The sequence below is a fragment of the Pseudorca crassidens genome, chromosome 10, assembly GCF_039906515.1.
Source record: "Pseudorca crassidens isolate mPseCra1 chromosome 10, mPseCra1.hap1, whole genome shotgun sequence".
NCBI classification, from domain to species: Eukaryota; Metazoa; Chordata; class Mammalia; order Artiodactyla; family Delphinidae; genus Pseudorca; species Pseudorca crassidens.
This window is the reverse complement of record NC_090305.1, coordinates 102,471,644-102,525,068: the sequence shown is the minus strand read 5'-3', so window position 1 is coordinate 102,525,068 and position 53,425 is coordinate 102,471,644. Positions and strand designations below refer to the sequence as shown.

At 47.8% G+C, this 53,425-nt stretch overlaps 2 protein-coding genes and 2 long non-coding RNA genes across 7 annotated transcripts; 3 read left to right on the top strand and 1 right to left on the bottom strand.

Moving 5' to 3' along the window:
- Positions 1-1,060: 1,060 nt before the first annotated feature.
- Positions 1,061-6,802, top strand: MKRN2OS (MKRN2 opposite strand). 2 transcript variants are annotated; one of them, XM_067755513.1, is made up of 4 exons: positions 1,061-1,377; positions 4,534-4,583; positions 5,584-5,746; positions 6,547-6,802. In XM_067755513.1, exons 1-4 carry the CDS (start codon positions 1,079-1,081, stop codon positions 6,785-6,787), a joined length of 753 nt encoding a protein of 250 aa, XP_067611614.1. In that variant the 5' UTR covers positions 1,061-1,078; the 3' UTR covers positions 6,788-6,802. The 2 variants fall into 2 exon arrangements, with proteins under 2 accessions (XP_067611614.1, XP_067611615.1); XM_067755514.1 differs by lacking the exon at positions 4,534-4,583 and having other exon boundaries at positions 1,189-1,377.
- A 4,017-nt stretch (positions 6,803-10,819) lies between these two features.
- Positions 10,820-53,042, bottom strand: TSEN2 (tRNA splicing endonuclease subunit 2). Of its 3 annotated transcripts, none has more exons than XM_067755507.1 (12): positions 52,920-53,042; positions 46,841-47,055; positions 45,052-45,133; positions 40,910-40,946; positions 33,807-34,329; positions 32,537-32,614; positions 26,348-26,398; positions 24,107-24,245; positions 17,988-18,024; positions 16,736-16,847; positions 15,601-15,690; positions 10,820-14,740 (listed from the first exon to the last, which is right to left on the bottom strand). In XM_067755507.1, the coding sequence occupies exons 2-12, from the start codon at positions 47,027-47,029 to the stop codon at positions 14,681-14,683; spliced, it is 1,398 nt and encodes a 465-aa protein (XP_067611608.1). In that variant the 5' UTR covers positions 47,030-47,055; positions 52,920-53,042; the 3' UTR covers positions 10,820-14,680. The 3 variants fall into 3 exon arrangements, with proteins under 3 accessions (XP_067611608.1, XP_067611609.1, XP_067611607.1); XM_067755508.1 differs by lacking the exon at positions 52,920-53,042 and adding an exon at positions 52,351-52,873; XM_067755506.1 differs by lacking the exon at positions 52,920-53,042 and adding an exon at positions 48,468-51,632.
- Positions 24,755-28,304, top strand: LOC137232763 (uncharacterized). Its single transcript, XR_010947174.1, has 4 exons — positions 24,755-25,087; positions 25,708-25,914; positions 26,892-27,400; positions 27,515-28,304. It is a non-coding gene; the product is annotated as an uncharacterized lncRNA (long non-coding RNA).
- LOC137232762 (uncharacterized) lies at positions 30,368-37,319 on the top strand. Its single transcript, XR_010947173.1, has 3 exons — positions 30,368-30,720; positions 34,218-34,713; positions 34,751-37,319. It is a non-coding gene; the product is annotated as an uncharacterized lncRNA (long non-coding RNA).
- Positions 53,043-53,425: the final 383 nt, after the last annotated feature.

Sequence of the window (53,425 nt, the reverse complement as noted above, 5' to 3'; positions counted from 1 at the left end):
GCACTTCAGCATACTGTGCCTTATTTAAATGCACATTAGGAAACACTTTTCTGAAGCGCCTTTACCTGCCATGACACCTTCTCTGTGGGTCTTCCCTCTACGATCGCTTTTCTCTGCAACCACAGGCATCAGGAGGCGATTGGCTAAGGAAAGTGTGTTGCCACCAAACTTTGGATTCCTCTGCAGGCATCTGAAAGGCTGAGCTGGACCTATACAACTGATAGTGTGAAAAAGTTTCCAAGATGAGAGAAAACCACAAATTTCAAAACAGTATACAGTAAAACAACATTGGGGTTTGAAGAAAGTATGTGGAAATATTCACTTATTTTACCTTGCAGTTTTCTCCCGGGAGTACAATACGGTGGGTGGAAAAATGCTATGAGAAATGGGGGCGCATTACCTTTCTTTCCACATATCCTTATGCAGCTTAAAATTATTTTAAAACTGAAGAATCATAAAGTGCATATAGTAAAACGTACAGCTTGATGTATTTTCACAAACTGAATATTCTCGTATAATCAGCACCTAGATAATGAATCAGCACAACCCCAGACCCCAGGTCCCCCTCATGCCCTCTTCCAGTCAGCACCCACCAGCTCGGGTAACCACTATCCCTATCCCTGTGCTGTTAATTTTTTATGAGCATGAGTCCTTCTACAATATAAAATATCAAAAGAAAAACAGCCTCAAAGTAAGGATTCCATTTATTTATCCAAAACTCAAACGATATAACCTATTCTAGAAAACCAAAAGTAAATGTGGGTCACTAACTCCAAGAAGCTCAGAGACAAATTAAATAACAGCGCTGGTGGAAACAAATACAGTGCTGCCAGCGCAAGGGAACGCTGGGGGAAGCTGAGGAAGGTTTCACAGAAAGGTAGGGCTTTGGAGAATGAGGAAGAGCTGGCTATCGACTGTTGCAAAACGTACAAAGGCTAGAAAGAAACGTTGTGAGCACAAATGAAGCTGGCTCTTTAAGACACCTGTTCATGGGGAGGCCTGGTTACAGGTTAACCCTAGCTGTTTTGGCTTCTGAAGCCACCAGTCAGAATGACATCACTGTTATCAGGTTACTTGGATGGAGGGCATTTGCTGGCCATGTAACGCGGAAAAGGAAGTCCTGGGGAACGCACCCCTCCTTGCCCAGGAGGGGAAAGCCATGCAGCGCCCAGAGGCTGGGAAGCCTATTATCAAATTCAACCACTGTCAGAAGTACATCTACAGCTTCAGCGTGCCGCCATGCTGCCCCCTCTGCCGGCAGGACGTGGGCTCCAGGAAGCTGGAGGAAGCACCTGTCAGCATCCCTAATCCGTTTACCGATGGGCATCAAGAAGAGTGTTCATTCCTCCTCAGACCAACTCAAGGGACGTTTCTTAGGTACAGTGTTTTATGTGTTGCATTGGATTGTGCAAAGCTTCCCTCCTCTGTTTTAGTCACTTAAACTTTCTTTTTCTAACGTGCTATATACAGTGTGAGAGTTGGTGGATAACCTTTTCAGCGGTCTGGTGTTAAATCCTAAAATGTTGGCCTTTTTGTTTCATAAGAATAGAAGGGTGCATACTTTCCTGGAATGATAAGTGCAAGACTATACGAAGGTCAAACCTGCTTATACAATTTTAAGAGAGAGGAATCGATAGCCTGGAGATTTTTTTTTACCCATAGATTTTGTGCTAAGAGGCTAACTGGGAAAATGACCCAGCAGCTAATCTCATCAAAATAATACCTTTACTTCGAGTTAGTTTGTAACATTTGTGACAAGCAGGTACCCTGCACAGAGCCTGAAGGATGGCCACGTACAGACTATTTTGCATGGAGGTGCATGAAATTGAGACTAGAGCTGGTCTGTTTCAATGGTAGACGTCACCTGACTTTAAGAAACATTTCAGAAATCAAAAGAAAGGATGGTGCCTTCTTAAGAGTCCTGAGTTTACAGGTGGAATTGGAACTGGCCCTGCACGAGCCAGGTTTCAAGAGAACAGTGATGAGTAATGGTGCGAGCTTTGGGAAGTGTGTCGTGCACACTATTGTGGTCTACTGCCCAGACCTTCCTGCCTCCTTGAAACATACCCTCCTGAGTCCCTCCTGCCCTCTAGTGCTGGTGTGGGATAAGAAAATTGGAGTTGACTACTTTCCTGCTCGCTAACTTCCTTAATCAATTTCCTTCCAGTCCCTATGGGGATGAAACGAACCGACGTGTGTACAAGGCATTGGTCAAACACTAGGGGCACAACAGACTGCACTCCTGACCCTTCCTCGGGGAGGCAGCGGGATGCAGAGGGGACCGTGCAGGCTTGTACGCCAAGAAGCCCCCCATTCCTACCCTGATTCAGACCAGCTCCAGGACCCTCTCCGAGTCTCTGGTTCCTCACCTGTAAAATGAGGACCCGCTGACCTTGCAGAGTTGTGAGGGTCAGTGAAAAGGCCTATAAACCTGGCCCGGGTGCCAGGCACGACGTTGAACCAACACGCTCCTTCCTGTCCCAATATTTTCATACTCAGCTCAGAACGTGACTGGGAGAACCTTCATTTCTCCCTTAACCAGATTCATGAAGCCCAAACTGTTTTATAAGGCCCCTCATTCACGCTAACTTGGAGTTAGTAACTGGTTGGATTCCGAAAGCTTTTGAACAGAGCTTAAAATTCAGAATTCACTTCCTGTAACGCTGGTTCACTCAACAGGTGCTCACTGAGCAGCTGTGTGTGGGAAATGCTAGGGATGTCACAGTGAACAAGCTGCTGCCCTGCTCTCCAGAAATGACACAACACGCGACAGGCTTTCAGGCTAGCCCCTGAGAAGCATTCCTCTCTTCTGTGATGTGGTGGTGACACTAACAGCCCTGGCCTCCCTCGGCAGCAGCAGAAAGGAGGTGGTGGTGTGGAAATACATCGTGTGCTTAGGCATCTTCCTATCCCCCTCAGGAACTCAGGCCAGGATCTGCAGAACCCAAGGAGCCCCCTGCCCACCAGTCCCTTGAAGGCCGAGTTCCAGACTAGTTTTTTCCCTCTCCTCCTGTTTCTAAACCCTCAGGACCAACTCCCCACAACTCATCTTGAGACAATTTCATCTACTTAAGAGAACCAGCAGTGATTCAAAGGAATCACGGAGGCTCTGATCTAACTAGATGAGGATCCCTCAGGGCTGCCATATAGGGCCGTGCAGCTTGTGGACTGCACAAAGACACCTGGCCAAGGCAGTGGCAGATACCGAAGTTCAGCCTGCATTCCACTCACCCTGGGCAGCACCCTGGGCAGAGCCGCCTCTGCAGGAAGAAGGGGCACCTTTTCTTAATCTGTACAAAACTATCATATGGGATAGGGGTGGCCCTGGCCCTCCCCATCACATGCTTCTGTAACACTTCTCAATCTATTAACAACTTGTTAAACTAAAACTAGAAAAGTCTTCTCTGGAAGCAGGCAAACCCTGTGAGGCAGGGACCTCATTTCCCGTTGTGTCACTAGCACTTCACTTCAAATGACAGGCCCGTAGTTGACATGTTGCATGAATGAGAAATAACTGGAGGAGAGCGGGAGAGGGAACGCCTGGGATTTAGGCGGGAAACAGAGAGGCTGTACATGCAGGGAGTGATCTGCGGATGGCACACATCCAGGTCCAGCACCGTGATCGGCCACCCAAGACTCACTGTTTTTCCCAGCTTCATTCTCAACCTCTGAACCCACAGGGTCTCAGAAAACTCACAGTGGCTGCAACAAGACGGCCTGGGGGGACTGCTCTGAAGAGGTGGGCAGCCATTTGTGTCCTTGGCCATTGTAAACCCCGGGACTGCTTGCTTGAACGAGGAAGCAAACATTCAGCACTGTGGTCTGACAAAGGAGCGCATCATTTAAAAATCACCTGACTTACGTGACACCTCTACATGGTGGCACTCAACAGCCATTTTGCTCTTACAACCAGCTTGCTAGGAGCTAATGCTATTTCCATCTCACAGGTGAGAAAGTCTCGGGGCAAACAAGTGATGGCCTGGGATCGTATATACAGGTTAAATTACCTGGAGTTATACATCTGATGCACAGCCTCGGGGGAAGAATAATTTCAGGAAAGAAGGGCTGTCCAGGAAAAGTGAGTGTGGCCACGGGCTTCAAGACCATATTAGTTTCAAAGGTAGAAGCCCACTGAGGTGCTTTCAGGACCCTCTCACCCACGTTGGCCTGAGGAACGGGCTGCCCTCTCACACTTAAGGAGGAGTCAGGAGCCTCCTCAACAGCTGACAGCCGGGTGGGCCCCTCCGCTGCAGAGCCAGGCGTCATGCTGACGTTACGCTCCAGCAGGGCTGGCCTTCCAGCACACTCACCTTTAGGACTGCGGGGGCCAAGAAAATCCAGAGCGGGTGCAGGGCACTGTTTTCTACCTCACACGTACTCTTGGCCTTTCCACTAACCTGGCCTCTGGCACCGAGGCCGAGTTCTGGCACCGGCCAAGAGGGGAGGCCCACTGTTCTCCTCCCACTTTAAATACCAATTCCACACGCCTAGTGTGTGCAAATGAGAGGACAAAAACGCTCTTGTTTCTTCCAGGGAGTATGACGGAAGGTCTGATCTTCACGTGGGGATAACCAACACAAATGGTAAGTGCGCTTTCATAGCTTAAAAAGTTCCCCCAATACCTGGTTAGAAGAGAGCAGTATTTCTAGAGAGAAAGTAATGTGGCAACGTTACTAACGATACTAAGTATCTGAAAGCTCTTTAATGTTTTCTCAGCCAAGAGCTGAGAAAACATTAAAAACATTGCAAACGTGTATGTTTTTTCTTAGTTTTTAAGAGAGGAAGAAACAGACATCCAGAGAGGTTGAGTTGTCCAAGACCTCATCTTGTGTTAGAAGCAGACCCTCTGCTCCCAATGCCACACTCAGCCCACTGCCACTGGGTCCTCATACTTGGGGTCTCCAGGGGCCAAGCAGGAACACCAGGGATAAACTGGGGGGACACAGCACCTGAGCGTGCGGTAGGCCCTGCGAAAGTTTGCTTTAAAAAATCAGAAAAGCAGCACATTTAAATAAAATGGTTCCTTTGGCCAGATTTAGCTTGGAGGGCACAGTCTGCAGGAAAAGGCCTGGGGAGTGCCACCAGCAGGAGGGTGCAGGCCTGGGAATGGTGAGCGAGGCCAGCCACTTGCGGCTGCGATCAGGTCCCACAGGTGAAGTCTGATTACAGCCCTTGCTGCTCCCTTGAGGCAGGAGAACTGACACTGTGAACAGAAACCTAGGACTGGGTTTTGAACTCATTGACTGTCACGAACAGTCAAATCTGCACCAGTCTTTGTCAGGAGAAATGTACTGCTGATTTAAGGAAGTGAGACGGACGCCTTTGTAGACAAGAGAACTTCAACAAAAATATCTGGAGATGATCACCCCAGCACCTATTACTGTCTCGTTTCTCTGGGACAACCTCGGGTGCTGAGAGCAAGAAGGCAGAGGCTCCCTGGAGGAGGGGCTTCGAGAGCTCTCGGACTGCAATCGGGAAGTGCTGTCTGGGCTCCTGTTGTGTGCAGTTAGCAGGTGGCTGCTGTCCCGTTCACCGGGGTGCGTTTCCCCTGACGCCTCCGTGTGATTTTGGTTTTGGCGGCAGGAGTCGTGTATAATTACACGGTGCACGGTGTCCAGCGAGACAAAGCGGGCTGGGGGCAGAGCGTGAGCATCCCGCTCCTGCAGCCCGGCATGTTCGGACTGATGGACCAGTGGGACAAGTACCTGGAAGACTTCTCCACCACGGGGGCCTGGCTGCCTCACAGGTAGGACAGGGCCCTCACTCACCACCAGGTGCCATCACAGCTCACAGAGGACGCTAAGCTGCACTGACTTGCATGTTGAGCCTGTACTGAGATAGTAGCGTCTGTAACAGAATTAAGCAGGGGCTGAATTACTTGGGGTTTCTGCAGAGGTGAGCTAGCACACATTTCCCCGACAGAACCACAGCACTCTAAGAGCTGAAGGGACCAGACCTTAGTCCTCTAGTTATTTCACTTATTTGACTCCTTTACACACTCGACATTTAATAATATGTACAGCAAAACCCACAGTATTATATTCCCTTAAAACAAAACAATTTTAAATGAGGTTCAAAATGTAAACCTATCCAAAGCTCCCCCATTTTAAGTTTCAGCAAGTTTGAAATTAATTTATCGATTCCTTGCCCCCTTATCACTGTAGAAGATATATAGCATACTTGTGGACTTAAACTGTCCTGATGCTTCCCTTGAAATAAGTTTAGACACTGTAGGATATCATAAAACTCAGACATGGAATTCCACTTCGAGAATCTAGAATTTCAGTGAAATTAAGTTCTCCAAATTGGGGCCTATATGCAACTTGAGTCACCACTCTGGACACCTCGGTGAGTCCTAGCTGTACTTAAGCTGCAAGCAGAAATAGCCCCAGATGCCAAGTGTCCCTCTGACCTGCACCTCTGGACACTATGTCATCAAGGGGGCCAGCACACATGGGGGCCCAGCTTGCAGCGAGGTTAAAATTATGAAAGGCCTTGGGCAGCTCAGGGCTAAGCCTTGTCTCCTCGACGCCCTTGCCCCATAAGGTACGAAGAAGACCACCACAACTGCTACAGCTACGCCCTCAAGTTCATTAACTGCGTCCTGGCCACACAGGGCGAGGAGCGGCTGGACCGGGACGAGTTCACGGAGAAGTTCGTGATCCCGAGGACGAGGAAGGCTTCCAAGTACATCATGCTCTACCGCATGATAGAAGAGCACGGCTTCTACGTCATCGAGCCCCCTGGTCCCCAGACAAGCCCACGTCCGGGAAGCGGCTCGTGCTGAGCGCGCATCGCACCTGAGAGCAGACAGGAAGTGATGTCTGGGGGTTCCCGCCTGGAACAGCTACTGGGCCTCTATATGTCTTCAACTGTGTTTAATAAAAAAGAGTTAGACGGCTTCCCTTTACGCATATTTCAGCTTACTGCAGTGTAAGAATTTACGAAATGAATAAAAATTGTCCTGGGTTTTCAAAATTGTAGGCACCACAACTAAAATTGTTTTCACCGTAGTTTGGGGTCCATGTTACAGCGTAAAGTGGCAGCATCTTTTTTTCACAGAGCAATGAGAACTCTTCCTATAAATTAAGTAGGGAACAAATTCACCTTTCACTGTGAATCCAGAAATTGGGGATTTGTAGGAAGAGACCCTTCCAGTTTATGAAGTAATGACTGCCTTCACCTCATTGTTTTTATATAAAAAGCACATGGTAACCTTTTGACAATCAATAATAGTTAAAAAAAAAAAAAAAAGGAAAAAGGTCTCAGAATCTGAGCCGGGAACCATGCACTCCTCCTGGGTCAGCCTTTCTGTGTCTACACGCACAAACAGGACTGGCAATTCCTCAATCAACCTGTTTCCCTGGCCTGAGGTGGGGAGTTGGGGTGTTGGAGTTACCACAGCGAATCACCTCCTCTGCCCACTCTAGGTGCAGAATTCAGAAAGGACACGATGAAAGTCCGTCTTCTGTCTCTCATACCTTCAGGAGGAGGAAGGGGACGACTGAGATGAGTAACCACAAGGATTGTTAACAAGCACATTAGAATTTTTACACCCAGATAATCAGACTTTAAATAGCCAGTGATCAAAACATTTCAGGATTCCTCTTTGGAAACTGCTTCCAGAACTCTCTGTTTTTGACCAAACGTGATATACTATCCACCTAATCTTATTCCTCAGCGTGGGCACCGAATCATGTCTAATTTCCAAAAACCAAACCCATCTTCAAGGTAGCAATAGTTACTCAGTAATAAAGATATTCCGAAAACTTGCTACAGATTCTTCAAGCTTGTTTCCAAAGAGGCATTGGTCAGTGTTCCACACTAGCGACTTCAGTGGGAAAAATTGCAGGCAGCTCAACATTTGCATTTGTTAAGTTTTAGGACTGTTCTTTAAGAAATACAAAACTTCCTACCTAGAAAATGAGACCACCTTAAATGACCTGCCTGCTACTCTGTGTTCAAGGAATCATAAAGACCTCAGCGGGTAAAGATGAAAGGGGCGTGGGGTTTGGGGGATATTCCGATTTGCCCCATTCTCTTTAAGCTCTGTCTTAGGACTCTGCTTCCCTGGACCAGTTCTTTACCCTATTATTAGTAATCATAACAGCTGCAATTAACGCGTATTCATAAAAGACTCCACACCAGAGTAAACACTTCTTACTCTTCTCTTTTAATCTCTAAGACCATGCTGTGAGGTAGGTACTGACATCATGCCCATTTTACAGATGACAAGGGAAACGGACTTGCCCAAAGGCACCCAGTGGCAAAACCAGGGTTCAGACCAGGTTTGACTGCAAAGCCTGTGCAGTTACCTCCAGCACCTAGCGACCCGAAAGCGACCAGTGGCACGCAGGGTGTACGGCAACTGGGTCAGCAATTTGCCATCGTTAGAGAAGATAAGCGTTCTGCTTTCATCAGCATTCAAATATGAACAGCAGATAAGAAACATGTCATAAAACAATTAAAATAAGAATTGTTGGGACTTCTCTGGTGACACAGTGGTTAACAATCTGCCTGCCAATGCAGGGGACATGGGTTCAAGCCCCGGTCCGGGAAGATCCCACATGCCACAGAGCAACGAAGCCCGTATGCCACAACTACTGAGCCTGCACTCTAGAGCCCGCAAGCCACAACTACTAAGTCTGCGTGCCAAAACTACTGAAGCCTGTGCGTGCCACAACTACTGAAGCCTGTGCGCCTAGAGCCTATGCTCTGCAGCAAGAGAAGCCACCACAATGAGAAGCCTGTGCACCGCAACAAAGAGTAGCCCTGGCTCGCCGCAACTAGGGAAAGACCGCGCGCAGCAATGAAGACCCAATGCAGTCAAAAAAAAAAAAAAAAAAAAATTGTTAATATTAGAAACGCTAATTTCATGCTTTCTCCAAGTGCTTGACCTTGATTTTCAAACAAAGCTTTAACAATCCCCACTCCCTATTTTCGGGGCTGCTCTACACCCTGGAGGTGCCTTTGGTAGCGGTCGGCCTCGTATTTCTTCTTTCACTTCAGCAGGCTACAAATGCCCTGCTCACAAAACCACAGTACCAGCCTACAGGTTTTACCCCAGTAAAGGAAATGCGGCATCAGAATACCACAGACAGATGGGCGACGTGGCTCAGCTCTGCAGAAGTGTGAGCTGAGAATCCTCAGCACTGGCACCAACTCCAACCCCAGATGAAATCTGAGGTCCACCTGGCAGCCCAAGTGCACTCCTTCACATCAGCGGTGAGCGCAGCCCTGGGCACACATCTGTCTCCGTCAGCGCTCCTGGGATGATGGACGGCTGGGCTCCCGTTCACAGCAAGGCCACAGAGTCACCGATCCGCAAGACTAAACTAACCCACACGAAGGCATTTTTCCAAAGCCTCCACAGCGTACATGGATTACTCTTATAACCAGGAAAACCCAATAAACGATATTAAAAAAACAAGAAGCCACCCGCAATGGCTGCACCTCGCTCCCTTCGTGCAGGAAGTGCTTACCATGGTACCCCTCCCCCATCCCCAGAGCTGTCTTCACTACTTTACCTCGAACTTTTTCTGTCACCTCCTCCTCCACTGTGTTACCTACCAGGGCATAAAATAGGCTTTTTACTTCCTAGAGGAAATAATTATGTCAATGCTCACACTTCTGGTTCATCTGAAAGGGAAAAAAGCACACCTATAATGTGCCAGATTCTTTCACAGACCATCTCATTTAGTCTGCGAAACAAACTCCGGAGCTAGTAATTATGCCCACTTCACAGGTGAGGAAACTGAGGTTCAGAGGGATTAAGCAATGTTCCCAAGGTCACCACTGTTTTCCTAGTGCAGACCTGGACTCTTGGACCCAGGTTTTTCTTTTTTTGTTTTATTTTGTGTTTTTTTTTGCGGTACGCGGGCCTCTCACTGTTGTGGCCTCTCCCGTTGCGGAGCACAGGCTCCGGACGCGCAGGCTCAGCGGCCTTGGCTCACGGGCCCAGCCGCTCTGCGGCACGTGGGATCTTCCCGGACCGGGGCACGAACCCGCGTCCCCTGCATCGGCAGGCGGACTCTCAGCCACTGCACCACCAGGGAAGCCCCAGACCCAGATTTTTCTGATTCCACCCTTTCTACTCTATCAGATGTTAGATGTGCCATCTAAACGTCAGGAAGAATATCTACCTTTGAAATACTGCTTCTGAAAATGGAAAGATTCCAAAAATTTTTAAATGCTAAAAAACTTTCACTTAAAAGAAATCATAGTGAATTACTTTGAAATAAAAAGTACTGCCTTAGTTTAACAACTTCACAAATTTGCTTTTCCATATCATGTATTCTTAACTGAGGCAACCGTATATTTCACAAAATGGTAAAAAGACTAAAAATGTTCAGCTTATATATTAAAAACCAAAGATTTAAGATAAACTCATGGATTTAAATCTCTCTCAATTTTAGAAATGGGCCTCAGTTACAGTCTTATGGAAGTTAACATTCATGGGATAATTGAGTCTGTAATCAGTTTTTTTTTTGCATTACTGTACGCGGGCCTCTCACTGTTGTGGCTTTTCCTGTTGCGGAGCACAGGCTCAGTGGCCATGGCTCACGGGCCCAGCCGCTCCGCAGCATGTGGGATCTTCCCAGACCGGGGCACGAACTCGTGTCCCCTGCATCGGCAGGCGGACTCTCAACCACTGCGCCACCAGGGAAGTCCCTGTAATCAGGTTTTAAAAAATTCAGTTCGGTTGGAAAAATCACAAGTGGGAGGTGGGTGATGGGGAGGAGAGACATTTAATTTCTTTTTAGCCTAAGTACTTTCCCCACAGGGGAACACTAAAAACCACATTCAAGTAAAGAGCAACTTTTTTTTTTTTTAAAGAAAATGAAAATGGTTTAATAAAGGTAAAATAATTAAGACAAAATAAAAACTTTAACAATAAGTAACAATGAACTTTCAGATCTGTATGCTATGCTCAAAAATGCTGGGAAACCTAACCAGGTCCAGCCTGGTAAACCTGCCTAAAACTATGTCCCATTCATGTTGGTTTAATCCCTGCCAAGTGTTACATATAAACGAATTATTTTATAGAATTGAATCTCTTTATGAGGGAATTTTAGAACAGTGAAGGCACAGATATCACCATTTTCCCTTATAGTTTGGGGCTGAGGTCAGAAGGCCAGCCTCCACAAAGGCGGGAGAATCAACCTACGGTAATCATCTGTGTAAGCAGCAGCTGTCACAGGCAGTGTGCACTGTGGCTGTAAGGACATGGTGCCTCCTCCTTCCCCCAGATGAACCCTCACAGCTGCAGAGCTGAAGGGTGTTATGGGCCAGGCTCTGTGCTTAAAGCACCCTGTAAGGACCAGCCCGCTGCATCCTCCAGCAACCCACTGGGGGAACACTATTATTTTTTTGGCAGTGCCACGTGGCTTGCAGGATCTCGGTTCCCTGACAAGACGTTGAACCCAGGCCCACGGCAGTGCAAGTGCTGAGTCCTAACCACTGGACCGCCAGGGAATTCCCAGTAACATTATATTATTATTTTTACTTTCTTTTATTGAGGTGAGAGTCATAAACAGTATCATCGGCCCATCTTAGAGATAAGAAAATCAGTGCTCATAAGGGCAAGTAAATCGTCCAAGGTCACAGAACCAGGAGAGGCAGAGCTGAGATCTCAATGTGTCCTTTCTAGAAGGCTCATTCCACTACACTGACTTCAATAAAATTCTCTCTGGGGAAACTACGAGCTAAGAACCACACTCTGCACCGACGTTCCTGACCTTGGATCCACAGAGGGTCCTCATGGAATCTGCGAACCCCTGACACTGTGTGCCAAGTGACATGGACCAGCACGTTCCTGGTGACAGGGGCCCCGGGCTACACCCCAACCTTGAGGTTGCCAGCACACTGCCACTGCCCCGCGTTGCCAGCACACCCCAGGCCCTGCCTGGAGTGGTGGGTGGCCTTCCCCTCTAACCTCCACTGGATGAGCCCTAGCAGGGCTGTTCTGTTGACTCGTATGATTTTTCTGGGCCGGTGTCACTTCAGCTGTGGTGATCTCACAGAGGTACCGAGGGCTCTTGGTTCAAGTCCCCCGCGTGGACATCCTGGCGGTGGCATACGGCGGCCACCTCTGAGCCTCCCTATTCCTCCTGTGGAGCGTCCCACTCCCTGAACTCAGAGGCTGCTACGGGCTAAACAAGAACACAAAGGTATCTGCCCCATCTCGACTCTCACTATCCAAACATTGGCTGTAATGGTTTGCAAAAAAACATTAGCCCATATTGGCTATCCAAGTGAAAAATGACGAACACGTAAGAGCCTGCAGCAAAATCCTCAAGTTCTGAGTGTCTGAACCGAACAGAGGCCGCAGCACACGCCGCTGTCTTAGCCGACTGCCGGGAACTTACGCTGTTTAGGGGTGTAGTGTGTTACCACTTCATTTTCCCCACTTTATTAGGTGAAACTGTCTCCTCTGGAAGTGGAGAAGTCCATGAAGAAAGCAGGTGAGTTTCAGACGCTGAGGAAATCCCCTCTGTTAGGAAAAAAAGCTGGAGCGACAGTCTATTGAGAAGGGTGATCATATAAAAGGTATAACCTCGGCCAAGTACGTGCGTCCCTTTCCTGTGTATGGTTTTTGCATTGGGTGGGTGACAAAGCACAACTTGTGAAATGTGTGGGTTCCACAAAGTCTCGCAGTCTTCTGGAGCACGGGAGTTATTTTTATCAAGCTAGTGAGATTCGTGTGTGGAGGATGCACAGCCAGTCAGCATGATGCCACTGAGCACATGCTGGTACAGATGGAGAGTTAGAAAGTGATGGGGAACGAGGATCTGGTGATGGACTTCGGTTTTAAAGCCAGCCTGGAAGGTCTGGGAGATTTATGTAAGCCTGACTGCAGCTGCATGGAAGGCTGCAGCAGCTCCCCCAGTGAACCCCTGAAATTCCCGAAGGTGGCTACTGCAGAGCAAATTTCCAATCTTGATGAACCTGAGCTTTTTTTTTTTTGAAAACAAAGCGCATGGCCTGCTACACGGTGTTCAAACCATACACATGACGCAGGAGAATCTTTCACACAAGGCTTCTTTGACGGAAGATGATGCTTCTAGGCATCCTTCTAGAGCTTTCAGTTACGGATAATAACTGTGGTCTTTCCGCTTTCACACACCTTTAATGTAGCCTTTATTCCAAGGAGTCACCACAACCTTCAAAGCATATCAGCTGATGATACAGTACCTGGAGAGCTGATAGGGTGACTGAACTTTGATGAAGGATTCATGGCAGTTTTTACCATAAAGGCATTCGATGCACTGATTAGGCTTGGAAAGGAGTGTCATCACAAATGATGAATGAAATAGGAAAGAAACGGCTCTTAAAATTTTTTGCTGACTTTCAACATTTTGATAAAGTGGTGATTCAAAGCCAAGTCTTCTGCGGTGTAAGGAGCCTGGAGTAAGCAAGGCGGACGGTAAAAATGCTGACCAACTCTTCTCATCACTGATGAAGAGCAAGAAGGTTGCCACAGGCTCTTTCAAACGGATGGGCTTTACTGGTCTGAAACAGGGAAGGAAGGGGAGCTCCATCACCTGGACTCCAAATGTGTAAGACGCAGATCACGCCGACGAAACGGTCTGGCTGCCAGAGCGGTATCGCGAGGAGAAGAGAAGCAACCCCTTAAACACTCAACCTCAAGCAGAATTTTCAGTCGTCAGGAGCTCTAAGCCCAAGGTCAAGGGAATGCAAACAGAGGCCCACTTTGGTGTTTTCATCCCACAGCTTCCCAAGATGGTTCTTAGCCATCCGCTTCTGGGGTACTTGGTGTCAAGGAGAAGGCTGCCGGCCAGTGATGTGAATTTGGGCGCTGGGTGGATCTCAGACATTGTTCACCGTCCCCTCCACCCATCCCCCCCACCCCCCGCTGCCCCTCAGGCAACTCACTGTCATCTAAACAATTTAAAAAAGGGCTTCGTTTACTGTGTTTTACCAAATATTAATTGCATTCACTATATATCTCCATTCATTTTTTCACCATATATTTTTATTTTATAACGAGTTCAGCGAAGCAAGATACAATTCTTATCTAATCCTGCACAATACTGTTGTGTACTCTACACAACGTGCCCACCAATAGGTTCACTGAGATAAATAATGAGGTAATGTGTTTTAAAATGCTTCCTATGATACAGAAATCCTTGGTAGACAGTAAATGGAATTTCCCATGTTTGCGAAATTGGCTGAAGTTCCTGGAGAGCTGGAGACGTGTGGACAGAAGCCCCTCTTCCAGGACAGATTGGACGTGGGTAATGAGAGAGGCAGGTGCACAGTGGTGCCCTGAAAACTGCAGAGCCGCCTGGAGAGAAACTACCATTTCAGGTAAAATCAGAGAGTAACAGAAGTTGCCTGTTGCTGGGAGGGTCCTCTTGGGACTGGCCTAGTCCAGCCCCCACGCAGAAAGGACGAGGCCCTGAGGCGAGAGGCCCGGGGTCAGTGAGTGACCGATCCAAGGACAGAACCTGTAGTCCCCGCACAGGGCTCTTCTTCCCTGTGTAATTTCAACTTCTAACACACTAACACTTTCCGGTGCTGGGAGTGCCACGCTCTTTAAAATTTTTACATTAATGGGCAATTACAATAAAAGGACTCTTTACCTCGCCCTGAACTTGGCTTATACAGGAGACTCAGTAATATTTGCTGGTGAAATCAGAAACCTGAGGCTGAGTTGTTAAAGTTCGTCTTGATCGCTCCTCTCCCGTGAAGAAACCCAACGGCTTAGAATCACCTCCTGTAACCAATCAAAATACAAAGGCGACTGAATTGCAAAAACAGAAATGAACGAACGTGAACACGCTAGGCATACAGCATCGCAGAGACATTTTGTAGAGAGCTGTCTGTACAAGGATGATACCTGCTCCCCATTCCTTGTAACTAAACATTTGGAGAAATGTGAATGTAGCAAACAGACCTCATGTGGAAACATCTACAGTATCTACAGTAATCACCCCAAGATTTTAAGAGCTACCCCTGCTGTGGTCTCCTACCAGCACATTTCAGGAACAGGAGTGCTGGTGCGAACCCACCGTTCAACACAGTACCAGGTCTGTGACGGTGCCGGTGTGTCTGGGGCAGCACGGGGAAGGGAGACGTGGGTCTCGACTGGCATTTTATGAAGAGCTGAGCCAGTGGGTGTGAGCAGGATAAACAGGGGGACGAGGCGCTTGGGCCCTGGGGACCAACGGCTGGCCTGCTGCGGGATGGGCAACTGGATGGCGGGTCGGCAGTGCCGGCAGAGAAAATCCCGCCAGGAAGATGCGGGAGCCTCAGCCCAACACAGGCCCCCAGCAGCCAGACAAGATGTTCAAGGAGGTGGTGAGCCAACAGTGACCCTTGTCGTTTCAGGGGCCGAGACCCAGGAGAGGTCTGGGCTGCTCCCGGCAGGGGCGGAAACCAGAGGACATCACAGGACAAGGGGCCACAGGGCTAAGGGGGAGTGAGGCTGGGTTCAGAGGGGAAGGACCTGAGAGGGCTCTCATCGCCGAGGCGAGATGCTTTTCCCGTCCTGTCTCGGGACCACAGGTTCCAAGGGACGCAATACGCTGGGCAGAGCCTTTGTGACGACATGAATTTGTTTCCGAGTTCACCTACCTGAACTTTGATTTGTTTCATGCATTCTGGTGACTCCATTTCTTTGTCAGTCACGGTGGAGGGTTTAATCAAATAGCACAGCATAAATTCCTATTGAGACATGGAAAACAAACTCCGTATCCCACAAAACAAATCCAAATCTGGGCAGGAAACGCGGCCGCCTCCACCCCCTCTCAGTGTGTGCTACTCGAAGCTCACAAAGCATGTCCGTTTCCTCCCGGGAACGTAACCAGGCCCCACTCTGGACCAAAGACCTGCCGTTCAGTCATCGTTGACATGGCAGGAGAATGCAAACAGAGCACATATGCTGATTATAAACACAGCGTTTAAAATATTCAGTACTGGAAACAGTTTAGACCCCTATTTCTCTAGGACACAGTGACTCGCACAGGATAAAGCCTAAGCAACGTAGCCTGCGCCCAGGCAGCCGCCATCTGGCCCTGCTGGCCCTTCCGGCCTCAACGCCCTGCACGCCTCCAGCAGCTGTGGGAAGGAGGACTCAGAGAGTTACTGAGTAACAGAGAACACACAAAACTTCCATTCTTCGTAGTCCTGGTATGAGACGAAATGTCCCTCCTAACTTGACGGCAGTGGGATATCGGAGAACACAGGTGGGGCAGTCACGTGGCTCTGGGTTTGAATCCCAGCTCTGCTCATGAGCTGTGTGTTCTTGGATTGGTCACCCAACATCTCTGACTCTGATTCCTCACCCTTCGGATGAGGATAATAACAGGGTAGTGAGAAAAGACATAAGGTGTTTAGCGATAAATATTAATTCCCTTCCTCTCTCTCTTTGAGAGATCTGCTACCTATGAAAAAACAAACACGTCAGTGTTTTTTGAGTCGTCTGTGAATGAGTGGCAGTGGATTCTGAGCACGTGCTGGTTGGGCTGGCCCCCAGGAAGGAAGGCAATGCCCACTGACACCCTTCCCCATGGGAAACCTCGGAGCTCCACCCCTGGAGCTGTGCACCAGCTGGTGGGGGGAAAAACGGAGAGGAGGACCAGCTTCCAGAGCTTCGTTCACACAAATGCTCTGCGGTCCCTACACGTGACTTTTATGCTTCTACCACAATTAAGACGAAAAATCCAACCATTTAAATGACACGTGAACCCCAAAGCTGATGCGGTGTTACCTTGGAGACACTGACTGAAACTCTGCTCAAGGCAGCCAGGGACCGCCAGCTGAGAGGTCTGCGAGGAGAGCCCTCAAAACGGTCATCCACCAGCTCGATGATGACAGAGTAACTGGAAAACAAGGCAAAGGGTGTTTAAAAAAAAAAAAAAAACATGAAGTCAACCCATTTACAAAGAACAGTGCTTGGGACTTCCCTGGTGGTCCAGTGGTTAAGAATCCACCTTCCAACGCAGGGGACGTGGGTTCGATCCCTGGTCAGGGAACTAAGATCCCACATGCCGCGGGGCAAATAAGACCGTGTGCCGCAACTACTGACCATGCAGGCCACAACTAGAGAGCCCTGTGCCACAACTACAGAGCCCACGTGCTCTGGAGCCCAAGCACCACAACTAGAGAGAAGCCTGAGCCCCGCAACGAGGAGCCCACGCATCATAGCGGAGGATCCCGCGTGCCGCAACTAAGACTCGATGCAGCCAAAAATAAAATAAATAAATAAATATTAAAATAAAATAAAAATAACATTGTTTGTCCTACCAAGAACGAAAATACAGAAAATAAAACACACAGCATCTGATCCTGAATTCCCCTAGACTACTACTGGGAAAAGTATTAATGAAAAACTCACATTTTACATTACAAACTATAAGCCTGATTCAGCACTTACAGGAAAGGAACAGAAATATTTCTCCCAGCGTGAAACCCGTGAATTCACTCAACTGTTTAGATAATAATACTCACTGATATGAAGATGAATAATTACTATATAGCAGTAACTGCATAGATTAACTCAACGTTTAATGCTAAAACATAAATTATCCTGACCTATTTATTATTTTATAGATAGTGTAACAACTTCTACTTGTAAGGGACAGACATATAGTATCTATTCCTATTAAACCAGGAGGAATTTGACTCTAATTATTTGTGTGCCTCTGAAAATTAAACTGGGGCTCAGAAATTTCCTCCTGTCACTTTAAGCCATGAACTTATTTACAAATCACTCCAATAAATCATGAGCTTGGGATGAACACACACATACTAACATGTACAAGATAGATAATCAACAAGGACCCACTGCATAGCACAGGGAACTCCACTCAATTATTCTGTGATAACCAAAATGAGAAAAGAAACTAAAAAAGAATGAATGTATGTGTATGTGTAACGGAATCACTTCGCTGTATAGCAGAAACACACACAACACTGTAAATCAACTATACTCCAAAAAGAAAAAAAAAATCACTCCAAACCTTGCGTGGTAAAATGGAGGGCCTTTGCGATACAACACTGCAAAGAGAAAGAAAGAAAACTGGTAACCGCTCGAAATCAAAGTCTCATTTCATACTTATATTTTCTTCTTCAAACACCCAGGGCTCTCTATGTGGGTAACCTGTAATACACCCTGTGGTCTGTTTTTAAAACCCAAACTGTTTTTTCCCCTGGAACAAAAATTAGCAAAGCAAATCTGGTGCCAAGACCCTAACACCCTCGTCCCACCTGCACCCCACAAATGAACTCCAAATCCAAGTATAAGCAATTTTTGTCCTGTCTCTTGTCTTACACTCTCCAGAGAGAGAGTGTGAAATCATGTCAAGCGTGTCAAGTTGGTATAATGAGGACCAACATTCAGTTATTCATTTCAAATCTTTTGAATCGTCATTCAGGGTCTGAGCTCCTCTGGCCGGTACCGGATAGGTGCTTGTGCTAAAGATGAATGAGACTCATGCCTACTTTTAGGAAATTCAAAGTCAAGTGGGGAAAAAGTCACATAAGCACACACGCCACTCGGAGACCCGCCTGCCCACCTCATTCAGTCTGTGGAGGTCAGAGTGGCTGGCCGGGGTCTGCCATGGACCGTGGAAGTGCAGGCGAGCCCTCGGGGGCGCACAGCCTGTGGCAGGCTGCGGAGATCACCAGATCTGTTTGCTCTCTCTCCAGGCACGTGAGAGACACTGTATCAGCCTCCCAAGCAGCAAGGAGTGGCTGTGTGTCCCGGGGCACTTCCTGATTGGCCCAGAAAACCCTCCCCGGCACCGCACCGAGCCTGTGCCTGTTCCTTTGTGAGGCCGAGTGAAGCTCGTGGGACCACAAGAAGAAGCCGGGCCCCTGCAGTCCCTGTGGGAGTTGGTCCACCTACCACTCAGACACTGGCTTTGGATTTCACATGAACAGAATTAACTTCTAGTGTTAATTAAGCCCATGAAATCTGGAATTTATATGTAACTACAGCCGCAGGAATTACCTTAACTAACAATTATATCCGTGAGCTTGTGCAAAAACCAAGGCAGAAAAGCTTTGTTTCCTTTGAGGAACCGGCAGAACTTTTCCTTTTGGGCATAAACCTGGTATTTAATCACGTTTCCCTTTAGCTCACGCACCACGAGGTCAGAACAAGTTTAGGGCCCAATGGTGATACAGTAACCCTTCACGTATATTTTCCATGGTCACCTTTCCTTCTTATGAACATATTTCCTATTTCAATTGTATTTAAAGTATTTGGCAAGTCAGCTCAAATTCACTGTGTAAGGGCCCACATTTAAGTAAATATCTAAACACCTATTTCTCAGTTTCTGGGGATGTGGTGCAGTGGAAGGAGACCCTGTACTGGGATGAGACTGAATTCGGGGTTCTGTTTTGGCCTGATCTCTGCCACTCCTAATTGTGTGGCTTTAAACACATTATTAACTTCCCTGAGCCTCAGCCTCCAAAATCATAAAATGAAGACACGAGGGGAAATTAAAATCTTCTCTAGCCCTCATCTGCTATTAGCTATGATCAGTTACACATCCTTCACCTAAGATGCACCTGGAAAGTGACACAGCTTGAAAGCAGCTCCGACCCCCAACTCAGGCCATTCAGATGCCTGACTACGATGGAGGTGCAGCTTAGGGGTTAAAAGCATAAACATGGCATCAGTCAGACCCCAACTCAAGGCTCAGCAATGCCAAGACCATATGATGACACTTGTGTTTCAATCTGCCTATGGAAAATGGGGGTAATAATGCAGGTGGAGGTGCTCGAAGAGTTACCCATGATAATAGAGATTACAATGATAACAGTGTATTCAGAGGGGAAAATGAAATAGTTTTACCAAAATGCCTCCCAGGTAGAAAGATGAAAGCTTCAGAAGTCTAAGAAATAGTGGGTATTTAAACATAAAGTCTGAACGAAGAGGGAGAAGACAGGAAACGTGCTTTCTTACACTAACACCAGACGTGACGTGCGGAAGGAATGATAGAGTCAGAACACAGTGATCAGGGCAATAATCAATTTGGGCAACCACTGTAACTACTAGGGAACCAGATATTCAGTGTCACCCTACAAGTCACTTGTGAACTACAAAAGGAAAAGCGCAGACACCCGACAATGGCTGCCCTAGTTTAAAAATAAAAAAAATTATTTTTATAACAATAAAACACAATAAAAAACGGCATCACCAGCAGTAGGACAACCTGACATCAGGCACCCCTGGACGTGCCCAGTGAGGACACACATCACCCGTGCTTGCAAAAAAACGGCAAGGCCGAATCTAACCACGAGGAAGTGATCAGACATACCTAGACTGTGGGACACCCTACGGGACTCTTCAAAAAAAGTCAACGTCACAGAAAACAAACAGGTGGAGGGACTCTTTTAGATTAAAAAAGACTGAAGAGACTGCAGTGGTTGAATGGTGGCCCCCAAAAGATATGTCCACGTCCCAATTCCTGGGACCTGTGAATGTGACCTTATTTGGAAAAAGGATCTTTGCAGAGATTGGAGGGATGCAGCCACAGCCAAGGAACAGCTGGCGCCACCAGAAGCTGGAAGCAGGAAGGAACGGAGGGAGCACGGCCCCGCCAAGGCCGTGGTTTCAGATTTCCGGCCTCTAGACCTTCTGCTGCTTTAGGTCCCCAGTTTGTGGTCATTTCTCATGGCCTTCCTAGGAAACTAAAAGTGGTAAATGCACTCAATGTGACAAATGAATCTTGAGTGGAGCCTGTCAAAAAAATCAAAAACCAAACAGCCACAAAAGACATTGTGGGGACAAGTGGGAAAATTGAAATATGGACTGGATATTTTTATGATATTATATTACCGAATAATTAATTAATATTAACGAATAATCAATAATGAATTGTTAATTATTCTGATTAATATTAACGAATAATTCTGATTTCTCTTAGGTATTATATGATGCCATAATTATGGAGAAGAATATTCTCAGGAGTTGCATGCAAAAACACTTATGATTTAATACGTATTATGTGTGCAAATGTGGAAAATATTAACAAAAACATTTAAAGTCTGATTAGAAGAATAAGCCAAGAGGGTGGCTTGGGAAAGAACTGAAGATGGGGATGGGAGGAAGGTGCAGCTCCCTGCTCTGTGAGGAGCATGGGGCCCCAGCGCCTCTCCCTTGGGGCAGAGCCAGCCACCAGCTCTGGGCCGATGCCACGACCAGCAATGGTTCTTCTCTGGACATCCTGTATCTCTGCTGGCTTCTAACGGCTCCCCTCCTTCTACCTGTTTTGCAACTCCTAATTTGCAGGGAGCTGGGGAATCACATGATCAAACTCAGTCCACGTGAACCCAAAATTGGAACGGGTGGGAATGCGTAAGACAAAAATAGAAGGCTGGAGTTGGTTTTCGGCTTTCTGGCTGGCAATGTTAGTCAGGTGTGGTGGGAAGTACACAGAGCTGGGACCCAAACAGCCCTAACCTCTGTACTTACCAGCTGTGGGACCCTCGGCAACTCCCCTGACCCTTCGAAACCTCAATTTCCTCAGCTACTGAAGGAGGTGAGCGCCACACGCCTCACGGAGCGTGAAGATGAAATAAGACAGGAGAAGAAAAGCACCAAGGCACCTGGCGCTTTTGGCACCTGGTCACCATACGAGCCGGCAGCAGCTTCTGGGGTGGGGGGGATGTACGGAAAGGCTCCCAAGTGATTTCTGGCCTGGTTTTCAGCACAGGGCAATCAAGGTCAACTGGCCCCGCAGCTGTGCCTCATTTGAGATCTTATCCCCTGTTCCAAGCGCTGCTCCTGGAATGAAATCTGATTGACAAGACTCAGTCAAGGGAAGGGTTTCCCTGATAAGATGTGAATTTCCTACCGGCCCTTTGTCATGAGTCATTACCTCTGTGAGCAGAAACCATTGTTAAGGGAGCACGTCCTGGGTGTAGCCTGTGTTCTAGGGTATGTGTGATCACATCACTCGCCTTCAAAATTAAAATGATGCTGTTAAGAGACCAGCAGCACCATGTAGCCGTGCCTGGAGAAGAGGTCAAGTTTAGGAAGCTGCTCTTTCGCACCCCAGGCTAGTGCAGCTCCTGAATTCTCCCTAAAGCAGGAGATGTGAAGACACCCTTCATGGCACTGCTGGGCTAGAAACCTGGTCTCACGCTAATCACACAAGCAGCTCCAAGGGCACGATACACCCCTCCTGCGGCAAAGCCCTTGGGGGGTTGGGAAACAGCAGCTGACATATTTCTTTTCTTTTTAAAAGTCTGTCCATCTGTCTGTCCTTTCATCCAGCCTTATAAGGCAGTTTATTTTTCAATGCGGAAAGTTTTCTCTACCCACCATCCACAAATACGGCTTGAGTACTGAAAACACACGCAGTAAGGTATGCTTACAAGGCACTCAACAGAGGTCCCTTCCCCTGGCTACGTTTTGTTTTTATTTTCTATAAAGAAGATGCTGTCTTATAAAGATGTTGTTATCCATGTTACATGACGAGTGAACGGAAGCTCAGAGAGATGAACTGACCTCCCTGAGGTCACACAGGTAGTAAGACATGGAACCGGTGTGAGCCCGGAGAGCTCTTTCTGTTACCCCTACCTCCTCAGAGCGCATCACCGTGGCCTGGTCAACTGGAAAGTTCCGCTCAGGTTTCACCCATTCGGTGAGCACACTGGCCTGCCAAGCGCTCACACGGAGCGGCTATTCTCACGGGGCAGGGAAAGGAGAGCAGGGCGGGGAGCCAGTGACGGCAGTGCAACGGCTACGTCACTTATTGAAACGCTGTGACCTGTGGGCCACGCAATCATCTGGAAACCTGGCAAACTAATCTCGAGCTGGTCCCGATCATTCTGTCCGCAGGGCTGGTCAGGTCAGCTTCCCTAACTACTCCCTCTGCTTCCATTCCCGTCCCTTGCCCCCCGCCCCCCGACCCCTGCCGTCTATTAGTAAGAAAGTACACAAAGGTCCCACTAAATCATGTTACTGAATATGTCACTCCTTTGCTCAAAATCTCCCAGGACTTCCAATAACCAGCATAACACCCCAAGTCTTTGCCCAGCCCCACGTGATCTTCCCCAGACATCACCTCACGTCACTCTCCCCCTCGGACCTCTAAGTTCTAGACGCACTGGCCTTGTGCTGCTCCTAAGTCCTGCCTCAGGGCCTTTGCACTGGCTGCTCCTTTGTGCCTTGGGTATTCTTCCCCAGACTGTCAAGTGACCTGTTCCCTCACTGTAGTCACGTTTCTGTTGTTGTTTGGGGCACATCTTTTCAGAGAGTCCCTTTCCTAACCACCCTAAGTTTCTTTTTTACTCTCTGTTCCTTTACTCTGCTTTATTTTTCTTAGTACCCTGAAATTACAGTACGTATTTATGTGTTTGCTTGTTTGTTCCTCACCCCTGCCCTGCCCCAGCACGTGAGCAGCTCCACCCAGGGAGCTTTGTCTGTCTTGTGCACCTCTGTGTTCCTGGCACCTAAGAAGATCTGGCTCACACAAGACCCTGAGCAATTATCTGGTGAATGAGGTGCTCAGCGGGTCCCGACTCCCTCCTATAAATAAAGATGAGGGAGGCAGTACTGTGTAGAAGTTCCCAAGGGCCTCGGCTCCAGCATTCAAAGCCCAGACTTATGAGTTACTGACCCTGGGAACTTTTAGGGGCAAATGACCCTTTCTCTCACAACTTCAGTCTCCCTATCAGAAAAACGAGGATGGTGAGCTCTGATCTTGTAGAACTGCTATTAGGATTAAACAAGGTCGTGCACGTCAAACGTCTCCTACAATGCTTGGCACACAATAAGGGCTCAATAAATGTCAGCTGTGATTATCACCACAGTTCTACAATGATTATTAATGGCATTGCACACAATCTGACAGGTGAGACTACCCCAGAAGATAAGGGACTGCCCTACATCACACACTAAAGAGAGGCGGGGGTAGGGACTGTGGACTCTCTTCTAAGATCTCAGAGTGGAAAAGAGGAAAACATACCCTCCACCCCGATCCAAACATGATTATCTAAGGCAGGAGGACATCCATCATCTCAGGAAAAAACAGCAACAGCACATATAACCGATTCGATTTTCACCCCAGGATCTGATGTGAACCCTGGTGTGCTCACACTTGCCAAGCCAAGAATCACTTACGCAAATCTGTTCCGTACTTCAGGCCCGGTTTGGGCACCCAGCCCTTGCTTCGGAAGTGATGGTACGCCATGTACGTAGTCCTGAACGTAGGCTGAACTACGCGGAAGGCGTTCCAGAGCTTCACAATCGTTAAAGGCTCCTACGGTTGTTGGGGGAAAACAAAGCATTATGACGTATGTATCCACCCATTATCCAGCCGGTGAATCAACAACATCTATACTAAGTGTGAGCAGAAGATAAACAAACACGGTGCCCATGACAAAGGGTTTAACCACAAGATCCAGACCCGCGCTATCCAGTGTGGCGGCAGCCAGCCACTCCTCTGAACTTAGATGTGTTGCCAGTGTTAAAAAAACACTGAATTTCAAAACTGAGAATGAAAAAAAGAATATAAATTATCCCAGCAATTTTAAATATGTTGGGTTAAATATACTATGTAAATAATGCAAATCAATTTCAGCTGACTTAAAAAAAAAGCTTTTTAATGTGTCTACCAGAAAATTGAAAACTATGCATGTGGCTCCCATCTGAGGCTCCCATCATGTTTCTACTGGACAGCACTGCCCCAGAGGACCTGTGAGAGGCCCCCTTGAGACAGCAACCCTGCAGGCTGGTAACAGACAAGCGAAGCGGGGGAGGGCAGCGGAGGGGCTGCTGGTGGGAGAACAGTCCAGGCAGAGGAATGGGGGCGGGCCGGGCGTCCACCAAAGCCAGAGGGCGCACGTTGTAGCACGCACAGACCCTAATGGGCAGCTGCGGTTTGTCAGGCCATATTCAGAAAAGCCAAAAATAATTCTGTAACATTTTTACAAAAACATGTTCCATTTAGTCTTTGAAACTAGAACATTTATTGCAAGGCACAAGTTAGTAATCCAACTGCTTCAAAGGGAATTTTGTTTCTAAGGTCGGACTTGAAGACGCTGAGAACGGTTCAGAGAACATTCTGATGTGCCAACACAAAAACACAACAGGAAAGACCAGGTAAGTTTGGAAGGTTTTCCGCTTCATTTCAGTGCTGACTAAAACGGCCAGTCCTTCAGTTAGTTGGTTTACGGATCGGTCACTCAATGAGACTTGCTCAGTTTGTCTCAGTCTGAGATTTTAACACCATAAGTATGAGCTAGAGTTGGGGTTTTTTTTGTTTTTTCTTTTCTCCTTTAAAAAAAACAAAACAAAACAAAACAACCGGTTGTTCCTAAGGTGGAAACTCCATATGTGTGTGGTCTTGAAATCCACCCCCCTCCAAAACAAGCAACAGTCTCGTGGAGAAGGCTGAACTTCCGGCTTGGACAGCCCACCGAGTTTCAGAGGCTGAGGGTTCTACAGAGCAGCTGGAACGCCCCGACAAATGTCAGTGAAGGCCCAGGGAAGGAGGTGGGGTGGGCTAAGGACGGCCCCCCTCTCAGACAATGGGTCACCCGTCAGCCAGAAACCCGTTTCCAAACCACTGGGATACTCATGAAGGGGACTTACACAGTTAGAAGCGGATGAATGACAAAATACGTACCCCCAACAACAGAATAAAATGTATTTTCTCTGTTCTAATGTTCTGCTTACCTTTTTCATCTTAATTTTAATTTCACGTGACTTATTTTGAACAGGTATTGTATTCACATGGGCGAAAATTCAAGAAGTACAAAAGTGTACGGTGAAGTCTCGCCTTCCACCCAATTCCTCTACCAGGAGGCAAGCACTGGGATTAACGTTCTGCTAAGGGCAGCAGGATACAGCACAAAATCATGGGCTTTGGAGCTGTCCTGACATAGGTTCAAATACTAATTCTAACCAGACCAGCTGTGTGACCCTGGGTGAGTTACGTGTTTCCTCAGCCTCAGTTACCTCGTCTATAAAAGTCTTTACAGGCGCAAGTTGAGGACTAGAAGTACTGCATATAAAGTTCCTAACTTACCGCCTTTACCGAAGCAGGTGCTAAAACACGGGTAGTTTCTATTTTTGCTGTTAATTTTTGGTACCGCTCTGACAGATTTCCTGATCGTTACAGAAGATACTGCTATCCTCCTAGTCTCTGGGAATGAAATTCAGTCTGAAAGGGTCAAAGCTGGCTTTTGCCTGAACAATCCCAATTCAGGACCCAAAGCCTAAACTTAGAGAAAAAATTCAATTCCAATTTTATCCAGTGAAAGTGGACACATTTGTATTACAGCAATATGGAAATTACTACAACCTGCTTTTAACATCAGGGAAATTTTAAGTGGACTGGGTCTGAATAAAACATCTTACCTTCTCATAGTAGATACTTAGACATCCCAGAGCATAGACCAGGAAGAAGGCCTAAAAACAGAGCAAGCAGAAAATGCTCATCAGAAACTGTGCCACGTTGAGAAATTATTTTACAGACTGATTTCTCTTTGCGTTAAATACAAATTAATGTCCTTATCACCATCCAAATGGTCACATATTTTTAAACATAAATGGTTCATTCAAATTTCAAGGATTAAAATATGAATGTCATAAAATGGTTTAGAATCAGTACAACACATTTCTATGAAATTTTCCATGTATTTTTTCTTTATAAAAACACACGGCTAAACTGAAAAACGATGTAAATAGCAACAACAATAGAAACCTGTGCTCATTGGATTTTCCTCTGTCAAATGACCTTACTAAAGTGAGAAAAAAATTTATAGAAAAAAATAAGTAGAAAATTGTGGAAAGTGGGCAACGCAGACTTGGTTTGTGTAAACCAAATGAGTTTCTTGGTCACTCTTGCTGTAAAGTGATTTCCGATCGAGTAAACCCCATCTTCCATTAACTTCATTGAAAGGCACCATGTTTCACTCACGTGGGGAGGCAAGAGGAACGGCAGACAAGGTCGGGCCCAGCTGAGTAAAATCACACTGACGTGGAAATAAAAATAACCTTCTGACAAAAACAAGACAATGCCAAGCACTGACAACAGCAAACAGGCCCCGGTGTTGGCTCTGCCTGTACAAGGGGATTAGGATCTGCGCTGATGTCTGAACAGCTCAGGTGAGGCTGGTCTGTAGTAGTCAATGACGAAGAAATGGTGGCTCTAAATGCTACTGTCTTTTTTTTGCGGTACACGGGCCTCTCACTGTTGTGGCCTCTCCAGTTGCGGAGCACAGGCTCCGGACGCGCAGGCTCAGTGGCCATGGCTCACGGGCCCAGCCGCTCCGCGGCACGTGGGATCTTTCCCGGACTGGGGCACGAACCCGCATCCTCTGCATCGGCAGGCGGACTCTCAACCACTGCGCCACCAGGGAAGCCCAACTACTTTCTTTTTTAACATGAGGATGGAAGATGAGATTTCAGGTATCCTGGAGGGGCCTCTGGTGCAGGTGGCAGCAGGAAGGTGGTCCCTGCCCTGAGCCCTCAGGCTTCTGCTCCACCACAGTGGTGCTGATGGCTTTTTTCCTCCCCGCCCAGGGCTCAGGACTCAAGTGTACACAGGCTGTGAAGGTGCAGGGCTTTCAAGCAGTGACAAGGTCCTGCTAAGGAAACACCGTCCTGACCCTCAGGAATTGCCCTAATCCACCCCACCGTCATCCTCTCCTGGCCACCTGATGACACTTCTCTTTACAGCAGTGGTCCTTTAAGTGTGGTCAGTCTGGGGATCCTGGGGTCCCCATGACCCTTGCAGGAGCTCTCAAAGTCAAAACCATTTTGTGTGATCAAGGCATTATTGGCCTTGTTCATACTCATTCTTCCCAGAGGCTCCAAGACACGTGACACCACAACAGACTGAGCGCAGCAGCAGATGTGAGAATCCAGGGGACTTCTCTTAAGCCAGACCTTAAAGTCTTTGCCAAAATGAAAAACAATGCCACTCTTTTCACTGTATTTGTTTTGTTTTGAAAGAATAGTTATTTTAAATAAAAATATTATTTATGTTAATGTATAGTGGGTTTATTATCATTAATTTAAAATGAGTTAATAAACACATATTTAAGTTTTCATTTTAATGTATAATTTGGTAAACACTGACATATAACCCACGTAAAAATGCTCCTTGGGGTCCTTCTATAATTTTTAAGAGTACATGTGGTTTGAGGACTACTTTATTTATTTATTAAATTTTATTGATTGATTGATTTTTGGCTGTGTTTGGTCTTCGTTGCTGTGCGTGGGCTTTTCTCTAGTTGTGGCGAGCAGGGGCTACTCTTCCTTGCGGTGCGCGGGTTTCTCATTGTGGTGGCTTCTCTTGTGGAGCACAGGCTCTAGGCGCATGGGCTTCAGCAGTTGTGGCACACGGGCTCAGTAGTTGTGGTACGTGGGCTTAGTCGTTGTGGCTCGGGGGCTCTAGAGAGCAGGCTCAGTAGTTGTGGTGCACAGGCTTAGTTGCTCCAAGGCATACGGGATCTTCCCAGACCAGGGCTCGAACCCATGTCCCCTGCACTGGCAGGTGGATTCTTAACCACTGCGCCACCAGGGAAGTCCCTGAGAACTACTTTAGTTCTACCCAGATCCAAATCGAGAGCTTCTCTGAAGATGCAGGTGGTTACCTGCCAGGCCCGCTTCTCTGGGTCCAGCGCCCTGATCCTGGCCGCCGCCACCTCGCACCTGGACTTCTGCGAAGGCCTCTGTGCTCCGGCCCCGCAGCCCGTCCCCGCAGCCCGTCCCCTAGGGCAGCCCGAGCTACCTTCTCAGCACGTGAAGGCCCCTGGCTCCCAGGCGTCTCGTGGCACTCGCCCAGCGCTCTCCCTAGATGGTCGCTTCACTTCCGTCCCCGGACACACTGAGCTCACTCCTGCCTTCGCCTTTGTAACTGCTGCTCCCACACCCGGAGTCAAAGGTCCCTCCTCAGAGAGCTCCTCGCTGACCACCCAGTTTGTGTGACCCCGTTCCGATCGACTTCCTCAGAGCATTTACGTTCGCCTGAAAGTATCTTTCTTACGTGTGTCTCTCCAGCTAGAATGTAAACTCTGTGAGACAGAAACTCTGCCTGCCGTGCCCTTGACCTAGAAGGGGCTCAATGCTTGTGCTGAAAGAATAAAGAAGCAGGTGTGGATCCCGCCCATGGTCTGGAGCACGTGGCCAGGCTGCCCAGGGCAGGTCTCCCAGCTCCGTTTCCTCGGGGTGGACACTGTCCTGCTTCCCCTCTAGCTCCTGGTGACAGCCTGCTGCTTGCTCTCCTGGGGCCCACTACTTATTAACGCAACACACTGCTTTTTCAGATGGACGCAGATGGTGGCCAAAAGGTGCAACAGAAAAGAAAAGGTGGTTCCTCAAAAAGCCAAGTCCTTCTTTTCCTTTCGTTTTCCCTCAACTTTCCCTTCTGGGTTCACAGTGGTAGAACAGGAAGATCCTCTGAGATAAGCAGACCTGGGCTGAAATCTCGTTAGCTTGGAAGGATCACTTAAACCCTCCCACCTCATCTAGAAAATGGGGATGATCAAGCCTTCTTAAAGACTTAATGAGGTTAGATTTCCTGAAGACTTACAAAGACCATGCTGGGAGTTCCCTGGTGGTCCAGTGGTTAGGAGGTGCTTTCACTGCCGTGGCCCAAGTTCAATCCCTGGTCGGGGAACTAAGATCTCACAGACCGCAAGGCACAGCGCCCCCCGCCCCCCGCCCCAAAGCATGCAAAGCACCTAACTGCTCAATTCATTTCGTTTCCCTGCCTTTCTAAGAAGACACTGTAGCTGGGAAAGGTTCAATCCAGTCCTTGCCTAGGAAGAGATGACCTCCTGGTGTCCATAAGAATCTAAGTTCTTCAGAAACTTTCCATTATTAGCAAACACACATTTCCCTAAGAACTGATGAAACCAAAGCCTCGTTTATAATTGGCCTAAAATAGCTTTTATGAACCTCTGCAAGCTGCTCTTAGGCACTTATTATACATGGGGAGAATCTTAATCCAACGGAGTTGGCTTTATTTAGAATTAAGTCATCAGCAGACCGGGGAGGTCTGTGGAGGCTGGAGACTAGACCCTCGAAATCTCATGAGTAAGTTTTTACTGTGATAATACTAATAAGATGGACGGATGAGCTTCATGATGGTTTAATGTCCTGTCACTAAATCCGGTCAGGGCCTGAAGCGTTGAAATGAAAAACAGCTCTCAGAGACAGATCTCTCAGTCAGCTCGCTGTTACCATTCTCAAAACCTAAGAACCGCTTTGAATCACCACAGCAGGGCTGCCCGTGTTCCTGAGGGCCATTTATGGAAACATGTTACACTGTATGGGTGGTACCACCAAACACGGGTGATTCATCCAAGGAAACCTGCCAAAACAGAGCTGGGAAGCGGAGCCAGGCCTAACTGCACGCTCCCTGGAAACTTCTGCAACACGTCTCTGGAATGTTCTCAGGAACCGAGTGGCCTCCAAGAACAAGCACCACCTCGCCTCCTGCCTTCCATTACTGTGGCATTTCTTCAGCGGGTGTGTGGGAGGAGGGAGCAACACAGTCAGTGAAAAGCAACAGCTGGTCCCCGCCTGGAGCAGTGAGGCTGGGCCCCCAGCTTCTGACACCGAATCCTCTCCCTCCGCCCGCTGCTGCTGCCCCTACAGCTGAGAGGCTGGCTGCCTCCTGACGGCTCAGCCCTCTAGCCTGCCCTCACCCGGATGCCAGCTCCGGTCCCTGCCACTCCCCTGCACAGCCGCCTGCAGTGCCCCGGTGCCACCAGGACCAGGTCAGACCCCTACTCATAGACGCGCCCTCCGTGATCTCCCCTCCTGGGCGGCCGCTTCTGGGACCATGCTGCATGCAAGGGCCTGCCGTCCTATGTCCACGTGGCAATCCCCTATTTACCCTGTAACACCTGCAGGTACCACCAACCCTGTAAAGTCTTTCCAGGTGGCTCGCATCCCTTTGGAGCCCACCAGTTTCTGTGCCCATCCCACCTTGTACACATCCACTTAACAAATAATTATCAAGCGCCTCACAGATGTCAGACGTGGGGTACAAGAGGAGCAGTCACAGCCCACACACCACACGGTGTCCGTCACACTGAACTGCAATTTGTGGCTCTCTTAGGACCAGAGCCACATTCTGCTTCTCTCTGTACCGTTAGTACTCAGCCCAGTGCCCGGCACATAGCAAGTCCCTGGTAATCTTTTTGCTAAACACTGATTGCAAAAGGAAGAGTTCCAAGCAGCCACTAAGTAGCTTTTACAAGTGACTTAATAACGATGGTAATGACAGAAACAGCAAGCACAATGCTTACTGAGCATCTACGATACACCAGGCACGGTGCTGAAGCCGTCACGTGCACTACTTAATTCCAGAACGTATTATGAACAAGGTGTTACATCACCCTCATCTTACAGAGCAGAAATCTGAGGCTCAGAGAAGTCAAGGACCTAGAGGATGGTGTCGCCAGCGCTGTCCAACAGAGTAGCCACGGGGGCCTGCTGAGCGTCTGAAACGTGGCTGGCACAACCGAGAAAAGGATTTTTAATTTTGCACAATTTTAATTAGTTTCAACAGTCACATGCGGCTAGTGGCTACTGTGTTCCACAGCAGACTAAGCTGTCTCATTTGTAAACTGAGGAGATGAAGTAAATAAATCCCAACATCCTTTCCTGCTCTGAGAGCCCGTTCTTTGTACCGCTGGCCTCACTGCAAGGAAGGCAGCACAGCCTAGCAGGTGAAGAGAATACGGAGACACAGTCACTTCTCTGTGAACACATCTATGAAATGACCAGCGTGGACGCTTTCAACAAGCACTGCCTGAGACCAACAGATACGCCAAGCACTGAGCTAGCTGCTGCAGGAGCCTCCGGACAGGCAGGAGCACCCCTGCAGAAGGGCACAGCCAAGGACAGGAGACAGAGGAAGGGGCGCTGTCGTCAAAATCGGGTACAGTACAGACATAAGCAAAAAAGGGGGGACTGATGGCCGCGTGAACACAGGACAGAGGAGCCCCAAATCAGACGGAAAATATAAGGCAGGTTCAGAAAGCCACTTGCAGCAACTTTTGAGAACGCAGTAAAGGGAACACGTGTTAGTAATTCTGCAGAAGGAAATACCTAGAATCCATTTACGTAATTAGCAGTCGCTACATGACTCGGGGCCTGCATCGAAGCCTGTGAAAAGCTGGTGAAACTCCATGAATATGCTAAAACCCACTACACACTTTAAATGAATGAATGGTACGGTATGTGCTCGGTGTCTCAATAAACCTGTATGTTTTTTAGAAGCTGCTAAAACTTAGTAACACAGTATCTGGACAATCTGAAACCTTGATGTGAAAAGAAGTGCTCAGACAACCCCCTTGAAACCTCTGTGGGATGATACGGGGCAGGCCCGCCCTAAATGGACATCTTAGAATCGATGAAATGAAGGCCGAGGAGTGAAATGTAGGCATTTCACTGCATGTGGACTCTGCCTGCGGCGACCTCAGTACTGGACTGCACGCGGAACTGCATTTTGAGGTGGACTCATCTACGTGGCATTGCCCGGGCCCAGAGACCGACAGCTGAGAAGACGACATGCTGGGAACATACCTCTTCCAGGCTGAGCTGCAAGTACTCAAAGATCCTAAATGGATTTCTTCTGCATATCAGTCTCTTTTTGGGCGACATCTGAAGAGAAAAATAAAATATATACAGAACAAATGGAAGCACTACATGTTACCTGGAGGAGGGCGCATTTTAAAACGAACGTTTTCTTCTAAATTTCCCCGATTCACATTTGTTGGATTAATCCGGTTAAAAAATAATTTATTTATGTAGAAAAATAATTTATTATTTATGTAGAAAAATAAGTTTTCGTTTTTCTACTACAGCTGACCCTTGAACAACAAGGGGGCTGAGGTGCTGACTCCGGGCAGTCGAAGGTCTGCGTGTAACTCACAGCCGGCCCTGGCCCTCCACGTCTGCGTTCTTTCCTATCTGCAGATTCAACTAACCGCAGGTCGTGCAGCAGTACGGTATTTACTACGGAAAAAAATCCTTTCGTAAGGGGACCCACATTCAAACCCATGTTGTTCAAGGGTCAACTGTATTAACATTTTGACTTAGTTCCTTTCTTTTATCGCCCATGAACTTTTCCTGCAGTTGTGATCATTTTGTTGGTCAGTTTTATGTGTTGTATTTTTTCACCCAACTGCACTTCCCAAGCATATGCCACGTTCTTAATGAGATTTCATAAACTCCACTCTAAAGGCGAGATATTTCTTCAAACGGGTGTTTCTCATGCTATTTAACTATTAGACTGTTTCTCACTTTTAGCTGCTACAGATGTTGCTGGGGCAACTATCTTGTAGGTCCCTGAATGAAATGGATCTAGTTCTGTGCCCCAGCCTCCTCCTGTGAGGGCTGCCCTCCCCACCTGAGCCCCTGCCCTCCCCACCTGAGCCCCTGCCCACCGCTACACCCAAGACTGCGTAACTACCGTTGCATTTCTTCCTCTCCCTGGCAAGGGAGAGAATGTTACTGGACCTGCGTTACTTTATATGTTATGTATTACAGATATATGTTATTTAAATATTATATATATATATTCATATATTTTTTAAAGTTAAGCTATTCACAGACTTTGAAGTTTCAGTTGAAACAGCCCTCACGACTACTGAGCCCTCAGGGCTGGGACCCAGGGCTGGCTGGTGCCCTTGGAGGGTCTGCAGTGTGTGTCCTGCACCAGCTCTCACACGTCCCGGGTGCTGAACACGGGCCTGCTACCAGCTCCGAGTAAGGGACGTCCCTGTTGGCCAGCATCTCCTCTGGGTCAGACACAGATGGCTCTGGAGGAGGTGATCTCTCTCCTTCTACTTACGTTCCCACCTGAGGCGTCTTCCCTCTCACTCACGTCACACACGACTTCCTCCACCAGCACGCAGTGATGCTCAGGCCCTCTCTCTCTGGCCAGGACCAGACCCGCTCGTTGGCTGCTGTCCCCAGGCTGAGCACCAGAGGGCGGGAGGAGAACATCCTGTTTGCCCCAGTGCACATGGGGCAGAGGAGCGGTGACCTCCGCCACATGTTCACCCGAGCCGTGGGTAGGTATCGGGTCAGGCCTGGAGTCATGCAGGCAGTCTGATCGCTTGCTGGGATCCTCCAGATCGTGTGACTTTCCTGCAACCCCATTCATGGCAGAAAGTTTCTCTCTATCTGCTGTGCCTTCCGTTTTGGAAACCATTTCAGAGTCCAGCTCATTACACAACTGGACCTCTTCATTCCTCTGCAGACAAAGATGCTGAAGGGGCTTTGTGTAATCCTCAAGGAGTCTACGCACTGTGCTCTCATCCTGGCCTTGTCTTCGCATGAGGTTTGTGGCCCATTCCACGCTACGCTGATACCTGCAAAGTAGAAATTCTGTTAGTAACAACACTTAAATTTCAATATTTACAAGACAGCAGAATGTGTGATAAAGATGGGAAGGCGGTATGCCAAAATGTCTATAGTTCTTCTCAACGATGGGCTGTAGGTTGTTTTCTTTATACTTTTTTGCATTTTCTAACTGCTCTGCAATAATTATCTACTACTTTTTAAAAGAAATTCTTTATTTTATTTATCTTTGGCTGTGTTGGGTCTTTGTTGCCGCATGCGGGCTTTCTCTAGTTGTGGCGAGAAGGGGCTACTCTTCGTTGCGGTGCGCAGGCTTCTCATTGCGGTGGCTTCTCTTGTTGCGGAGCACAAGCTCTAGGCATGCAGGCTCAGTAGTTGTGGCTCGCGGGCTCTAGGTGTGCAGGCTTAGTAGTTGTGGCTCGCGGGCTCTAGGTGTGCAGGCTTAGTAGTTGTGGCACACAGGCTTAGTTGTTCTGTGGCATGTGGGATCTTCCTGGATCAGGGATCGAACCCGTGTCCCCTGCATTGGCAGGTGGATTCTTTTTTTTTTTTAACCTATTTATTTTTGCTGTGTTGAGTCTTTGTTTCTGTGCCAGGGCTTTCTCTACTTGTGGCAAGCGGAGTCCACTCTTCATCGCGGTGCGTGGGCCTCTCACTATCGCGGCCTGTCTTGTTGCGGAGCACAGGCTCGACGCGCAGGCTCAGTAGTTGTGGCTCACGGGCCTAGTTGCTCTGCTGCATGTGAGATCCTCCCAGACCAGGGCTCGAACCCGTGTCCCCTGCATTAGCAGGCAGATTCTCAACCACTGCGCCACCAGGGAAGCCCAGCAGGTGGATTCTTAACCACTGCGCCACCAGGGAAGCCCTATTACTTTTTGTTTTTATTACACAGCTTCATCTAATTTGCTTAATTTGAAAAAAAATGACCCCAGTTTAACAAAGTATGAAAATTTATGTAATTTAAAACTGGTGGACCAAATGATTTAGGTAAATTTAAAGAGAAAATGGCCATCCTTTGTCAGGGTTTGTTTTGCATTATTTTCAGTTTTGGTTATCATGTTTTCAGATATGTATCTCAGTCATAGCAAAAAGTCTTTGTTTAGTATTGGAAAGCAAAATGAGAATTTTAATAAACATTTTTCACCGTACAGTACTTACTAATGTCTCCACCGTGTATGGAAAGAAATGATTACAGTTACATACACCCAAGCATCTTAATAAGAAATGGCCCTTTTTTCCATAATTTTCAAAGTATATTTTAATGAGAAAATACATGCTTAGTTTCTGAAACTCGAAGGCAAGCCCTGAACACTTCCCAAGTTACAAAAAGTTACAGGCAAGACAAAAGGATTCTGCCTACTGCAGCAGCGTCAACACCTGACAAGGCTGCTGGGCTGCGTCATGTGACATAAGATGCCACACGTGTGTGGAATCTGATCCGCAGAGGCGAAAGACATTGCAAAACTCAAGCACTTTTCGCCTCCACCTACAGCAATCAGTCTGCAAAGCATCGAAGACAACACGTGGCTGTGGGAAGAGATGTCACTTTTCTCTCTACCTTGAGTATCCTGCCTGTGTACGGATATGATGGGATACGTCATAGTCTATAGACTGATAATTACACACAGTGAAGCAAGGAAGCTGGCTTCTGTTTTTTTTAAATAAATTTATTTATTTTATTTTTGGCTACATTGGATCTTCGTTGCTGCACGCGGGCTTTCTCTAGTTGCAGTGAGCGGGGGCTGCTCTTCACTGTAGTGCGTGGGCTTCTCATTGTGGTGGCCTCTCGTTGCCAAGCACGGGCTCTAGGTGCATGGGCTTCAGTAGATGTGGCACACAGGCTTCAGTAGTTGTAGCTCGTGGGCTATAGAGTACAGGCTCAGTAGTTGCGGCGCATGGGCTTACTTGCTCTGCGGCATGCGGGATCTTCCCAGACCAGGGCTTGAACCCGTGTCCCCTGCCTTGGCAGGCGGATTCTTAACCGCTGTGCCACCAGGGAAGTCCCATTCTGCTGTTTTTAAAAAAGAGACCTGTGGTTGATTAACCCTGATTCATCAGAACAATCTCCAAGCTGTCCACACCCTGCTTATCCTACACGGGGGGATAAGCATGCAGCCCTATACACTGGGGACTGTATCTTAGATGCAAAGATTAAGACCTGGCAAGGCTGCTCTACACCTACAAGGCAGGACGGGGCAGCGATTACACACGTGGACTCTGGTCCTGCACGTTTTGTGTTCAGCCCTTACGCTATCCCTCGTAACTGGGTGACAAAGCCAATGAATTAACTGCTCTGTGCCCGTTTCCCCACCCCTAACATGGAAATAACAGTACCATTACCTCATAAGGATCACGTATGTGCTCCTTTTTATAATCAGCATAAAATATAGCTGCCCAGAGAGCAGCAGGGTGTCTCCTCTCCTGCATGAAAGGTACAGCCTCTCTCATGTGCAGTTAGAAGGACTTTCATACGAGGGATCTAGAAAGATATATGCTCTTCACGTCACCTGTAACATTGGCTGAAGCCTTCACGGGTCTATGAATCTCCTGTGTCTGAACACAAATTTTCGTGTCATGTGTATTTTCCTAGGGAAGGGATCCACAACTTTCATCAAATTCCCTGATTTAAAATATGTGAAAGAACCACAGCATTAAAGGTTCAACAGCTCCCACTTTGAGCAGGAGACGTGGAACTGAGAGAGAGAGAGAGTGCACACGCACACAGGTCCCTGCTCAGCTTCTTAGCACCAGAGTGGTCAAGGCAGATGTGAGCTCAAGTCCTCGCTGTGAGCATGAGGTTCTCGTACCAGCTACGTGCCCTCCCCTCCAAAGCTCGGGGATAACTGGACCTGCCTCAGGGGGCGGTGCAAGGATGAAAGGAGATGAGACATGTGAAGTGCTCAGCACATAGTAAGTGTTCAATAAATATTTGTTACTTTATGACTGTGGGATCTTTCGGGGAGACTTGAAAAATAAAATCATTTCGACTCAATACTTATTACATTTAAAAATACAAATGACATTTTAATGGATGGAAACGTACACCTTAAAGAATCACTCTCTGGGAGCAGGGGCAGCCGTGCGGGTCGAGCACTGTACCAGATCTGGGTTCCGGAGCTGGCTCTTCTGTGACTCTGAGCTGAGCCACTCAGCATCTGACACCTTCTGCTCTTCTGCCAAATGCCGGGATCACACCGCTTTCCTGCCTCTGATGACCTCAGATGTTTGTTTATGGAAGCTGAATGCAACAGCGGCTGCTAAAGCCTGTGGAAGAAAGCCTCTGACTCAGCCTGGGATCGACACACGGCAATGGGGCACAGAGCAGAAGGTGTCCTCTCATTGGCTGGCAATGCCTTAGAAAGTCCTGCTGTGATTAACCCTGAACACTGCTGGAGAAGCAGCAGGAAGAGAAGAGTAAAAAGTAAAAACTGGAAAACATGAGGGGAGAGCGGGAGGAGGTGGCAGGTGCGATGAGAAGCAGCGAAGCGCCTGGTGGTGCAGAGCCGTGCCGGGGCCCCAAGAGCACCGAGCGGGGCGGTGTGAATGCGGCTCAGCTTCTCAGGTGCCTCTGCCCTCAAGCACACCTCTTCCATTTGCAGTGAACATCCTTCTTCACCTCTTACTGACTGACTGAGGCCTAATTATTCCTGGAAGTTCATGGCAAAACGGTTTTGAGGCAGGCTGCTTAGGTCCAAGTACTGACCTTGAGCAAGTTAATTAACCTCCTCAGGTGCTCTTTCCTCCGCTGTCCAAGACAGATGATTACAGAACTGACCACCTAGGGGTGACGTGAGGACATGAAAAGCTAAGCCACAAAGCTGTTACGAACACAGTGCCTATTACATGGAATACACCCCAGAAATGCCGGCACATACAACTATGCGATTACCGCCCAGGCTCCGGAGTCGTGCTTCCCGGTTCGAGCTCACGAACTCTCGGGCAGCTCTCTGTAGGCTCCCTATGCACGTGATGGAAACAACTACACCTACCTCAAAGGTTTCTCCAGAAGACGAGCTGAGAGTATACGGGTAAAACATGTGGACCAGTAACGGCACTGTTGGAGAATCAGTACCGATTGGCTATGACAACGCGGCTGCTGATGGCGATACCCCATCATAATCTGCGTCACAGAAGAGCTCATTTGTCTACTCCTCTTCCCCTCCCACTGGACTCTAAACCCCCGAGAAGAGGACAGAGACCTCTCCTCCTCTTGTATCTCCAGCACCTACCCAGTGCCCTACACGTGGGCACCCGCAGTAAGTGCTGGCTGGAGAGAGGACCACAGGTCAGGAGGGGGCCGGTACCATCCTCAGGGCTGGTCCTTCCAGAACACAACCCTGCAATCTTCAGCCCGCAGGTGCATCACCTGAGGGTCTGGATGCTCACGTCCAGAAAAGATCACATGGAAGGTTCTCATCACCCAAGGACGACTACTGTTGGAAAAAGGCCAATTAGAGTGAAGCCACTGGAAAGAGGGATCCAAAGTTCTGAGGAAATAAACAATTATAACAAGTACTTAAGTTGGAAAATTAACCTCAAGGTATGAAAAAGAGCCCATTTTTCTAATATTTAACAAAATTTAGATTGTGACTGCAAGTTTTATGAACTGATGATGAATCAAGTATTGATGGGGGGGAGCTGCTGGGGAGGGCATACTTTCCTGACAGAACTGTCAGATGTGCTGAAGTCCTACCTCTTGGCACCTGCAAATGGGACCTTATCTGGAAACAGGTCTTCTCAGATGTAATGAAGTTAAGATGAGGGCAAACTAACTGGTGTCCTTACAAAAAAAGGGAAATTTGGACACAGACACAGAGACACACAAAGCGGACCACCATGCGACGATGGAGGAAAAGACTGGAGTGATGTGTCTACAAGCCAAGGAGGGCCAAGGACTGCTGGCCACCACGAGAGGCTAAGACGAGGCAGGAAGGACCCTCCCCTAGAGCCTCCTGAGGGAGCACAGCCCCGCTGACACCTTGATTTGGGACCTCTGGCCTCCAGACCATGAGAATAAATTTCTGTTCTCTTAAACTGCCAAGTTTGGGACCTCCCTAGCGGTCCAGTGGTTAAGAATCCATCTGGCAATGCAGGGGATGCCTGCTCGATCCCTGGTCAGGGAACTAAGATCCCACGTACTGTGGGGCAACTGAGACTGCACGCTGCAACTATTGAGCCAGTGCCGCAACTACAGAGCCCACGCGCCACAACTAGAGAGAAGCCCATGCACTGCAACCAAAGATCCTGCCTGCCGCAACTAAGACCTGACGCAGCCAAAAAAAAGAAAAACCAACAAATCACCAAGTCTGTGGTACTTTGTTACAGCATTTGTTACAGCAGCCCTAGGAAACTGACGCAAGGCTCAATAGAATTCCTGGAATGTTGCACATTCTACAGAGCTTACCGAGGGTTAGCCTTCAGATGGGGGGGTGGCAGCAGTCCCCCACCCCCCAGAACCTCACATATTCAAACAGGCTTGCTGCCGTGTCATCTGTCCTGCCAGCCCGATAGGGATGCGGTTCTGAGGGACGGGCTTCTGCATCCTAGTGTTGGCTGCAGCAGCCTGTCTACACTGCAGCCCCCAGTGGAACGGGGGCTCGGCCAGGTCCTCTCAGGCCCTATGCCGTCCCCCAGCCTGCGGCTATGGCCAGAGCAGCCCCTGAGATCTTCCAGGTGCCATTGCCTCTTGGGCACTCCCTGGCCGTGGGGTTTCAGAGCATGAAAAGGAGCTGTCAGATTCTGCCAGTACATGTCAGAAGCAAGATGAAGAACCACTATAGGCTTGAGCGGTTTCAGAAGGCTTCATGGAAGAGTTGCAACTTGAGCTGTCCCACAGGGACGACCAGCGTTTAGAATGAGGAACATTTACTCAACAAAATCCTACCAAGGGAGCGCTGGGTGCGGCGCTGCAGAGGGGAACCGGGCATGGTCCCCGCCCTCTGACAACTGACAGTCTAAGTCCAGTGTGTGATGTACGGCACAGCGACAGGCGCCAAGGCAGATTCTGCGGCGGTAGCGGAGGAAAGGGCGGCGCGGAGACGCTCCAGGAAACTGGCACGTAGGCTGGACGTGCAGGAATAGCCAGCAGCACGCGTGCCTGGTAGGTTAGGGAGAAGTGTTCTGGGAAACGCGAACAGCATAAACAAAAGCCCAGAGGAAGGAAGGATCGTGGCTGTGTGGGTGGTCTGTGTGAGATCCTCTGGGAAAGCGGCTTTCTCCAACGCCACAAGCGTGGAGCGATGAAAGAGGACAGGGCTGTTGACGCCCACACAGCGCAGGAGGCCAGCTCCAAACCTAAGTACCTTAGCGCTTACAGACAATATATGTTACAGGATTAGTGTTCATATTTTGGAAGGAATTGAACTGGCAAAGGTTTTGGCTTACGATTACTTTTTAAAATAAACTTACTTAGTACAATTCAAATATGATTTGATCCACATTAAATTCAGACATAATTTTCAAGGACACACCTACTACGACTACCACACACACACAAAAGAGGTGTGCACAACCACATCAGAAAAGGCTACCTGAAAACAGATCTGATTTAAACCATAATTTCGCCCAAGGTCAAAGTCCACCAAGACTTACTTTTTTGACGTGATTACAGGCATGTCTGTCTTCACATCTGCAACAACAAAGAAGTACTATTAGTTTAGACAAATTTTCCTTAAGGGGGAAAACACTGACAACCCAGAAACGACAAAGAATTTCAAGATTCACAACATCTCACATCTAGAAGGTCGAATGAATCCTGTCCAAGCAGCCAGACAGATGCTTTATGCGCCATCACTCCCTGCACGCGCGCCCTGGCGGGCGCTGCTGACCCGTCAGGGCCCTTGCTGGGCTCAGATGTGGCCTCGGAATCCTTCTCAACACTCCAGCTAAGCAGCGGCAGCATGGAAGGGGAAACTCTGCCACCTCCGAATGCTCGGGCCCTCAACTTCTAGGCCAGAGTGCCGAAGCCCTAAAGTTACACACTTTACCTCCGTTCTCCGTGTTCCATCAAGCACCTTCTGTGACAGCTGCTCACATGCGCCTGAGGAAAGGGATGCTGGAGTAGATCTCATGGCGGTGTTAGCTCTGGATGTGGGTTTGGGAGTTCCAGGCTCTAGTTCCAGCTCTGGGCACCTGGCTGGAAAAGTCTTTCCACTTAAAATGTTGACCAGGTCACTAACGGAGTGGGGTTTTGTCTTGGTCCTCCCTCACCCTGCCTTTGGGCAGCTCATCTTTCCTTTTCCATACTCGGCTTCCTCTCTGGTGCCCTAAAGGCCTGGAACTGATGATGTTCGGCTTTAGAATCCTAGGGAGGTGAGTTCACAGACTCCTATCTCCTTAATAATTTGACCTAAGGAGACCTCCCTCCTCTGGTAATTTAACAACAAGCTACAATTTAGCAAGTTTTACTGACAGCCTTCCATGTGCCAAGCACGAGATATACAGAGGTAATAAAGCAAATCCCCTCTCCTTGAGATACTCACACTCTAGTTGGGGAGACAGACATGACTGACTCTAACCCAAGCTGATTCTAACCCTTCTTGAGCAAGGACAGTACATATTGTAAAGGGACTGGCTTACTTTACCTGGAAGGGTTAGGAAAAAACACAAAGGAGAAGGAGTAATCAAGTGGGGCTCTGAAGAATGAGTAAGAGTTCGCCAGGCGGACCAGGAGAAAAAGGCAGAGGACACGATACACAAAGGCTGGGGATGGCAAACGCATGGCAGTTTCACACATCGGCCGGCAGCCCAAGGTGGCCGTGGTACCAACGAGTAGAAGAGGGTGTGTGGAGAGGGGGTAGAAGATGAGGTTGAAGGCAAAATGTGGAAATGGACATTTGAGATCTACTTCCTGAGGGCAGCCCACAACCTTAATCTCTTTTTCCTTGGCCTAAATTCATTTCCTTCAAATTTCTACCCTACTTAAAACTTAGTTACTACATAGATCAGGAAAAGATTCTCAACTGTTAAGACCATTACACTATTTGAAGACTTTCTATTTTTGGGGGGCCAAATATTAGTAACTGCTGAAGCTGGGTGATGGGGACAGGCGGGGTCATTATGCTACTTGCTCTATTTTTTTCCTCCCTTTTAAAAACTCTATGAAAAAATTGAAAACATACAAAAGTAGAGAGAACAGTGTAATGAATTCCCATGTTCCCATCACTCAGCTTGAAATTAACTCATGGCCAATAGTGCTCTACCTGTTCTTCTGCCCATTCCCCTGGCCCCCAGATTATTTTGAAACAGATCCCTCATATCACTTCATCTCTAAATGGTTCGGTACATCCACGATCACCATGAGAACATGCCCGGGCTGGCCTGCGGAGGACGACATACCCGGTACCCTCCCCGCCTCATCCCACATGAGGCCATCCTAGACCAGCTGACCGCCATCCAACAGACAACCGGACACCAGTGAGTCCAGCTACATCCATCACTGGACTTCTAATAGTGCAGCCAGTGGATCCATAACTAACCAGATGGATGAGCACATCCAGCCAAGGTCAGTGGACCCACCCAGCAAACCCGGCAACTCAAATGAGCAATCTGGTTGCTGTTGAGAGGCACTGAATTTGGGGGTGGTCTGTTAAACATCACTGTGGCAGGAGATACAAAGTCTATCCCATTAGGACTGAACAGTCAAATTACCATGTTTTAAAGTCACTCAAAAGAGCTTCCTCTGTGGCTACACCACCTTGTTGTCATGTAATACATTTACAAGGTTCCAAGGTCAAACCTATAGTCTCACCTCTCTCTCCATCCTGTTCCATCCCTCGCCCATAGGCATTAAAAAAAACTATGATTTATCCTTCCTTACATTCCAAAAATATATTTATATTCCCCTCCCTCTAGATAAGCCATAGCATACTTTCCTTTACCTTGCTTTCTTTGCTTAGAAATATATCCTAGTGATGTCCCATTCCTACCTCAGCTCCACAGCATGTCATTATATGAATGTCCTGTAGTTCCTTCAGCTGGGATCCCCACCCTCCATGGACATTTTGGTTGTTTCCAGTCTTTTAACATTAGAAACAGTGTTGCCATGAATAGCCTTGGGCTCTTTCTTTTCATATTTTTGCCAGTGTATCTTTAAGATAAATTCCCAGAAGTGGAATTGCTGGGTTAAAAGTAAATGCATAGGGGCTTCCCTGGTGGTGCAGTGGTTTAGAGTCCACCTGCTGATGCAGGGGACGCGGGTTCGTGCCCCGGTCCGGGAAGACCCCACATGCTGCGGAGCGGCTGAGCCCGTGAGCCATGGCCGCTGAGCCTGCGCGTCCGGAGCCTGTGCTCCGCAACAGGAGGGGCCACAACAGTGAGAGGCCCGCATACCGCAAAAAAACAAAAAACAAAACAAAAAGTAAATGCATATACTGGGCAACTGGATATCCACAGGCAAAACAATGAAGCTGGACCCATACCTTACATCATAGAAAAATTAAATCAAAATAGATCAAAGACCTAAACTTAAGAGCTGAAACTATTAACCTCTTAGAAGAAAACACAGGGAAAATCTACACAAGCTTGGATTTGGTAATTGTTCCCTAGTATGACACCAAAAGCACATGAAAAGAAAAAAAAATTAAAACAATAAATTAGACTTCATTAAAATTAAAAACTTTTACCACTACACACTCATTAAAATGGCTATCATCAAAAACAAAAACAGAAAAGAACAAGTTGGTGAGGATGTGGAAAAATTGGAAAACCTTACGCATTGCTGGTGGGAATGTGAAATGAAGCAGGTGTTATGGAAAACAGTTCATGGTTCCTCAAAAAATTAAAATAGAATTATCATATGATCCAGCAAGTCTACTCCTAGGTATACACAGAAGAGAAATGAAAACATATGGATAGACAGCATGGATAGACCTTGAAAAAATTATCCTAGGTGAAGGACACAAAAGGTTTCCACTTATATGAGATATTTAGAATGGGCAAAATCAAAGACACAGAAAGCATATTAAGGTTACCAGGGGTTAGGGGGAGAGGAGGATGGGGGGGAGCAAATGTATATATGGTTTTTTGAGACAGTCAAGTCCCCTTCGTAATGGCCATACCACCTGCACGCCCACCAGCAACACGTGAGAGTGCTTCTCAGGGGCTCACCCATGGGGCACATTGTCAAACTTTCTGATTTCTGTCACTCTGATTGCTGAAATGGTATCTCAGTGCAGTTTTAATTTGTATTTTGTCTTGCAATAAAATGTTTTTAAAAATCCTTTCTAACTCTGTTTTAACCTGCTGGTGTTGGTTATGTAATTACCATGAGACTCCCTTAAAAAAATACACCCAGATGAAAGCTTTATAAATTAAAGAGGAACAGCAGATGGGAACCATATACACTAGTATGTTTTCACAAATACATCGATGTCATGGTTATTGTTGTAAATTCCAATTCTAGAAATAAAATATGAAACCCACCTTGCACACAGGTGAGGAGGCACTTAATTACTAGTGCCTTCCACACACACAGGACTCTGCTGAGCAATGCTTAACAACAGAAAAGCCTAAATAACACTTTTGATAATTCCAGAAATTAGACGAAACACATCTCCACCAATCATAAGAACCCTTTCACCTCGATTAGAATTATTCTAGTTGCTATTTTTACCAGTAAAACTGCCAATGGCATGTTACTTCTCCTCTAGAATTTTACTGTATAATCTGGTGTTAGAGCTAAAAATGACGAAAAAGATAATTGGCCAAAAGAACCGAATGTTGCACAAGTTTACCTTTCCATTTAGCAACCAGCTTAGGATCTGAAATCGTGAAGTTTGGACGGCTTCTGGACAGGATACCTTTTCCAAAATAACCCTTCCGGGAAGAGAAAAAATAGTTCAGGTTTAGTTATCAGTTTTTTAGCTGAGGGAGAATAACTACTTGAGTTAACAAGACAGTCACTGCATTCTTCACAGCTTGACATCTTCCCTCTGATTATAGATAATTCATGATTACTAGTGAACATCTTAGCGTCTTCTCTCTCCGATCGTTTGAAGGGAGCTGGGAAGTTTCTAGGGCACCTTGCTTGTCTCGTGAGCAGTGGTCTCAGTCCAGGTCTGGTAAGCTGAAGGTGAAGGGCAGGCGGAGGCAGGATCTCCTCTGCACACGTGGTTCAGGAACAGTGGCCTAAAAGCAGGAGCCAAGTCCACGAGGAACAAAAAGCTTCTCGGATTCTCCTGTTCGCAGAACTGAAGTACTATTCTTCTCCCTCCTGCTGACTCCAAAAACACTGATTCCCCCATCCCCCATTTCTTAAAATTGAAAATATTGAAACCCATAGAAAACTGAAAGAATAATAAAATGAACACCCTATACCCTCCGCCCAGACTGACAATCAGAATAAATCATGTGTATGACGCTTCACAAAGCCTCTGCTTAACGCTGCATATCGCGAATGGGGAGGAGGTTGTCCTTGGCCTAGACCCCTGTCTCACTGGGGTCAGTGCCACCCACTGTATCCCACTTTGGGAAGGTGACTACAACATGTATTTTATATAAAATGTCTAGAGAAGGCACATTACAGAAACCGGAAGTGGATCAGCAGTGCCTGGGCTGGGCGTGGGGACAGGGATTAAGTGCAGGGAGCATCAGGGGCCTTCTGGGGCCACGGGGAACGCTCTACAAGTGGACTGTCATGGTGGGGGCACAGCTCTATGAATTTATTACAGTCATTGCATCGGGCACTTACAATGGGTGAATTTTATGGCTGTAAATTATAGCGCAATAAAGCTGCTTTAAAAATGCCTCCAGTATTGGGGCTTCCCTGGTGGCGCAGTGGTTGAGAGTCCGCCTGCCGATGCAGGCGACACGGGTTCGTGCCCCGGTCCGGGAAGATCCCACATGCCGCGGAGCGGCTGGGCCCGTGAGCCATGGCCGCTGAGCCTGTACGTCCGGAGCCTGTGCTCCGCAACGGGAGAGGCCACAACAGTGAGAGGCCCGCGTACCGCAAAAAAAAAAAAAAATATTGCCTCCAGTGTTGAATTGGCTATGGGGGAAAAAATAAGCAAGCTTCCAATCTCATCCCAAACCTATGGCTGATGGAAAAAGCCAAAACTGGAACTCGTCCTCACGTAAGAAGAGGTCCTCAACCAGGAGAGCGAGCAAAGGCCCTGCTGAAGCCCCATCTGGTCTGTCCTGCGCCAGAACAATCTGCATCCTGCGTTACCTCTGGGGATGGAGCGGCAGTGAGAGGAGGGAAATCTTTACTTTTTACCCATTACACTGCTGTAACTTGCTTGAATTTTTTTTTTTTTTTTTTACAATGAACATGTGTTGCTTTAATAATCAAAAAACAAGAAAGGTCAATGCACTGACCCAGCTTCACTGACGAAATGTGGGTTTGTGGCTGGGAGCTGTCCTCTGGGCTTATGGCTTCGGGGCACCTGATTCTGTTCCTACATTGGACTAAACGGCAAGGAAAGCGTATGGGTCATTCATGGTCTGTTTCTGGGGGTGGATGGGGAGAGAATGGCTGGCTCCGGGCTGTTAGGAAGCAGCAGGACTGAGTCTGCCCGCACATACCTTCCTATACAGCTGTTCCATATCTTCTGCGTTCCTCACAATCACGTTGTTGTTTATCATCTCGGCCCGGAATATTCTAAAGTCCTTCTTAGGACCACAGTCCTGACCGAAAGGGATCGGCAGTGGAGACTCATAGCTCTCATACACTCTTCTTTTCCTCTTTGGAGGACGGAAAACTGCCTCTGCCATTTTCCAAGGTAACTGTTCTTTAAAGACTGTAATAGGGAGAAAGAAACAAGTCAGTCAGTAACTGTACCAACCAAACATGTGAGTACATTTATATCCAGGCTCAGAAAACCTTGTGGTCTGTGGGAAAAATATTTACAAAGCAGTGAACAAAAAGAGAGTAACGAGAAGATTTTGTTTGTGCAGCACAAAGCCTACCCACCTAGGGCATCTCGATTACTTCCCACGACAATGCCGTGGTACCATTTCTCATTCCAACTGACGAGACTGAGGCCTAGTGACACGTCCATGGTCACAGTGCCACTTGTAGGTCTCCTGACAGCGAGCACAAGAGGATTTCTGCCCATGAGGATTCCTCCCAGCCTCTCAAGCGGCCGACAGACATTTACCGAGCACCCACCAGAGGCTCCCCATCATCAGAGGTGCTAGGGATATAAAGAGAAAACCCAAAGGACCCTGTCCTCAAAGAAGTAAATCTAGCGAGCACCTCCTTTTCCAAAAAAGGACCTTAAAATACGTTCCAAACATGTGGTCAATCATCTCCCAGTTTTTCGGGTAAATTAATAATAGTAACAGCAGCAGCAGCAGTCATCATTTAAGGGTCTATTCCTCAGCGCCAAGCATGAGTGGCTAAGAGCAGGAAGTGTCAAGCCAGAGGGCAGGGATGGGAATCGGCTTCACCACCGCCCAGCTGTGTGACGTGGGGCAAAAGTTACTTGATCTCTCTGTGCTTCGGTTTCCCCATCTGCAAAATAAGGATAAATACAGACTCCGTCTTATAGTTTAGACCATAGGAGCTTAGAACAGCCCCGGCACGCGGCACTGAGTGCTCTGCACGTCCACTATGATTACTATTATGGCACTATTACTATCAGCACTAAGAACACCGTGTGACAGATGAGGAAACAGAGCCAGGTTGGACAGATGTTGTCAGAGGCCTGGAGGGTGGTGGCCCTGGATGACCCCGGGTCTGCTGAACGCCAAAGGCCACGCTATTCCCTCTGGGTTCCGCTGTGAGCACAGGCAGGCCTCCTCTTGTCTGAAGCCTCACTGTTTCCCCAGGTTAGGGGCTGAAGGGTTACGGAGAATTATGGAGTTACCATGCGCCCAGCACTATGAGGGAGGAAAGGAAGGCGAAGCCAGTACCTCTCCCTTCCAGGCCTTACCCTCAACCTGAGGAGACAAAACAAGGACAAAACACACACAGGCTGCAATTCCATAATGGCTGGGGGAAGGAAGTCAAGTTGAGTGCATTGTACGATAAAGACAGAGAGCCACAGCAGATGCATTTAACTCAGGAAAACTCAACCACATGCAAGGGGGAAACACAGACAGTGCAGGGGACTGGGCCAGGTGCTCCACTCATTGGGCAGGTGCCCTGGAATGAGACAGGGGACCTGAATCTGCTGCACCCTCAGTCCCTGCTCTGGACCCGACTTACACGGACAGCACATCTGGTGCTTGAAGATACAGTGGGGCTGTATCACACACGTGTTTAGCCTCCATGGCTCCAAACCCTCACAGGGGAACACGTACGACTGATCATTTAGGTGCCTCCTGCACTCAATACCAGCATCCTGTTGGGCAAAGGATGTAATCAAGCCTGAAACAGCCAACGAAGGCGGCCAAAGCTGAGGCAGGAAGCTGAGTGGCTTTAAGGGTTTACGCCCATTAAAAAGAAATCAAAAGCCTTGTCCAATGTGTAATGATTCCTTTATCCACCCTCCCAAAGATGTTGAGGAATTAAATGAGGACAAAGAAAAACAAAGACCAAGGAAGTTAGAGACATTGATAAATCAATTACAAAAGTAACAATAAAAAGTAAGAATCAGCAAGTTGGAACCGCCATAGAATTGCCAAAGTATTCCAAGCAGCAAAATGCTAAACTAATTTAATTTCTAAATAAGAGTCCTTCAATGGAATTAAATAATGAGCACAACTGTATGCATTTTACACACATCTATGTGTGTGTGTATACGTATATACACACACACACACACACACACACACATATCGCTATATAGCGTTCATAACAGTACTATGTACACCACATGCTAATGGGCAATTAAGATTTCTTCCCAAGGGCATTTTAAGTAGATTTTCACTTGCCCATTTATCACTCAACCCAAGCAACTCCAGTTGACCCCTGAACAACATGGGATTTAGCTGCATGGGTACACTTACACGCAGATTTTTTCAAGAGTAGATGTCACAGTACTACACCAGCCACAGTTGGCGCAGATGCAGAACCTCGGATGTGAAGGAGCCAGGGATACAGAGGGCCGGCTATAAATTACGCTCAGATTTTTGACTGCAGAGAAGGTCAGAGCCCTGACTCCCCGCGTTGTTCAAGGGTCAATTGTACTGCATTGAGCATTCAATTGAAGAAACGGCATTTTTTTCTAAAAATTAAAATGATGTTGTTTGTATTGGCTTTTTTGAGGCAGGATGTGGGTCTCTAGTGAGGCACCTTCTAGGGATTTCCAGGAATAATTCGAACTTTTACGATCATTGCACTTTTATAACTTAATCTCTGGTTAGTATTTGATTTGTATATATTACATTTGAGATTTTTAAGAAAGAGAAAATTTTAATGGCTAACTTCAAAAACTTCCAATTAAATTCTCTCAGACAAGTGAAATAGTTCTGTTTCAATTTGCCTGATTTGTTTAGGATTTTCCCTTTCAGATTGCTATTACACTCTCAAAAAAAAAAAAGGCAAAAATGAGCTATGACACTTGATGGCAAGAACTCTGTAGTCCTACCCAAGTTTGCAGGACAGAAGGTTCCTGCCACAAAAGATTCCCAGTTTTTCACAAAACCTCAAAATCCCAGGTTTAGTGCCACCTCTGCACATGAGACAGGAAGCACATCAAGAATCTGGCTCTTAGCAGGCCTCCCATATATGCAAAGCTGCCATTACGATCATGTAACTTTCAACACCCCAGGTAAAGCTCCCTGAACCCAGTTTCTTCCTCTTCAAATTGAACAGAACTAGAAAACAGTCTGGAAGCCACTCAAATGTTAAACACTAAGTAACCATATGACCCAGCAATTCCACTCCTGGGTAGATAAAAGAAAACTGAAAACATGTTTGTACAAAAATTTGTACACAGGACTTCCCTGGTGGTGCAGTGGTTAAGAATCTACCTGCCAAGGCAGGGGACACGGGTTTGAGCCCTGGTCCAGAAGGATCTCACATGCCGCGGAGCAACGAAGTCCGTGTGCCACAACTACTGAGCCTGCGCTCCAGAGCCCAGGAGCCACAACTACTGAGTCCACATGCCACAACGACTGAAGTCCGTGAACCTAGAGCCCGTGCTCCACAACAAGAGAAGCCATCGCAATGAAAAGCCTGTGCACCGCAACGAAGAGTAGCCCCCACTCGCCACAACTAGAGAAAGCCCACGCGCAGCAACGGAGACCCAATGCAGCCAAAAATAAATAAATAAATAAATAAGTACATGAATGTTTACAGCAGTATTGTTCATAATAGTCAAAAAGTAGAAACAACCGAGAGGTCCATCAACAGATGAATGGATCAACAAAATGGGTTATATCCATATAATGGAATACTATCAGCAATTAACAGACGAATGAAGTACTGATACAGACTACAACGTGTGTGAACCTTGAGAGCATTATGTGGAGTGAAAGAAGCCAGTCACAATAGACCACACATTGTATAAGACCATTAACATGAAACGTCCGGAACAGGCAAATCCAAAGGGCAACACCAAGTAGATTAGTGGCTGCCAGGTGCTGGGGGAAGGGAGCTATGGGGAATGACTGCCCATAGGTATGGGGTTTATTCTGAGGGATGAAAAAGCTTTACAATTAGATTGCACTGATGGTGTTGGCTGCATAACTCTGAACGTATTAAAATCACTGAACTGTACATTTCACAAGGGTTAATTTTATGGTATATGCATCATCTCTCAATAAAGCTGAAAAAATTCAATAGGACAAACCAGAAGATCTCTCGTGCCATAGTTTCGTAGAAGAGTTGCCTTGTGCGGAACTGGGAAGTCAAAGCAGGGGAGGAAGGATTGAGTTTGTTAGTCTCCGTGTCTGCAATAGGCATTTCAGAAATGTTTCTTCAGTGCCAAGATAGGAGACCAGCATGACGGGAGATGTGGGATGTGAGTACAATTACAACAGCTCACCATCACTTGGAGGTACAACGTGCCACGCACCGACTGTGCCAACGCTACACACGTGGGTACCAGTACCCGCATTTCACAGATGAGTAAATGGAGGCTTAGAGAGGGCAGGTCACTTGGCCACAGCGCCACAGCTGGGAAGATGAGAGGCCAGTAAGGCAGGGAGACAGGGCACGGTGGGAAGACTGGCTTCAAAGAGGACCCCTGTCTGAAGCACACACAAATGTATAGGAAGGACTGGGCCATTGGTCAGGGGGTTTGGGATGTGAAGGCTTGATGCCTGTGCAGCTTCTCAAGCCGGGAATGACAACTGAAAAGATTAAGAGGGAATTCCCTGGCAGTCCTGTGGTTAGGACTCCATGCGTTCACTGCTGAGGGGCCGGGTTCAACCCTGGTTGGGGAACTATGATCCCACAAGCCACTCGGCAGGGCAGAGTGAAAAAAAAAAAAAGTTTAAAAGAAAAGATTAAGAAAATTAAACTGGGGTCATATATAACAGTGGCTCTCAAGGCTTGGATGCCCTTAGAATCACCTGGGGAAATTCTGAAACTTCCAATGCCCAGGCCTTACCTATAATTACATCAGAAAGTCTGGGGTGGAACCCAGGTGATTTCAATATGTAGCCAAAGTTGTCAACTACTGGTGATAGGATGGCCTATTCAAACTCAGTGCCAACAGCCAACTCCACTGTACAGGTGAGGAAAGGGACTCAGGGGTTGACTGCTACGCACATGTAAGGAAGCAGCTGTTACTTTTCCTTTTCTAAATCTGGGCATACCAACTCGAGGCACCAATAATGTTAAGTACATTTACTTTTCTATCAAAATCAGGACTTGTTCCTAATTCTTCCCTTGAGCGGATAAGCTAACACCTTTTAGGTGTTCCGTAAATGTTTATTCCAAACAAAACAAAGTAAAACAGAAAGGGGGAGGTAGCTTCATTTAACTTTCCAACCCTGTGGGCCCACCTTGCCAAACCAGCCTGGTTAAAACCCCCCACTCAGCACAACTCACATTCTCCCAATTAAAAAACCGCTGAAGCTCCGAACGCGTACGTCCTGGGCCGGGGGAGGCAAGGATTAAAGGGAGAAGGCAAGCAGTCCTGCCTCTGGGGAGCTTTCAGGTTAGAACCCGAGACTAGACGTGTAAACAAACGACAAACCTTTGCAAGCTGTTGTGAGGATTAGATGGGTAATTGTGCGAAGGAGCCTAGTACTGGGCCTACCATGCGAAGTGCTAGCCCGACGGAAGCTGTAGCTGCAACTAACGATCAAGAAGTGTTAAGGGCCCAACAAACCCACAACTCCTTGTCATTACGCATCCCTTTGCTGGTTCCCTAGAGTGGCTCCCCCAGCAATCCTACTAGCGGCTAAAGCTCCACTCGGGCAGAGACGGTGTCAGGTGCACCTTGACGTCCTCTGTCCCCAGCACTGCACGTGGCGTTAATGTTTCCAGAAAGAACATAAAAAAGAGGACTACGGGTACACGGAGAAGGGGAAAGGGGCTAATTCCGGTGGAACAAGGAAGCCAGGCCCCGCGTCCCGGCCCAGTCTGGTGCGACTCTGAGACCCGGGGAACGTCTGTGGGCCGTTTCCGTTCTCGCCCCAGAGGGCTTTCGAAAAAGGCGATGTCTCCTCCCGCGGCGGAGACCCCCCACCCCCACCCCCTTGTGCTGCGGCACCGCGCTCAGCTCCCCGGGACGCGACCTGCTCCCGAACCCCGGAGCCTTACCTTCCTCTGCCCAACGCGCTCGCCGTTACCCCGGCAACGCCGGCCGGGGGGACGGACACCGCTGCCGTTAAGCAGTGCGGCCGCAAAGCCGGACGACTGCGCAGCCGCAGAGCCCGAGAGAGGGCCCACCGGGTGTTTGCGGAGCGCATCCGCGCAGCGCAGGGCCGTAAGGCGGGTCTTCGGTGGGTGCTGCTCGTTTTCGCGAGGTGTAAGGCAGAGGCGGCGCGTCCTCTTTCCTGCCTTCCCCGTGATCGTAGCGCTACCCCCGTGCACACATGCTGTTCTCGTTTAATCCCTACAACAATCCCGCAGGATCCATTTTACAGATGAGATCTAAGTTACTTATCCAATATCACGTAGTTGGGAGGTACTGGAGTTAAGAGTGATAGGACTAGACTCAGAACTCAGGTCTAAGGACTTGGGGTCCTCGCCCCCGGGGAGATGGGGCTCTTGAAGCGACCGGACTTGATATGACCCCAGCCCTGAGGAAGCGGGTCCGCTGAGCT

Bases quoted from the DNA above. Each gene is read 5' to 3' on its own strand.
- MKRN2OS (XM_067755513.1), top strand. From the start codon at position 1,079: ATGGAGGGCATTTGCTGGCCATGTAACGCGGAAAAGGAAGTCCTGGGG. The intron at 4,584-5,583 runs GTAAGTGCGCTT...TTTTGGCGGCAG, and splicing joins GGGGATAACCAACACAAATG to GAGTCGTGTATAATTACACG. The intron at 5,747-6,546 runs GTAGGACAGGGC...TTGCCCCATAAG, and splicing joins GGGGCCTGGCTGCCTCACAG to GTACGAAGAAGACCACCACA.
- TSEN2 (XM_067755506.1), bottom strand. The intron at 45,134-46,840 runs GTATGTGCGGGC...TCTTCCCGGAAG, and splicing joins TGGAACAGCTGTATAGGAAG to GGTTATTTTGGAAAAGGTAT. The intron at 24,246-26,347 runs GTAAGATGTTTT...CAACAACCGTAG, and splicing joins TAAGTATCTACTATGAGAAG to GAGCCTTTAACGATTGTGAA.